This window comes from Urtica dioica, chromosome 2 (assembly GCF_054948205.1).
Source record: "Urtica dioica subsp. dioica isolate 48M chromosome 2, U.dioica_male_clone48M_v1_H2, whole genome shotgun sequence".
Classification (NCBI taxonomy): domain Eukaryota; kingdom Viridiplantae; phylum Streptophyta; class Magnoliopsida; order Rosales; family Urticaceae; genus Urtica; species Urtica dioica.
In genome coordinates, this window is record NC_142757.1 from 43,681,955 (window position 1) to 43,752,944 (window position 70,990).

At 39.8% G+C, this 70,990-nt stretch overlaps 6 protein-coding genes across 6 annotated transcripts; 4 read left to right on the plus strand and 2 right to left on the minus strand.

The window, feature by feature from the left end:
• The first annotated feature begins 8,968 nt into the window (after window positions 1-8,968).
• On the plus strand, window positions 8,969-10,576 carry LOC149404861 (YCF20-like protein (DUF565)). Its single transcript, XM_089606403.1, has 2 exons — window positions 8,969-9,292; window positions 9,688-10,576. The coding sequence occupies exons 1-2, from the start codon at window positions 9,096-9,098 to the stop codon at window positions 10,172-10,174; spliced, it is 684 nt and encodes a 227-aa protein (XP_089462529.1). The 5' UTR covers window positions 8,969-9,095; the 3' UTR covers window positions 10,175-10,576.
• A 447-nt stretch (window positions 10,577-11,023) lies between these two features.
• LOC149404862 (nitroreductase family protein) lies at window positions 11,024-13,956 on the minus strand. The gene is made up of 3 exons (XM_089601197.1): window positions 12,416-13,956; window positions 11,628-11,814; window positions 11,024-11,481 (listed from the first exon to the last, which is right to left on the minus strand). The coding sequence occupies exons 1-3, from the start codon at window positions 13,922-13,924 to the stop codon at window positions 11,354-11,356; spliced, it is 1,824 nt and encodes a 607-aa protein (XP_089457323.1). The 5' UTR covers window positions 13,925-13,956; the 3' UTR covers window positions 11,024-11,353.
• Window positions 13,957-15,777: 1,821 nt separating this feature from the next.
• SGR2 (shoot gravitropism 2 (SGR2)) lies at window positions 15,778-24,845 on the plus strand. Its single transcript, XM_089606478.1, has 22 exons — window positions 15,778-15,967; window positions 16,058-16,387; window positions 16,518-16,618; window positions 16,823-17,008; window positions 17,514-17,669; window positions 17,791-17,862; window positions 17,958-18,110; window positions 18,756-18,806; window positions 19,134-19,304; window positions 19,781-19,930; window positions 20,106-20,171; window positions 20,294-20,872; window positions 20,958-21,036; window positions 21,144-21,259; window positions 21,652-21,724; window positions 21,911-22,013; window positions 22,760-22,853; window positions 22,938-23,000; window positions 23,204-23,252; window positions 23,357-23,463; window positions 23,752-23,798; window positions 24,177-24,845. The coding sequence occupies exons 2-22, from the start codon at window positions 16,141-16,143 to the stop codon at window positions 24,415-24,417; spliced, it is 2,904 nt and encodes a 967-aa protein (XP_089462604.1). The 5' UTR covers window positions 15,778-15,967; window positions 16,058-16,140; the 3' UTR covers window positions 24,418-24,845.
• A 7,104-nt stretch (window positions 24,846-31,949) lies between these two features.
• EMB2768 (Tyrosyl-tRNA synthetase, class Ib, bacterial/mitochondrial) lies at window positions 31,950-33,581 on the plus strand. Its single transcript, XM_089601311.1, has one exon. The coding sequence runs from the start codon at window positions 32,037-32,039 to the stop codon at window positions 33,405-33,407; it is 1,371 nt and encodes a 456-aa protein (XP_089457437.1). The 5' UTR covers window positions 31,950-32,036; the 3' UTR covers window positions 33,408-33,581.
• Window positions 33,582-35,505: 1,924 nt separating this feature from the next.
• LOC149404865 (uncharacterized) lies at window positions 35,506-36,280 on the minus strand. The gene is made up of 2 exons (XM_089606250.1): window positions 35,985-36,280; window positions 35,506-35,873 (listed from the first exon to the last, which is right to left on the minus strand). The coding sequence occupies exons 1-2, from the start codon at window positions 36,153-36,155 to the stop codon at window positions 35,781-35,783; spliced, it is 264 nt and encodes an 87-aa protein (XP_089462376.1). The 5' UTR covers window positions 36,156-36,280; the 3' UTR covers window positions 35,506-35,780.
• Window positions 36,281-39,301: 3,021 nt separating this feature from the next.
• Window positions 39,302-54,702, plus strand: LOC149404866 (uncharacterized). Its single transcript, XM_089607703.1, has 2 exons — window positions 39,302-39,422; window positions 54,257-54,702. Exons 1-2 carry the CDS (start codon window positions 39,302-39,304, stop codon window positions 54,700-54,702), a joined length of 567 nt encoding a protein of 188 aa, XP_089463829.1.
• Window positions 54,703-70,990: the final 16,288 nt, after the last annotated feature.

Below are 70,990 nucleotides of genomic sequence, written 5' to 3' on the forward strand. Positions count from 1 at the left end.
AGCAGTTATTTTAATTCATAAACATTTATAAGAAACATAATTGTCCACATTTTGATATATTTATGAAATTTATATTTTATTTTCCGAGTAGTCGATGTATTAAATATCTTTAAACATGCGATATTAACATCGCTTTTCGGAGCTGAGCGTAATGCAAAGAGGTCTTAGCTAATTGTTACACTTATCAAAGTGGTGAGACCACCGTGGACTTGTTTCACAAAGCATTGTACTCTTGGAATATTGAACATATATTTGCAGAGACCTTAATATATCGGATAAGTAAGAGCTCTCTCTCACTCTCTATCTCTTCCTCAAAAAAAGAAAAAAAAAGAGCGCTCTCTCTCTCTCTCTCTCTCTCTCTCTCTCTCTCTCTCTCTCTCTCTCTCTCTCTCTCTCTCTCTCTCTCTCTCTGGCATTTACTACTACCGGGAGTTCCATTAAATAGAGTCTAGATTAGGAGACTTTTGGCAGACTCTTTTAATGTGTGTTTTGTTTGAGAGCCACATTATTAAGTATGCTAAGTTATGTTATATATCAAATGTTTGAAAAATATAATTTTTTGCTCCATTTTTACTTGATAGTATGCTAGAAACATGTTTTAATATTTCTAAGATTTTATTTTATATGTAAACTCGTTGTTTACGGTTTTTTGTGTTGATTTTCGGAGAACTCCTAGATGTCGTTGACTCGTTGTTGAAGTGTCGTACATATTCTACAATGTTCTCGGATACAAAAGCTTCGATGAACTTTTGTAGTAGACTAAACTTGTGAGTAATTTATATGTTTGATATATATATATATATATATATATATATATATATATTCCATTGAATTTCCATTTCTTATATATATATACATGTTTAATAATATATATATATATATATATATATATATATATATATATGTTTAAACATGTCCCATTAAAGTGTGGCATTGAAGTTAGTTCAACATTTGGACCACCCTTGACGCAGAAATGTGGTAAGTATTTTACTTAATTAATTATAAATAAACCTAGTTCAAATAAAAGTGTAAATTATACTAGAAGATTCTTATTTTAAAAATGTTGTGATGATTCGTTATCATTTTACGATCTTATATTTCACTCAAGTTAATTTTTTTATCCCTTATATACGCGTTGGGCAGTGGCTTCTACACACTACTACAACATTGTACCATGCATACAAATGCAATCTTTGTGTCGCAATGCAACTCACCTCGGGAAGTGATTAATCGTGATAAAAAGAAAATGGCCACATAGATACTATAATTCAATGGAGTTGTGAATGGAGGTAGAGTATTGTTTATGTTTACTTTGTATCATATATAGCCTTCTAGATTTGTAGAAGTGTAGCTGGAAAAGTGTTATACCATTAAATGACCAAAGAATCAATTTTTTTTTCACAAAGTAAGATTCTCGTTTAAAAATTGTAATGATATAATTTGTAATTATAACCGACATTTCATTATTCTCTCTCTGATACAGAAAGACCAAAGCGGCACTACTGTTATAAAACCTATCAAAAGATTGATATACTGATCTAAGTAAATGAACCATACGGATCCATGGAAATTGAAAAATGAAACATTCCCGTTCATGATGAGATTTGTAGTTGGAAGAAACTTTCAAAGTTGGGAAGATCCTCATAGAGAAGTGATAAAATGTATCATCTTTTGATGTTTTACTAGTGACGGGTAACAAATAAAGAATAATGTAATCAACCTTGTTAGAAAGAATTATGTTTCGAACTTGATGATGAGAGGATAACTTCACTAAGTCATTCTTATGTATTCAAGATATATCCAAGAAATACACTACGACTTAAGCTTCATGACCTTCCACAGGATACAAGTTTTCTACATCTCGCGAAGCTAAAAGAAAAAAAGATCATTAGCGAAAATTGTCACATGCAGTGGTTGTATTCATCTTCACTATCTAATCACCTTATATATAAGTTTTTATTTTTTTTAACACATTAAAATCACATGAAACAAGTATAAATAAGAGAAAAAAATGTAAGATGAGTTAATATTATATTAAAATGATATATTATTATAATACAATTGAAAATTAAGGTAATATCAGAAAGTATCTTTGATGAATTCGAAAATCATTCTTTTTAAACGTTCAAATGAGATTCCAAGTTTTTGAAGATGACATTAAATAAGATTGATTTATTAATCATTTAGATGATGAGAATGCAATAACATATTAGTATGCTGCATTGTGTTGTAAGCTATTAGGGAACCTTTTTTTTAGTATGCTAAAATGAAACGCAAATAAGCTCAATGTTTTTTTTTTTGTCTTCCATACAGATTTTGACTACCACATAAACCTACTATTTCGTATGCATAATCAAAGTTCATAACTATTGTTCTTTAAGGAGAAATTAAATAGAATAAGTTGTTTGAAAAATCTTTCAAGAACACACATAAAAAATCGTTTGAAAATGCTAAATCATTACTACTACAATTATATACCCTAACTTTGAATCTCATCATAAACATTAACTTCATAAGAAAGCCCCAATTTTCACGATAATTTCGTGCCCAAGTTATAAAAATCAAGCAAGATATCAACGAAACATTGAATTCTATCAATAAACAAAGAAGCCCAACTCAAGGCAAGTCTAAATTTGTACCTTAAGTTAAAAGCCTACAAGCTAATCCAAGCCTCAACTTTTACCAGATCCAAAAAAGCCCTTAATTATTCTCTTGAATTTTCGAGCAAGAAAAGAAATTTTTTTTGAACAAATACCTTGGAATGGTGTGGAGGTCAGTCGATTTGGTTCTAATGAGTGACTGTATAACTACAATAACGCAATATGAGGTCTAGTTTCTAAGTTTGTCAATGTGTCCATAAGTTTATCCCTTCGCATCTTTATGCCACAAATCAAATTTTTCTGCAATATAACCCTGTTTAATTAGGAACATAATATACATTATTCAAACAAATAGAAAGCTAATCGAATATCTTTCTCTTTTTTATAAACATAAATATAATTAGTTACTTCATTTCCTAAATATCAAATTAAAATATACATATTAATATATATATATATATATATATATATATATTTTAATATTTGACCAATAAATGCATGTATAAAATAAAATTCATTAGACCAAAAAATGAATCAAGTAAATGTCGGCTACCACACTATCAATTGTTGTTATCGTTGGAATATAGTGGCTCAAGATAAATGAGTATACACTGTGTTTTGAGAATATGTATGCGTATATAATCAAGGGTCCGCCCCTGTATATAATACACCACCGTTATTTATTTTCATAATATGTATGTATATATAGTAGTATATATGTGTATATATAACAGTTTTATTATTTTTTTTATTTATTACAATTTGCATCTATGATAATTGATATGACCTAAAATACAAGTTAACTTTTTTTTTTTTTGCCTTGTGTGATTTATGAAAAGAGTAACTATATTTTAATAACATAAAATTACTAAAATATGTATACTATTATTGAAATACATAAGAATTGCTGCAGCAACGCGTAGGTCTAATGTTTGTGTTCTCGGATACAAAAACTTCGATGATTTTTGAAGAGCGCTAAACTTGTGAGTAATTTATATATTTAAAATTTATATATGCAGATATATTTCATTTGTTGAATTTTACTAATATAGGATCATGTCCCATTGAAATATAACATTGAACTTAGTTCAACATTTGGACCACCCTTGACGTAGAAATGTGATAAGTATTTTACTTCGTTGAATATGAATAAACCTAGTGCAAATAAAATAGTAAATCACACTAGAAGATTCTTATTTTAAACAAGCAATATATGCCCCAAGTTGCTGCGGAATAATTAATATATTCTAGTCCAAAAAAAAATATATATAAAGATATGTCTAGAAATATTTAGGTTTGAAAAAAATGCATTTAAAGATTTTTGAAAATATTTTTATCTTTCTGATTATTACAGAATATTATTATGTAATAATTATGATAGAATATTACATAGTTATTAGGAGATCATTACGTAGTTATTAGACATTATTATAGAATATTTTGTTAACAATTATGTTACTATGTATGTGTATACATACCCATAATCGTGAATGAGAAATACAACAATTCTTCTCCAAAACTTCTCTGATAACACTGATATAATAAAAAAATATATACGAATGAACACTACTTGTATTTAGAGTCCAATCTCTTATTTTTTTCTTTAAAAAAAAAAATTTCAGAAAAAAAAAATCACGAAACACTGTATTAATATATTTTAATTTGAAAGAAAAAATATTTAGAGATATATCCAAAAATATTTAGGTTTGAAAAAAACGTATTCAAAATTTTATAAAAATATTTTTATCTTTCTGATTAAAAAAAATCAGTGCGAATGAACACTACTTGTGTTTAGGGTCCAATATTTTATTAAAAAAAATTTAAAAATTAAAAAAAAAAATGAAACATTGTTCATTGAACAGTTTTTCGTGAGAGGGGGAGATTCCTCTAATTTATAATAATAATAATAATAATAATAATAATAATAATAATAATAATAATAATAATAATAATAATAAAATGCTAGGATGATTCGTTACTATCTTAAGAGATCTTATATTTTCTCAAGTTAATTATTTTTTTGTAATTCCTCGTATACGTGTTGGGCAGTAGTTTCTACACACTGCCACGACATTGTGCCAAACATATCAACAACAAGAAAATGATCACACAGATAATAAACTCCAATGGAATTGTGAATGGATGTAGAGTAATGTATGTATTTTCTTTATCATTAAAAATATAGTCTTCCAGATTTGTAGGAGTGTTGCTATGAAGGTGTTATACCAATAATTGATCAAAGAATCGACTTTCTTTTTTCACAAAATAAGATTCTCGTTTCAAAAATTGTACTTACAAAATGTGTAATTATAACCGATCTATCTTTTTTTTGTCTCTCTGATATGGCAAGGGAAAAACATCATTACAAGTTATGAAACTTATAAAAAGGTTGGTATAGTTATCCAATGAATAAACCATGGAATAAAATTGAAACTAAGTCTTCCAATTAATGACGAGATATATAGTTAGAAGAAACTTTAGAAGACATGACGATACATCTCCGCTAAAGATAAGAACATTTAATACAATAATAATTATGGCAACAAAGACTAATATAAGGCGAGATATGTTGTGTGATAATCGAAAAATAGTAATTAGAGTGAGAGAGATAAGGTGTAACAAATTTGGGGTTTTATACGATTAAATGAAATTGAGTAAATATGTATTTTTTTATGTCATAATTTTCACAAGGTAAAGATAACACTCCGATGGAACAAACCATGCACGATGCCTAAGCCCACAAACAGAAGCGCTCGAGTCAAGCTCTCGAAACAAAGTCCATAAGATGACCCGAACCCTCAAGTCAACTCTTTGACAAAAGTCCTCATGAAGACTCAAAATAAAGTCCATGAGTCAGCTCTTAAATCCTCATTTCATGTCAAAACGAACTCACGAGCAAGAACTATTGTAACCCGAGTTTCTCCTTCAGCCTGAGTCTTGCCTTCAACCCGAGTTTCACCTTCAACCAGAGGCTTGCCTTCAACCCGATTTTCGTCTTCAACCCGAGTTTCGCCTTCAACTTGACGCTTGACTTTAACCCAAATTTTGCCTTCAACCCATTTTAGTCATAAAACAAAGTTTGCATTTAACTCATTTTGTCCACCAAATGAGGCTTGCCGCCAACCTATTTTGGGCACAAAACAAGTCTTGCCACAAACCCATTTTGGCCATTAAACAAGTTTTTCCTCAAACACATTCTTGACCAACAAATGAGCTTTTTTGCCAACTTGATGACACTGCCAACACAAGTGTGTCACCAACCCACATGCCGATAACAACCCCCTTGAGCCACCAAACTCCAAGCTACAGCCAATGTGCATGCCGCCAACCCCCATATCACTTACATAAAACATGAAGTGATCTATGGCCAATTCAGTAACAGAGAAATAGTTTTTTTTATATAGTTATACCTCGTGAAAAACCTTATTTATATGGAAAAGGTTTGAAATTTTGTTTATGTCCAAATAAGCAAATAGGTCATGGTTGTAGGAGTCAATCCACAGCATATCGGCTTTAAGGAATGACATCATGACATAATCGTCGAGGCGAAGTAGATAACTATAAGATTGAATGGAACGATGCATAGACAAGTAAATCCCTTATGAATTCTAAGTCACTTCTTTACTATTTTTATTACTTTAATTAAGTAAGGGGATTCATCATTCGAAGGGAGGTAGACTACTCAAGATTTCAGTTTTGATTTCTTTTGGTCCACATTTCTCCAATACACAAGTAAATCTCCACATATAAATAGCCCATACATTTCACTTCCAAGGTAAATCTCTCTAGACTTGAGAAAACTCTACAAATTTCTCACCATAATTATCTTTCTCCTCTCTCTGAGAAGCATGAGGCAATCACAAATTCATTCACAAACCCACAATACAACACGACTAATATTGAGCATTGGAGCCCGCACCGAGGCCCAAGGATTCAAAGACTCAATGAGGACTGCAAAGAACTCGAAGATCCAAAGACGACTCGAAGGCTCAAAGAACCTGAAGGCTTGGAGATGGACACAAAAAATGCGAAGATCCAAGGACTCAAGAGCCCAAAGACCTAAAGATCACTAGGGACATGAAGACGACTCGACAAAACGCGCAGAGCTTGGAGACTTGAAGAACTCAAAGACTCGAAGACGAACGCGAAGAACGTGAAGACTTTAGAGTTTGAAGACTCGATGAGGAACACGAAGAACTCAAAGATCCATGGACAACTCGAAGCCTCGAAGAACCCAAAGGCTCGGAGTCGAGGACGAAGAACGCAAAGATACAAGGACTCAAGAGCCCAAAGACCCGAAGATCACAAAGGAGGCAAAGACGACTCAAAGAACACGAAGATTATGGAGACTTGGGAACTCGAAGAATCGAAGACCAATGCAAAGAATGTGAAGGTTTGGAGACTCAAATCGAGAACTAGACATGAAGGCTAGAAGATCCAAGGCTCCGAAGACTTAGAGACTCAAAGCTTGAAGACCCGAAGAATGCGAATAACAAGAAGGACACAAACACACAAATAGCATGAAGAACACGAAGGTCGACTATTGATGAAGCGGCGGTGAATTGAAAACCTCTTTCCGACGAGACAAAGACGATAAAAAGAAGAGACTCCACTACACCCCAAGCTAGGTGCAATCATAGAGGCTGGCTCTAAATTGAACTACAAATGAGGTCCTCTGACTGAATGAGGTCCTCTGGCCGATAGACGTATCCACTGTACTGAGAATTCCTCTAAGCTTGGTAAGCAAACCCGATTCCCTAGTCTGGAATCTTGATATATATGGCAATTACACAGTCAAGTCGGATACAAGATAGCATGTCCAGCGGATCGGTCTTCCACCTCGAGTCCTCAAGGGAAAACTTTCTAGAACTCAATGTGGTTTATGCATGCCCCGCCAAAACTGAAGGTCTTCATGTGGCGGGTTATTCATGGTTGCCTCCCTACTTATTGTGCTTATCCAACTGAGGGGTCGCATGCTCACAATAGTGCCCCTTATGTGGCGCTCTTGAGACAGCTTACCACGCCCTTCCAAAAGGTAAACGGGCAAAAAAGGTATGGCAGTCTACCATTTTATGTGACTAGCTACAGGGTTCCGGTGGAAAAAGTATTTACGAGTTTACTTTTGCCAACTAAGAGCACCTTAGCAAGAAGAACCGTGTATTATTTGCAGCTGTGTGCTCAACCATTTGGTGGGACAAAAATAGTTTCATTCATGGTAGAGAGGGTCTGCCCCGGTGAAGATATCTAATGCAGCTGGTGAGCGGCTGCCAAGTTTTTTTAGTGAGATATCATGAGACACAACAACAAGCAAACACCCCAAAGACAAGGTCAAATGGAAACCACCGGAACCTGGGAATATCAAGTTGAACGTGGACGCATCTGTCCCGATAGGGGGCATTTGGGGGCATCTTTCAAGGAAGCATCGAAGATGTGATCGGGGCTTTCAGCATGAAGGTTTTCAATGTCTACGAGTTGATGGTGCTGAGTGCACGGCGATGAAGGATGGTTTGCGCTTTGCAAAAATGACATCATGGTGGACGTGCTGCAATGTGACTCCTCATTAGGAGTTTCAGCAATCAACTCTGCTAGACCTACGGCAGCTCTGATGGACATAGTGGAGGATGTTCACGCACTCTTATGAGAGACTGATGAAGGTCACTACCGTTACGGTCATTGCAAGGGGACAATGCAGCCTCGAATCAAGCTTTTGTTTGTTACTCTAGGTTCTTTTTGTATTTCAAAAATTGTTATATGTGATTCTTCTGGTTATTTCCATTAATAAAAAGTTCATCTTCATATATATATATATATATATATATATATATATATATATATATATATATATATATATATATATAAAAAACAAAACAAAGCAATCAAAGAAAATTTCAAACATCAATAACTCGAGAGACTAAGAGAGACATCTGCGGAGGAAAAATAAAATAAAGATGAAAAACGTTGAACGATCTTAACTAATTTTATACATTTACATATACTTTTTAAGAAAAATTATAACAGGTAATAATGAATGCGCAACCAATACAAAAAGTAAAATAATTAATTATTTAAAGGATTTTATTTAGTGTTTACTACAAAATGTGATAGCTACAGTTTTTTTTGGCATTAATAACTCTTAGTTTTAAATGATAAGCTTTTATACTTATTTTAAATTTTTCTCTTAATATTACCTCATATTTTCATATAATTCTATACTAAAAAAATATTGATTTGGAAATAAACTTTAAACTGGTATAGATGTCTACGATTAAAAATAAAAATAATTTAGGACAACTTTGTCCAAATCCCAAAATAATATTCCAATAGTCTTAATTTATTTGTTACCGAAACCCCCAAATTTCTGTAAATTTATCAAAAAAAAATTCAAACAAGGCTAATGCCCAATAAATAGAGTGGTGGAATATTTCTTCGAATGCGGAGCTATTCACTCCACCAAGTTCTAAGCTTGAACTAAATCTTCCGAATATTTTCGGATGCATGGTAACGGAATCGTATTCGCTCAAAGTTACGAGCTACAGTGAACCCTCGTTAATGGCGGTCATGGTCGTGTTGCCAAGATGCCCAATAAACGCCATTTGGTCTCAGTTTCACGAAGCTTGTAGTGGTTTTGGCTTGAAGAATTGCTCTAGCTATGGTTTCCTCTATTCCAATCGACCTTTCGTTACCAAATTCAAGTGAGCAAATTTCACCAAGTTTACCTGGTTTATATGTTTTGTACATATTTGTAATTTATTTTCAGTTTTATGTATTATCGGAGAGTGAAATGAATCATTACTCTATTGTATTTGTTCTGTATAACCAATTCAATTTGTCATGGGATTTTGAATTGCTCATTCATTTTTGTGTAATGTAATTACACAAAAAAAAAAAGAGAGAATTTTTAGTGTTTAGATTATTGATGATGAAAATTTCATCTAAGCCAGAGAGCAAATTTGCTTTAGAATGGGTGATTTGAGTTTCCAAGCTGGCTGATCATTTTAAAGTCATTTAATTTGAGTGACATTTTCTTAGTCTGTGAGGACACCCAATTTGAGGGCTTTTTTTTTTTTTTTTTTTTTTTTTTTGGCAGGAAGATGAGTTGGTGTATTGTGAACAGTCTTGACAGTAATGCCTTGGATCCATCTTCTTCAAACGGCGGTGGCAACGGAGCAACGAGGCTAATCAGGGCGATTCAGGGTCTTCGAGACAGGTTGGGATCGAGAATTCGGGAGACACGGAAAGGCTTTCCGGTGAAGCTTCTGTTCTTCTTGGCGGGTTTTTACTGCGCCACCGCGTTCGCAACCATGATTGGCCAAACGGGCGATTGGGACATTCTCTCGGCCGCCCTCGCGGTGGTCGTGGTCGAAGGGATCGGGGCTCTCATGTACCGAGGCTCGTTCCCGTTCGTCGACAAGATCAAGAGCGTCGTTACGGTTTTCAACTACTGGAAGAACGGGCTTGCCCTCGGTCTCTTCTTGGATTCCTTCAAGTACGAGTTGGACGATGTGTTTGGATTCTCTAACCCCTCTTTTACCTTTTTGGATCTCGGGTTCGACCTGTTTTCCGTTTTCTTGTGACGCAAGGGAAAGCGCTTCTAACTGTGTGATTTCATGGTCGGTCGAGAAAAGAAAGATGAGCATGACAAAGGCGGTTTATTGGGTAAGATCTCCAATATGTACAGACAGGTTTTGGTGGCTGTATTTTGATGACTTCTCAGGGGTTTCGGTAGCAAATGATGAACTATGTAAGGCCAGTTTTTCAAAGACCTGCCTAAAGGTTTTATTTTCAATTGTTGCTATAGGTTTTATTTTAAGCAAAAAGGTTATACGGGGTTGGTTTTGTATAGACAGGGGCTTGGAAAATTATTTTGTTTCTCTTTGGAAAGAAGACCAGATTTAGTGAAATAACAGAAGGAAGAACATTTCTACATTCCTTCATTCTTTCTTTCTGGTTTGATATACTAAAGAAGGCATTTTGATTTTCATGCTAATTCCAGTTATGCAACATTCTATTTTACATTTTTATTTTGCTCATGTATTTTTATTATTTGATTGCTTTGTAAGCTCTGAAAAGTTGTATATTTGGTTATAAATTAAAAAAATAAATAAAGAAAGAACCCTGAAAAGCTCTTATCAGCCTGTGTTTTTCACTCCTCAAAACTCCTAATACAAGCCAAAGTCAGTTTAAAAAAAAAAAGGACCTGAAATGGATAACTTCGCCTCAACAAACTTCTGAAAAATCGAGCAGAACCGAGTTTTTGGGTCATTGCGACGGGATTGGAAGTTTGATGCAGAAAACTTCAATTTTTTCACACTTCACTGAGAAGAAGTTAAATCTCGCCATGGTGGACATAACTATGTTTTTATCTCATAAATCTTAAACCAGACTTCAACAATTTTCTATAAATTAACGACGTAGATAAAATATAATACATTAACAACATTGATCTTATTATTTATATCAAAATACAACTTAACTTATTACATACAAAATCAAATTAATTACATATGAACTGAACTTTCAATTACAACAACATAAATATAAATTACTTTATTAAAACTCATCAAATATGATAAATACGGACTATTCTATTTGAATCTAAAAGAGCAAATTCAGCCGATTAAAACCGGTTGAGCCACCGATTTTTTTTTTCTTCTTCAACTAAACGCTTAACCAATAACCGAAAAAACTGGTTAAGGTCAATGTCATGGTTAACATATTATTCACCATTATATACTTATACACGCAGTTCTATGTCAAGCATCGATACCAGGGCCTGGATATGCAGGTAGGCTCATTATCCGTTTGTCCTCGATCGGACCTCCGACTGTGAAATGATAAAGACTCTGAAAGTCTGAACCTTGAAGCCCAAGCACTTCATGCACTGTACAGTAGCATCAAAAGTATTTCAAGCAAACAGTACATGATGAATCAACATTATGTTCTACTTCTAATTATGAAGGTTAGAGATGAGATTAAAAATAAAAATAAAACCCTTGGGAAACAACATGATAATAAAGGAGTCTGTACCGAAATCATCAAAGTAGCAACCGATTCCGGTTGCAGAGAGGCCTATGGCATGGGCTTCAAGGTACAAGACTTGCCCTAGAACTCCGCTCTCCCAAAATAACCGAGGATACATCCAAGCTTTCTCTCGCAGAACGGGTTCGAAACGAGCTATCATGCCGAGACTGAAACACCCATCACTTGCTATTTCCTGTATACAAAACATGAACATGTTTTTAATTAGACACCACCACAAGTCATATACTTTAAGCATAAATTTTTCAAGTCAATTGTCAAATGTCATTGTCATGTCAAGGCTCACAACACAGACGAGTTTCTGTGTAAATAAAATCTCTGGTAAGCTTAAAAATCATAAGTTGAGCTGTTGATTTTTAATGGTAAACTCCCAATCATGTCTTATTTGATATGTTCAATCATACCTTTCACTTTTAGTGTCCATCACGTTCTTCCTCACAGTTTTCTGTTTAGTGAAATGCTTAACTTCATTTTTCCATCATTGTTAGAACACTATTCGTTAATCGACATTTTGGTTGATTTTTCCACGTTTTGATTTGCCAAAAAAATTAAATGCGTTCTAAACCTGTCATCTTGGTAAATTAACAAGTAAAACTCAACCATGACATAAATCTTCAACAATTAATAACACATAAAGTTAATTTAGCAAGTGATCGAAAATCCAGGGTACAGCATTGACATTAAGATCAAGCTAATACACATCATACATAAAAAAAAAAAAAATTAAAATTAAGAATCAAGAAAGCACATTGTAGTTACAGGTTACGAAAACTCACCTGGTGGCACGAGACGCGCTGTGAAAGAAGGCGATAATCGCCCGTGTCGAGCAGAAAGAGAGGAAGCTCATCGGGGCAACCCTCGGGCTTAGTCCACTCGAAACCGGGCCTCGTACAGCCCTTGAGCTCACCCAAATGCTCTTGGTTCCTCACCAAGAAATACAGCCCCGGCGAGAGCCCCTCGACCCGGTGGACGAACAGAGCCGCGTGAAGCTCCGCGTCCCATCCGAGGGCCCGGAACGGCACCGCCAGCTGTCGTTTCTGAGACTCTCCGGCGGCCACACGGCCCGAGGGAAGGCAGTGCATCAGAATCTGATAAAAGGAGGCTCTTTTCATCGAAGTTGCGCCGTCCATGTCCACCGCGCTTCTTCTCTTCCGAACAATCTCCCTCACCGTGAAATCCTTGTAAGCGCTCTCGCGGAAAGCTCCGCTGCTCCGAAACGGTTTGAGGATATCCGTTTTCGCTGAATCTCTCGGCTTTTTCACCGCCTCGGCTGTTTTGTAGATCGCGTCCCAACAAACACGCTCTTCGCTGAGAGAATTCGGGGTTCCTTCCCACTTCAAGCCCGAGAAAAACTCCTCGTTTATCGCCTCGCTCAGTCTCTCGAAATCCACGGTGAATTCCTTGACGCCACGAGGAAAGACAGCGATGATGCAATCTGGATGCTCAGACTCGAGCTCGGGAAATTCGTCTCGGCGATCCAGCCCCATCAGTTTAGCCAGATCGCCGTGCCCTAGGCCGTCGAGAACCCTAGCGTCGAGCCCCGCGGCCGCCGCCGCAACAGTCACCGCCGCGATCGCGTGACCGACGTCGTGATTGCAGTACCGGAACGCCCTCTCGCCGTACTTCCACGCCTCCCGCCAAAACACCGACGAGATTCCGACCAGGAACGAGTCCGGAGGCAGAAACTCCTCGAAGAACCGCCGCGAAACCCTAGCCCTGACCTCCAAGGCGTGCTCTTTCGGCGCGTAGTGAGCCACGAATCCCGAATCGGAATCTTTTTCCGGCGAGATGAGGTAGGCCTCGGTGGGGTGTAGATTTCCGCTGCTCGGGTTGACTCTGAGCGACCACGGCGGCGCTCGGCCGACGGTCTTCCATGCGGAGAGGGCGAGAGAGTCGTAGAAGATCTGAGAGATTAGGGATTTCGAGAGGCTAGGGTTTCGAGGTTCGACGACGGAGTTGTTGAAGATCGAGGGATACGGCGGGGTGGGTTCGAGTGCGGGCGGGTGCAGAAGAGGGACGAGTGGGACCGGGCGGTATCGGCGGAACGGGTTGGGCTGATTGGCCCAATCAAGGCCGGTGGGCCCTCTTGCGTACCCGGCGAGGGAGTGCTTCGTGGCGTGGTGGTAGCGAAGGACCTGCGACAGGGAATCCTGGCCGTCCGATTGGGGTTGTTGGGGTGCGGAGGAGGACGACATTCGTACCGATGCGGTGAAGGTTGTTGGGAAGAGAAGAAGAGTGTGGAATCGAGTGGAAGAAGAACGTAGAAGAAGGTTTGTCTTTGTCATTTTGAAATGGACTTCTCTTTTGTTTCCTGGTAAAAAAAAAAGGCGGGTTTTTTGTACATCATCTGCTCCCAGCTATTTGTATACGACTTGCATGTTCAAGGGATTCGAATTTGACATGTCGTTTTTGTTAGCACTTTTTTTTTCTTTTTTTTTTTTAGGACTTCGTCCTCCGTTAATAACGTACTGGGCCAAGCTCAGCACAGGTCAAGCGCAGCTCGAAACCGCAAAATTGGCTCAATAAGAGCAAATCATCGACCTTACATCTATCAGCAAGAATGAGATCAATAGTCCATTCATATCAATCAACAGTAGAACTAGAATCCACAATCCATTCTTTCATTAATCCACAACCCAGTCTTAAACTACAAAAGTGAATCTACACTTAACACGATCAGTCTTCGAGAGTGTTTGAAGGAAAATAATCAACTCAATTAGAGATAGATCTGCGATTCTCATTAGTTGGTAAAAAAATGTGGAGGTATGAATGATATCATGTCATTTAGGTCTAGCAATGACGTTGATGACATGTCATACAACTTTGGATCGGTATCACTTGCTCCTCAACGCACGGATGGTAAATGGTCTTCCACTTACAACTACGACTATTATCCACCAGCAAATCTCGCCGTCGATAGAATCCGACCGGTTCCAGGTTATCCCCTACACTCAATGTCTGTTGCTACAACTCAATATGAGTACGACTATCACTTGGACATGTACATTCGTGCATGTGCTCATTATATGAGTTGGTATAATATTGTATGAGCGTTGCTCACGAGCGGTTTCAAGAGTAGTTCTTTTATTTCGCTTATGTTGAAGTTGAACTATGGTATTTGGTGGATTGTGTTGAACTTTTTTAATTTTAGTTTGTACTTTGTATTGAACTTAGTTTGTGTTGTGTTTGTACTTTGATAATATATTGAAAACATTGTAGATTATTTTCAATATTATGATTTTATCCTATGTACTTTGTATATTTTTCACCGAATTCTTCTCGGTAAATACGATATTTGACGATATTCTTCAACGATAACGGTGACTTCAACGACATAGATTACTTTTTTTTTTTTTTTTTTCTGTTTCGTTATTCATTTACCGTACCAGTGATTACCAGTAAATTCTGAACCTCGAAATGATAACAGTATTTCGATCTTTACTCTCAACTTGATTTCTACATGCGACTAAAACGCTTTTAAATAATTTAAAAAAGTTAAAAAAATGAGCTACTCTCGAAAACAGTTTATCAAACACCTACTTACTTTTAAAAATACCAATTTTTTCTTACATTAAAATCAAAATCTTTTATTTTTTATTTTATTTTATTTTATTTTTAAAGCAGAACAAAGCCAAACGGAGCCAAAATAATGTGCAAAGAACCGGCTAAACAAAAAAATAAAATGGAAAAAAAAAAGAAAGAAGAGGCTGAGAAAGCAAGGTCCCGTTTGGTTTACTTTTCCAAATCAATTTTCTGTTTTCTGATTCTAAATTATATAAAACAGTTTTAGAAAAACTGTTTGCTTATGTTTTTAGAAAACAGATTTAGAATCATGTTTCTGTTTTCTTTGAAATTTGTTCAAAAAACAGAAAACAATGAAAAGTTGTTTTCTATTTTATCTCTATACAATTGAATGGAAAACATAACCAAACAACATTTAAAATATTCCGAAACGTAATTCTAAATCTGTTTTTTAAATTTAAAAATTAAAATCAGAAAACAGAATTTAAAAACAGAAAACGAGTTTAGAAAACTAAACCAAATGAGCCCCAAGTAACCGCTACGACACGTGGCAATGTCGTTCATTTTCGTCTGCCAGTCACACCGGTCGTTCTCTTCTCAAACAATCTATTCTTTCGTTTTCGTTTTCGCTTTTCTCTCTGCCAAACATAAAAAAACAATATACACTCTTCTCGTACCGATTCTTCTCTCTTCTGCTTTGCTTGTTCCAGCACTTTCTGATTCCGAAACATAAACAATAAACTCAAGAGAAGCCAAGAGAAGCTACGGATTCTCCTCTCATCGACGGAGTTTTCTTCGGTGATCAGGTTTCGATTTCGATGCTCTTCTCTATTCCTTCGAAACCGCCGTTGATTTTGATTCAAGCTTTCTTTCTCGATGTTGATTTCGCGGTACAGTGAATTCAGCTGATAGTTTTTCTAGGTCGAAGAAGCCAGTCAATTTCTCTGATTTCTTCTTCGTTGAAGCCTCTTCCGTATCCATGGCGGATTCTGAGGACTACGGAGGAGGAGAACAAGAATCGATGAAGGCTCAGGAATCGAGCGCAGGCGTGGTTGAGGAGAGTTCTTCGCCGGACGCGTTGAAGAATACGCCGTCAAACATTGCGAGGTTGGAAGACGTGATCGAGCACTGTACGGCTCGCCGGAAGTACCTTAAGCAGACTCGGAGTCCTTCCGATGGAGGCGATGTCCGGTGGTACTTTTGCAAAGTTCCGTTGGCCGATAACGGTAAGCATTTTATTTCGGTAGAGAGTTGGTAATTCGGAGTTTGTTCCTTTTTCTGTGTGCTTGTTTTTCTATGCGTCCTTTGTTTGGGAGGATTAAGCTTAAGACTTAAATCTGATATCAATTTTGACAGAATTGGCTGCTTCCGTTCCTAGCACACAAATAGTGGGAAAAGGCGAGTACTTTCGTTTCGGTATGAGGGATTCTCTTGCAATTGAGGCATCTTTTTTGCAGGTTGTCCATTGAATACTTTGTATTTTCTGGAATTACTCTTAATATTCAATCTATAGTCCAGGTTTCTGTAACTACCGGGTGCTTATTTTTTTATATATTATTTTACTGGAATGTTTACATTAGATGCTAAGTTAATTGAGTTGCCATGAAAAAGAGAAATTAGTGGGTTTCTAAGTTACTTATTTGCTGGTCACACTTTTGCAGAGGGAGGAAGAATTGCTTTTTCAGTGGTGGAAAGAGTATGCAGAATGTAGTGAAGGTCCGTTGGGACGTCCCAGCTCCAGCGATACAAAAAATGCAGAGATTTCTCCGGACGGAGCTCAGGCAGAGCAATCTTATGATGTCGAAGAGGAGAGAGTTGGTGTACCTGTAAAGGGAGGGCTTTATGAGGTGGTGTTTCTTTATTGTTATTGTTTCTGGCTTTTCTTTTTGTTCATTTGTATTTGATTGGGCAGGTTGAAAACTTTTTTAGAATTTTGTAGGAGGCTTTCATGTTTTAACGTTTTTCCCGTTGAGATGAAAGTTCAAAACGGAAAATAAAAACATGTTGCTACTAGGCCTGACTTTATTAGTTAACCCTCCCACAATACACTTTTTCCTTAAAGAATGTTCTGTCTAAAAGTCAAATAATTTATAGCTCGTGTTCAACAAGGCTTAACATCTGCATCCATGTAAAGTGTTTTTGGGGTTTCTCCTTTTCTTTGATCGTTTTGAGTTGGAAGGACACTGTGCTTGGGAATATGTAACACCAATCAATATATTGTATAGTTTCTTTCCTATTTATGTTTTTTTTTTTTTTTTTTTTAAGAAATAGGGGTTGCATTATTATCCTCTTTCATTTGCACTGTTCTGTTCGTCGGTTATGAGATCTTCACACATTTAAAAAGTAATGCAGGTAGATTTAGAGAGGCGGCACTGTTTTCCTGTTTATTGGAATGGAGAAAATCGGCGCGTTTTAAGAGGTCATTGGTTTGCTCGTAAAGGGGGCCTCGATTGGCTTCCACTTCGTGAAGATGTTGCCGAACAACTGGAAGTTGCATACCGTAATCAGGTTTGCTGGGTTCATACTATCTAATTTTCTCAAGTCAAGGGTATATATAGTTTGATTCTTCTTTTTATCTTTCTTTAGAAGATTATAATCAATCAACACCTTAAGCTTACATTTATATCAGGTTTGGCACCGCAGAAGATTTCAACCCTCAGGGCTTTTTGCTGCTCGAGTAGATCTGCAAGGCCCCAGCCCGGTATGTATAAAGCTATGTTCGTGCATAGAAAATTTGATTCTCAGTCTTAAACTAGTGTTTCTGATTCATAAATACATGTTGGAACACATTTTAAGGGACTGCATGCTCTTTTTGTCGGTGAAGATGACACTTGGGAAGCCTGGCTTCATGTTGATCCTTCTGGATTTGGTAATGTGATTCCTATAGGTGGAAGTGGAGTCAAGTTAAGACGTGGATACTCAAAATCAGACTCATCAAAACCAACGCAGGTCTGATTGATAGTAAATTTGTTGAACTTTTTTCCACACTTTAATTTTATTGTTTATACCTGAATCACAGTTTTTTTTTTTTATTATGTATTGTTAGGACCTCTATCCCATATTCTTGGAGAATTTTAAATTAGCATGGTATAAGCGATAACACTGTTTAAATCATGTATTTGTGTCTTCTTTTATCTCTGAAATTATCGGAACTACTGTAGGGCCTGCTTTAATTTGTCTTTCTCTAAAATTGTCCAGTCTACACATGGAAGGGATGTACATAGTATAGACCAAAAGTGTCGTTACATATGTTGCCGGCTCACCTTCTAACAATTCAAGTGTTTGAGGTCATTAGTAAAATAAGACATTGATTAAGCTGCTTTAGTTTATCGAAGCATGGGCTCTCTCTCTTTATTATAAAGTTTGATTCTTAAGGGGGTCATCGAATAGCTTTTCTTTCGTGCTCTATATGAATTAATTTATTCACTATATAAATCAGAGGAGTAGACATTATACTTCAGAAACATAATAGGCAATAATAATTTATTTTTATCAGAGAAGCTCTTCCTTTTTACGAACAGGAATATGACAAATTATAGTAAATCCTCATATCTCTTATGCTTCTCACAGTCTTATATGTCTCTCTTAACACAGGATGAGTTGCGCCAACAAAAGGAAGAGGATATGGATGATTACTGTTCGCAGGTATATTCCGATGTATTTTGTTATGCTACCCACATTTATTTATTTTGTTAATACCCATGCTGCGTGAAACTTTTTCTGCACTAACACCTTTGTATCTCTCATTTCTATCGGCTTTACCTTGCAAAAATATTTGTGGTTGAGATTTCTAGATAGGAGATTTTAGTTATTTCATTCGATTTAATCTTGACACAAAGGTGATATCAACATTAACCTTAGAATATGCATTAGCTTGTGAAATTTTCTCGAAATGGCTAAAAGTAGAAGGTATACCTGATAGAAATATTTCCCTCGGGAATCTAAAGACTACAGTTTTTATATTCTGATCAGGTTCCTGTTCGACACCTGGTGTTTATGGTTCATGGTATTGGCCAGAGATTAGAAAAATCTAATTTGGTGGATGATGTTGGTAATTTTCGCCATATCACGGAGAATCTCGCTGAACAACATCTTACTTCACACCAACGTGGCACCCAAAGAGTCCTTTATATCCCATGCCAGGTAGGTATGTCATTATTCATATGGCCCCCTTGAATATTTCATGTTAGCAGCTTACTTCTTGAATAGACAAATAAGTCATCTTTTGGATCTATAATTTACTTCCTTGGAAGACATCTAAATTGTGCATATGAAAGCTTCAGTTCTATAGAACGAGGCTGCATGTATTGTTTTGATCTGGTTTTGTAATTTTTTTTTTCATTCCCCGAGTAGTTTGGGAGAAACAGATTCCTCAATATATTTGGCTCTTGAAATTATCCCCTATGAAATCACCTATTGCTACACGTGTTGCTTTGCTTTTGTTTTTCTGTCTCTGTACTGGGTTATTGCACGATCCCGTTTATGCATATTTGATTTTTCTGCTATAATCTCATGCACTGCTATAATCTCATGCATATCAATACTATGCATACAAGTCCCAACTAATCAAATGCACCATATGGTGTATGTAATTTTAACTAAGTTTTTTTTTTATTCAGTGGAGAAAGGGTTTGAAACTTAGTGGGGAAAGCGCAGTCGATAAAATTACTTTGGACGGTGTTAGGGGTTTGCGTGTCATGCTGAGTGCAACTGTTCATGATGTATTATACTACATGAGCCCCATATACTGTCAGGATATAATCAACTCGGTATGGTTTTCTACAAACTTCACAGTTGCATCTATGTGCTTTTATCTCTCCCACCTGATAAGAATCCTTATTGACATATGCGATTATTATTGCAAATCATAGTGAAGCAATTTCGCCGTAGGCTCAACTCAATAGGTGTAGTATATCCTTCTGATGAAATTTTTATTTATTGCAGGTATCAAATCAGCTAAATCGGTTATATTTGAAATTTCTCACGAGAAATCCGGGTTATGACGGAAAGGTATCTGGTGGAGAGTAATAATTATCAATTTTTTTCTTTTGAATTTTGTGGAACCCATTTTAAATTGAATTTCCGCAAATGTTATAAATTGATTTTAGAATCTGACTTGGTCACTTGCACAGGTTTCCTTATATGCTCATTCTTTGGGAAGTGTCCTTTCCTATGATATACTTTGCCATCAGGAAAAGTTGTCCTCTTTTCCAATGGACTGGATGTACAGGAAAAATGATGAGGAGGGAAAGTCTTCAACAATTGTAAACAATGAGTCCTCTATTCACGATTCTGCAACAATGCAAGGTGATGAAGAATCTGCTGAAATCGGTAAAATTGAGAGCAAGCTGAGTTCCAATGATGATGACAAGACGGATGCCCAATCAAGTGCTCTGACACATGAGGAAGATGCATCGGTTCCTTCCAAACGTACAGAAGAAAATGGTGAAGATGAGTCTACTGTAATGAGCCCCGTTTCATCTGATTCTGACGACTCTTCTAAAGGGACTATTTGTTCAAAAAAAATAAGCGGGGAGGAAGATATCCAGGAACCAGTTCGTAATTCTGTGGATAAGGTTGCTTCTGAAAATGATGCCTTAGATGAGACTTCAGTCGTCAGCTCCGCGGTTGCTAACAATGAATTTGAAAAAATGGCTGATGAAGTTTGTAAAGATGATACAGAAAAAACAATAGAGTTATTGCGGAAAGAGGTTAGAGATATATGTATGCTTCTTTTTCTCTGTTACCTTACACGCACCTTTAGTTTTATATAGAGTGAACATCTGTTGGTTTCAGCTGGAATCATTAAAAGAAACAATAGCTATACTACAATCAAAGGATGGGGATAACGAAGGAGATCTGCATCAACACCAATGTATCTTTTCACTTGATCTTATTATTCATTCTAGTTCTGTCTTTCGAAAAAGGCTTTCTGTAATCAATCTGATGCTTTTCTGAAATGCTTTCTGTTAATATAAATAGACAACGAGGAAGTTCCCACAACCGCGGTAAAGGATTCTGAAATGCTTTCTGCAGAGCAGCATGATTCGTCGAAGAGTTACAGGCCTAGTATTAAATACACAAAGCTTGAGTTTAAGGTAAAGTAAATAATAATTTCGAAAAATTAGCCAAATAAGCCACTGAAAGTTTAAGAATAGCCAACCTTTTGTAATTTTTTTGTAAATAGCCACCTCAACTTATCTACGGCACTCAAAAAGACAAAAATACCCAAAAAGATTCCCGCGTATTTTGGGTTTTTTTTTTGTCTTTTTGACTACCTTAAATAAGTTGAGGTGACTATTTACAAAAAAATTACAAAAAGTTTGTTATTATACAAAACGCTGTAAGTCGTATGGCTATATCGCTAAAATACCCTAAAAATTCTAGGGTCGCTTTGATATTTAACTTCCGAATTGTCATGGAAGGTCTGGATCCAATTTTAAGGTTTTATTTTTAAGTTGATAATGTCAGAAAACTAAACCTTTTTCAGGTTGACACTTTTTTTGCTGTTGGATCACCTCTCGGAGTCTTCCTCGCTCTTCGTAACATCAGAATTGGAATGGGTAAAGGACATGCTCATATTACTTGATTGTTCTCTAGTGCGTTTCTTAGTGATTGTGATCTTGCTTGTGCACTTGTTTTACTTTGCAGTAAACAAAAAGTAAAAGATTGTTGTAGAGGTCAAGATTAGCTGTTCAGCTATTGAGTCCCACTTTACTGATTCCCTATGCTGTCTATTTCTGTTACAGGCAAAGGGCAGGAATATTGGGCTGGTGAAAAGAATACTGAAGAAATGCCTGCTTGCCGACAAATGTTCAACATTTTTCACCCTTTTGATCCTGTGGCATACAGGTATACTTGGCCACAACCTTTGATTTGTAAATTAATGTGAGCTTCTATTTGCAGGACGTGATTAGCTGTGCATCGCTACACTAATGTCAACTGGCTTCTCACTTGGAAAACATGTCACAGTTGATTGAAATATAATTTATATAAATGATATCTTGGGAAAGAAAACAAAATAGAGTCGATAAGTTGAGTTTGGGAGCTCCCACATTTGTCTTGGTACCACACAGATACGATTAAGTCCGAGTTCTAAGTGGAATGAGCTGACTTTGGCAGTAGTACAGTGACTAGGTTAGTAAGATAGTATAGCATTCCCTGGTTTGGGACCCCTGGATAAGTATTTGAAAATTCCTCAATTTTTCCTAACCTGCAAACTTTATCTTATCAGTCCAAGCCAATCGATCTATATATGTTTAGTGATATTCTTTGGCAACGCGAGCCATTCTTTGGTTGATTTGTAGTAGGCATAAGGTACTTGTGAATTCATCTTTGGTGGCTTTTGGAGTTCTAATGTTAAGGAGGAAGAGTGAACACCTCCCCAAATGAGAGATGGGTCGAATCACGACGAAAGAAAAAAAATTGGTGATGAGATCCGAAGTAGGAGAATATAGTCACTTACCTTTAGTTTTGCATCTTTTATAATCTTGAATGGTGTTGTGAATGTAGAGTGATTTGCATAAACTTGGACTGTCTTTGCAAAGGTTTTCTTTCGGTTGGACTAAGGAAATGCACTTCATCTGATATATTTACAGAATAGAACCGCTTGTATGCAAAGAATATGTCAGCAAACGACCTGTTATTATACCTTACCACAGGGGTGGAAAGAGGTTGCATATTGGATATCAGGTAAGTAAACTTGGTCAATATCTAGGTTATCTCATAATTGTCTCGTCTCCCTGAGAAGTTCATATTTTATTTCCCTTTCCGTAGGAACTTACCGAAAAGTTTACTGCTCGGTCTCAAGCAATAAAGGATCGTCTATACTCGATACAGGTGAGCTACATCTATTACCTCAAATTCCATTTGAAGTTATGTCTTCTTGTTGTCTGCAATGTATTTAATTATCTTTGATATTCACGAGTACATGTTTGAACGGAAGTAGATATTTAATGTATTTTCTAAGCATTCATCTCGTATCTTACCTGCTTAACTCAAGTTCTTGCAAGCCAAATAAAGTACTTACACTTATGGAGCAGGTTAAAGTTCTCACTGTTTGCGAGTCAAGAAAAGCGGATAGCAAGGATGGTAGGTTTCTTAATCCAACCTCTTTTTATAAATGGTTCTTCATCAGATGCTACGTAATGGCTACTTGATTATTTCTGTCTCGTTCATTTATTATTCGTGTACAGAACAAGAAGAGGGAACTGGACAAGAGAGGGAGGAACGGTCGTATGGTTCTCTTATGATTGAGAGACTGACCGGAGACGCGGAAGGTCGAATTGACCACGTACTTCAGGTGTGTAGTTCATTAATACAAACACAATCAGATAATACATACCATCAACCGCTTCACAAATGGGAAGATAGAAGAATAAGCTCTCTCTTGTTTACTCTTGATTTGATGCGGCTCTCGCTTTACCTAAAGAGAAGCAGCTCAAAGTAGATCTGTAATACCCAAAATTTTCTTTGCTCATCTTGTGGCCAGCTTTATTTCATACCCTTATTTGAATGTGTTCATCTCTACCGAACAAAACAACTTCATTCTCGTTTACTGATGGGTGTTTTTTTGTCGTTAATCGTGCAGGATGAAACGTTCCGACATGCATATTTATCTGCGATTGGATCACATACGTATGTACATTTTGCACTTTCTACACCCTTTTTTATTTTTTATTTTTTATTTTCAGTTGGGGTTTGTTCATCGCTCATCTTCATGCAACCTAGTCATTTTCTCTTTTAGTTACGCTGCGTTCAATCTCATACCTATTTTTTACTTTTTTTTTTTTGCATTCTGAACAGTATTCTTTTTATGATCCGTGTATCATTTAAATATATTGCATGCCATTATGATTGAGTTTACCCGGAAAACCACACGGATTGGTCTGACATGAGTAGAAAACACTACTCTCTTGAGCATAAAACATTACTGATTCTTTTTAGGCTTATTCACTCAGTTAGCAGAGATGTACATTTTGTGTTAACCTTTAAGTCTTTGCATGTTGATTGCAGAAACTATTGGAGGGATTTTGACACTGCTTTATTTATATTAAAACACCTCTACCGAGATATACCTGAAGACCCTAACTCTCCCGGAGGATCCAAAGTGGGCAACTTAAAAGACAATAGAGGTTCCACAGGCTGGTCTGATCGGAGAGAGAATGTCGATGAAGAGCTACCTCTGACTTTTGCCGATAAAAGAGTCTCCCGAAACTTCTCGAGCAAAGCCAGGAAGTTTCTGAAGAAACAGTAAATTTGGTCAGACTACGTTTCTTTAGCTGATTAAGATGCAAGTAGAACCATCTTTTTGAAGCCCAAGCTTAAAGCAATTGCCTGTTGCCATGAGCAAATTCTGGACCCAGTGACCCGAAGCTACGACTGGTATAAATGTAACTGTAAGTTAATATAGACTCTCATCAAGTGTAACAGTAATTTAAAACAGACTCATCTCTAGGCCGAATTGCATGATGTCCAAGTTAGAAATAGTCTTACAAACAGCACACACCTTTTTCTCTTTCGTTGCTGTACGTAGAAAAAAGGTATATTGGCAATACTTGATGAATGTAACCATAACCCAAACATGCCATGTTATCATAGATTACTCGAAAGAACTACAACCAGCTTACTGGGAAAAAGTTAGTGAGAATCAGGAGCATTAAATAAAGAACACTTTTTTCTCCGGAACATCGTTTATTCTGACAGTGGAGAATCACAAATTGAATTTCAAGGTTGTATTATCAAATAAAGTTGTCCGAAATATATTCTAGAGAACTGATACACTGATGAGTGTAACGACTGTACAAGCTATAACTCATTTGATGATTAAACGCCGATGGTGATGCATGTTAAACAAAGGGGAAAAGCACTGCTAATCAGGAAGTTTGAAGGCTCTCGAGAGATTCAAATGTGATTGTTTATAGTTTTTTTGGGAAATGAAAGAACTTTTATGTAAATAAATTAAAAATATATTTGTTCTAGTTTCATTAATAAATTACTTAAAAAATTATAGATATTAATTTTTGTTTTGACATGCAAGGTTACACATTATTGAAATTCTAAACAAGGTTCATTCGTAAATTTATGCTTAAATATAAATGTTTGACAAACAAAAATATTACAACAATTATTCCGCGAAATACAGATGAATACTGAGCAATAAGAGTGTCGAGACTCAATGAACAAAGCGCAAAATGCCGTAAATACAGGCGGATCTTGTAATTAAGAGACAAAATGATGAGGGTGCATAACAATAGGTAAAATCTCTGGTGTGTTTGTGTATAAAACATCCCCTCTTATGTTCTTCTTCTTGCTCTTTATAGAGACTCGCTGCTATGGAACGTGGGTTGATCAAACCCACATTCTAGAGGTTATTCAGTTATTGCACACGTTAATTAGGAGTGGACGGTTATTTGAATGTTTATTCGTGATACCCGTCCGAGCTGTTAGGATTTTGACCTCGTCACTCGTCCAGTCGAGCTAGTCAATTCGCCAGTCGAGCTCCTCTTTACTTCAGTCGAGCTCGTCTCTTCGCCAGTCGAGCTCGTCACTTCGTCAGTCGAGCTCGGCACTTCGTCAGTCGAGCTCGGCAGTTCGACAGATCGACCTGGAATGAGTTCGCACTTCGTCCAAACGTCTTTGGATTTCAGTTCGTCAGTTCGCCCAACCGAGTTGGTTTAACTTTGTCAAAAACTCTCTCGAAACAAAGAAAAACGAAAATAAAAGAAAGGACACAAGATTTATAGTGGTTCAGTTTCAAAGAGAAAGCTACGTCCACTTTTGCCGCTGCAATACTATAAACCAAATTGGGAAAGGTTACAAGTACAAGTGTTTGACTTTTTGGGTGCAAAGGAATACAATAAATGCTACCCTTTTATATACACAAGGGAAAGTAAAAAAGACTATTCCTTACTGATGTGGGACTTTATTAGGTTCCACACTTGACCCACCACCAACAATCTCCCACTTGGAGACTAATCTCATCACGCGTCTCCTTCTTGCAGCGGCGACTCAACTCAACAGACAAGGAGTCCAACTGAGGTCGAGCACAACCTCAGTTTGTCATATGGCACAGACTTCGTAAACATGTCGGCGGGATTCTGACTCCCTGCGATCTTCTCAAGTACCAATATACCATCTTCCAAAGCCGACCTGATGAAGTGGTATCTCAGCTGTATATGCTTGGTCCTCGCATGATACACTGGATTCTTTGCCAACTGAATGGCGCTCTGGCTGTCACTGTACAGCACACTCCCTTCATGGTCTTGACCCAGCTCGCCCAGAAAAGTCTGTAGCCATATCATCTCCTTCGTGGCCTCGGTGATGGCCACGTACTCCTTCTCGCAGCTCGACAAGGCGACGATCTTCTGCAACCTCGACACCCAGCTGATAGCCGTCCCTCCGAACGTGTAAACGTAACCGGACGTGCTCTTTCTGCTGTCGACGTCGGCCCCATTGTCAGCATCGACGTAACCTTGGAGTCCCAGTTCAGACTTCCTGAATACCAGCGCCGAGGTCGAGCTGCCTCTTAGATATCGGAGGATCCACTTCACCGCCTCCCAGTGCTCTCTCCCCGGGTTACTCATGAACTTGCTCACAACTCCAACTGCATGAGCAATGTCCGGCCTCGTGCACACCATTGCGTACATCAAGCTTCCGATGGCCGAAGCATAAGGGATCTTGTCCATGTACGCCAGCTCGTCCTCAGTCACTGGCGACTGTTGCTTGGACAATTTGAAGTGGCTGGCCAGCGGCGAGCTGACCGACCTCGCATCCTCCATGTTGAAGCGTTGGAGCACCTTATTCACGTACTCCTCTTGTGAGAGCTCGATGCTCTCTTTCGTCCTCTTGATCCTCATCCCGAGAATCTGCTTCGCGGCTCCTAGATCCTTCATCGCGAACTCTTCGGACAATCTCTTCTTCAGCTCGTCGATCTCGTGTAGGTCGCCCCCTACGATCAGCATGTCGTCGACGTAGAGCAGAAGAATCACGTAGGAGTCTTCAAGTCTCTTGAAGTAGCAGCAGTGGTCGGCCTCACACCTGCCGAACTCAGCTCGCTTCATGAAGTTGTCGAACTTCTTGTACCACTGCCGTGGGGCTTGCTTCAACCCGTATAGACTCTTCTGGAGCTTGCACACGAGCTCCTCTCTTCCTTTCACCTCGAAGCCTTCGGGCTGCCTCATGTAGATCTCTTCGTCGAGATCGCCGTGAAGGAACGCCGTCTTCACATCCATCTGCTGTAGATGCAGATTTTCTTTGGCAACCAACCCCAGCACGGTTCTGATCGTCACGAGCTTGACGACCGGAGAGAAGATTTCTGTGAAATCGATTCCCTCCTTCTGCTGGAAACCTTTCACCACCAGCCTCGCTTTGAACCGTTGGCTTCCATTGCTTTCCTCCTTTATCCGGTACACCCACTTGTTGTGCAGTGTTTTCTTCCCATCTGGTAACTTCGCCAGCTCCCAAGTGTGATTTGTGATCAGTGAATCCATCTCGTCCTTCATGGCGAGCTCCCACTTGGTCGAGGTGTCGACCTCCATAGCCTCTTCATAGCACTCCGGCTCTCCTCTGTCGGTAAGGAGGATGTAGTGGAGAGACGGGGAAAACTTGTGTACCGGTTTTCTGACTCTTGTCGATCTCCGCAGCTTGGTGATCGGAGTCCGCTGATTCACCTCGAGCTCGGTGTTATCATCAGCTTCTTCAGTCTCGTGACCGTCATCAGCTCGGCCTGATCTCTCGTGATCACTATCAGCTCGGCCTGAGCTCGCCTCGGTCATCGAGGTGCCTTCTTCGATCTCATGATCGCCATCAGCTCGGCCTGAGCTCGCCTCGGTCATCGAGGTGTCTTCTTCCAGCTCGGTCGTCGAGAAGTTTTTTAGGTCGATCATTGACTTCTCACCCTCAGGAGCTTTCTTGGTCGAGCTCCCCTTCAGCTCGTCCCCGTACGTCGTCTGCTCGTTGAAGACAACATTCCTGCTTCGGACTATCTTTCTCGCATGGGCATCCCAGAAACGATAGCCGAGCTCAGTGTCACCATAACCAATGAAATAACACTTTTTAGACTTCGGGTCGAGCTTACTTCGAACAGATTCATCAATATGAACATACGATAAACAACCAAACACTTTTAATTACGAAAGGTTTACCTTCTTCCCATTCCATGCTTCTTCTGGAATTTTGAAATCCAAAGGAGCGCTTGGTCCTCGATTTATCAAGAAGGCCGCCGTGTTGATTGCATCGGCCCAAAACGTCTTGGGCAGGCCGGAGTGAATTCGCATACTCCGAGCTCGTTCATTTAGCGTGCGATTCATTCGCTCCACTACTCCGTTCTGTTGGGAAGTTCCCGGGATCGTTCTCATCATCTTGATCCCGTTCTCAGCACAGTAACGCTTGAAGTCGGAGTCGACGTACTCCCCTCCGTTGTCGGACTTCAAGCACTTCACTTTCGAGCTCGTCTCCAGCTCGACCATCGCCTTCCACGTTTTGAAGGTAGCGAACACGTCAGATTTATTCTTGAGGAAATAAACACACACCTTCCTTGTGGAATCGTCTATGAACGTCACGTAGTAGCGAGATCCTCCAAGTGAAGGAACTGGAGCTGGTCCCCATATGTCGGTACGTACCAGCTCGAGCTTCTCCGCCTTCAGCTCTCTGCTCGCACTCGAGAAGCTAACTCGCTTCTGCTTCCCGAGGATGCAGCTCTCGCATTGGTGATGTTCCACCGTCTTCAGCTCTGGGATCATGTCGTCTTTCACCAGCATCTTCATTCCCTTCTCGCTCATGTGCCCGAGCCTGCGGTGCCACAGCTCGGTCTTCACCGTGTTGTCGACCACGACCACCATGTCTCTGCAGCTCGACGTCATGTGGAGTGATCCCCGCGCCCCCTCGGCATCTCTCAATGAGACTCGGGTCTCTCCGGACCCTCCTCGGGTTTCTCCGGATCCTCCTCGGGCTGCGCCCTCGCCTCATCAGGCTCCGAGACGCTCTCGCCGTCGCAGTCGAGTACCTCCTGAGCCGGCCTCTCCACCATCTCCTCGCCAAGCTCGTCCATCTCGCAGAACTCGGTCTTCTCGTCCAATGGCTCGTTCGGTTTCTCCTTCGTCGGATCACTCAGACCTATCCCCTTCTACCAGGTTTGACAAGGCACGAGTTGTTTTCGCCAATCCTAGTGCGAGTGAACGATGGGATGTTGTTGTTCGACAAAAAATTCTGCCCGAAGTATGGGTTGATTTGGAGTCACTTGGCAACCCGGAAGTTGTGAACATTCTCCGTTAGCGACATCTTCTTGGGTCAGTTCAGTTCCGGGGTCCGTATATTCCTCGTCTCGTCTACGAATTTCTGGCTCATCTCACTCCTGATATTGATGATGCACTGAGCCCAAATCATCATATCGCTCAGGTGCGTGGACAGATGTTTACCTTTTCTCCGGAGGCTATTAATGCTTTTCTTGGATGCTCTTTGACAGGTCAGCCAAACTCTCTGCCATCTCTTGATGTGATTGCTGCTGAACTTACTGGCGAGTATCTTCGTGCTTGGCCTGAATCTGATGGCGCTATCCGAGCGTCTCTGTTAACTACAAAGTATGCCATTCTGTATCCGATCTCTATTCGAAACTGGTTTCCGACCTTTCACAGCACTTCTGTGAGGAAACAGGTGTCCCTTTTTCTCTACTCTATGTGTAATGATCTTCAGATTGATTGGGGCTACATTCTTTACAAGGCGATCATTCGGCACGGCATGGTCTCATCAGCGCATATTGTGATTGGCTTCCCGTTCTTCATTCATGCCTTCTTGCTACAGCAGGGTCCTCTGCTCACTCCGGACGATGTGTTTACTTCAGATCCACAGAAGTGTTTTCGCATCGATCGCCGCCTTTTGACCGGTCTTCATTCTCATCAACAGCCCGAGCCTGCGTCAGCTTCTGGTCCGATTCACACAGCCATTGAGGAGCTTGTGTCGGTACGCTCTCTTCTTGTGCGTGCTTTATCTTCGGTTGATTCTGCTCTTCCTCTCTGTCGCACCGCTACTGCTTCGCCACCGGCATCGGAGGAGGAAGCCTTTGACACACCAGCCGCATCATCTGCAGGGGGAGCTGACTAATGTACTTCTTGGCTTATTTTTTTTTTGGATGCATTATGTCTGGTCCTCCTCCAGACTTGTGATGTAAGTTTCCTTTTGGCTGTTGATGCTCACTTTGCGTTCTGGCAAAAAGGGGGAGGATATGTGGCTTTGTGACTCTTTAGTGACTTGATTACTATTTTGGAGATGTAGTAATTGTTGTCTGCATTAGTTATTTCGTGTGGGTCAGATCTTTGTCAACTAATCTGCAGCGTTTGCTCTTCGTCACTAATACCACCACCACGATTCGGTTTTGCCATTAAACGTCAAAGGGGGAGATTGTTGGAACATTTATTGGCGAATTAATGTTGGCAAAATAATATAGAATCGTGGAATATATTATCGGATAGCGTTGGGCCTTGTTACAATGTTTGGTCACAAGTGTCGCAGTTTGTGTTGTAACAGTCCTGTGTAACAGTTTCGGCCCATTGACTTTTGGGCTTTGCTACTCCGACTTGAAGAAGGATTCCAGCGTGGCTTAATGAGATAATGGGCTGGGACTCTCAATCCGACTTCAAGATTCGTGTTGACCTAGTTTTCTCATATAAATAAGTCATCACCTCACCTTCTACACTCATGCCTTTTGAGAGAATTATTTGAGTGTCTAGCTGAGCTTAGAACGGCCTGTGTTCAAGCTCTTAAGGTGTTTTGTTACCTCTGCTTGGCTGCCTATATACGGGTGGTTGTATTAGGAGCAAGAGGTTAGGTTTTCCATTTGTTCTTTGTTGGGAAACACTTTAGGAAGTCTCGGGAGAGATTTTCAGTGGGAATCGAGGGGATCTCGTACTTAGGGGGAGCCTAAGTTGCCGTTGAAGAAGATAGACGTAGGTTGGGTAGCTAGCGAGGGAGTCGTGAAGTGTAAATCCTTATTGTACCACGTCGTTATAGTAAACTGCTTTCCACCGGGCCAATGCCCCCCAGACGTAGGCACGACTTGCCGAACTGGGTTACCAACTCTGGTGTCTCTTTATTATTCCGCACTCATATCATTTATCTCGTGTGTCTCTAAATTTCAGTAACTGTTGCATTATCTGTTACAACCCTTTTTGCAACAGTTGCGCAGGTTCAGTAATTTCACAAGGGAAAGTAAAAAAGACTATTCCTTACTGATGTGGGACTTTATTAGGCTCCACACTTGGCCCACCACCAACACGAGCATGTGCTATCGGACGGTTTAATCGTTTGTGTGACCACATGTTATTAATTTGACTAATCTTTGACCTATTAGTTTTTTTTTTCTCGAAGTTCTGCTAGATAGGATTTGTTTTTATCTTATGCGCGATTAGTTTCTTTGTTCGATGTCCTAGAGTCTATTTTATTCGGATTCTAGTGCTTGATTTATGCTATTCTCGATTGAGTATCATATCAAATTATGGTATAAAAACCGAAGCTACAATTGAAACTAAAACCTTTAAATACTACTAATTCAAGATGAGAGAGAGAGAGAGAGAGAGAGAGAGAGAGAGTAAATTAGTAACCGGGATGATTTTTACTTCATCCATGAGTAGTATTTATAGGTAAAGATGATACAACAAAGTCAAACTAAGAGCAAACCACAATTAAAAAAATTAAAAAAAAAATTAACACGAAATTTTAAATAATAATAAGTATCCATACATTAATAGACTTATTTTGACCTGAGATTCATCTACTAATTTTCCCACCAAACGGTTAAAAAAAAAAAAAAAAAAAAGGTGGATGAGGAGGCGTAAGTAAGTAGGAACAAAGCAGGAAAGAAGATTGGGTTGAGAGACAAACATGTCATCCATGGCAGGCACAAGTACAACAGCATCTAGAACCTTGTTCCCCCAGTTCCTCCTCCCAAGCCCAGTCCCCCACCGCCGGCGCAGCCAAACCAGCCTCCTCCGCTGCTCCTCCAACAATGGCGGCGCCGACATCGTATCCATTCTGGAGCAGCGAGGCCTTCTCGAAGCCGTGACCAGCGACGCCCTCCGTTCCCGGAAGCCAATCACCGCCTACTGCGGCTTCGACCCCACCGCCCCCTCCCTCCACCTCGGCAACCTCCTCGCCCTCGTCGTCCTCTCCTGGTTCCGCCGCTCCGGCCACCGCGTCATCGCCCTCCTCGGCGGCGCCACCGCCCGCGTCGGCGACCCCTCCGGCAAGTCCCTCGACCGCCCCCTCCTCGACCCCCAAACCCTCTCCTCCAACTCCGCCGCCATCTCCCGCTCGATCTCCCGAATCCTCGGCTCCGACTCCGACCCCGTCACCGTTCTCGACAACTACGAGTGGTGGCGCGATTTCCGCCTCCTCGACTTCCTCTCCCGCGTCGGCCGCTTCGCCCGCGTCGGCACCATGATCCGCAAGGACACCGTGAAAAGACGCCTCGAGGCCTCCGAGCAAGGCTTGAGCTACGCCGAGTTCACCTACCAGCTCCTCCAAGGCTACGACTTCCTCCACCTGTTCGACGAAATGCGCGTCAACGTCCAGATCGGAGGCAGCGACCAGTGGGGGAACATCACCGCCGGGACGGACCTGATCAGAAAGATCCTCCGTTCCGACGAGGCGTACGGCCTCACGTTCCCGCTCCTGCTGAAATCCGACGGGACCAAGTTCGGCAAGTCCGAGGAAGGAGCGGTGTGGCTCGACCCGCAGATGCTGTCGCCGTACAGATTCTACCAGCATTTGTTCTCCGTGGCGGATTCCGACGTGGTTCGGTACCTAAAGATGCTGACTTTTCTGGAGATCGAGGAGATCGATGGGATCGCGGCGGCCATGGGGTCGGAGCCGAACTTGGGTCAGAGGCGGCTCGCGGAGGAGGTGACGAGGTTCGTTCATGGCGAGGAGGGGTTGGGGGAGGCGGTGAGGGCGACGGAGGCGATCAGGGCCGGCGACTGGGAGGCCATCGGAGGGGTCGCCGGAGACGTCCCGTCGTGCTCGATGGAGCGCCGGAGGGTCGTGGGGTCGTCGGTGGTGGAGCTCTCGGTGGCCGCGGGGCTGTTCGAGAGCAAGTCCGCGGCCAAGAGGGTGTTGAAGCAAGGCGGGTTTTACTTGAACAATGCGAGAGTGGAGAGCGAGAGTCGGAGAGTCGAGGAAGGAGATGTTGCCGAGGGTAACATGTTGCTTCTCTCCTCTGGCAAGAAGAACAAGCTTCTTGTTACTGTTTCATGAACAATTCTTTTCTTTTCTTTTCTATGTACTATTGAACATCTAGTTTGCTTTCTTTGATTGTAACAGTTGGACAATTGCAAAGAAATAACTTCCTACGTAAGAAACGCCGAAAAAATAGGCGCCAAGAGAACACGTAAACCAGAAAATGAATAAATACACGACGGTATTATCTTTGATTCGGATCCAATGAGGATCACCAACTCCGGTGAGGAATCTAGTCGCCGTTTCCAATAGATGGTTTAGGAAAAATCCTTGTAATTATTTCACTCTCCTTCAAGATCTCTCGTTAGTTCTCTCTTTGTCTGGAACTAAAGAATGACTAGTTACGATGACTCAAAGGTCCTTAAATACAAGACTAGCCCACTCATCGGTCCAGAGTTCTCTCTTTAACCGTTTTTCTCCGAGTCTTCAATCACTTGGCTAGACACCATTGGTCCAGAGTAACTTAGAACACAAGTTATCACGCAATCACCCACAATTAAACAACAAATTGTTTGGCGAGGTACGACATTCACTAGTTTAATACCCACGAGGTCTTCCAAGAAGTTCAATTTGCACTATTATCGCAATAGTAATCTTCCACTTACACCCTCACCTGAAAACTTATCTTCTGAGAACAAAGAACAAGATACCACCTGAGAGCTAAGACTCTTTGAGTAAATTTCCTCTTAATACTTGACTTTTAATTTTTTTTCGACGACTATATAGCTTCCTTCTTTTATTTGATTTTTATGTTTCCAGCAAGATCAGTTAAAAAAAATTAAGGTTTAAAAAATAGATATCAATTGTATGAAGATATCGATGACTGACGAAAATGGTTATAAAATTTTTGGAGGAATTTGAGAGGTTGGTGAGATAAATGTTGTTTATCGATAATTTTTGATATATTTGAATTATTGTTTGTGACATAGACATGCATGTTTACCGATGAAAATTTTTGAGAGATTTAAATATTAGTTTCGATATTGTTTACCAATGCAAAAGCTGATGAAAATGTCGGAAAATTTGAGATATCCCTGGGTGATTGAAATATCGGTTGGTGGTTACAGACCAAAATAACTCAGTATTATTTTTCTTTTGTGTGGATTACTGGAAATTGTACTGGTTTAGCCCATACTTTACGTCAATGGGCAAATCAAGTAAAATTTTCTTGTTTCTTGCTCAGGAACAGGGCATAGTCAAAGCCAAACAAAAAGTTTCTGCCACCAAATTGACACTTTGAAGATTACAGATCAAATAGAAAAGAATCATCTTAACAACCTGAACCCGAATTTCATAAGCTTTAACCAGAACGGATACATAAAACATTAGAAAAAAAACCCTTGTAGATATATTTCTCTGTCGTGAAATTGTGATCTTTCTTTTAGGTATTCAATCCAAAAGAATCAGCTGTTTACTCGCTATGAATCGAAAAGACAGCATGAGAAACTGGAAACAGTAAAGCACGCACAAATATTTCATAACCTCTTTCTACGATAACTCTATATTTTTCACTAGTAGTAGCAATCTTCTTTTTCAGAACTCATTGATAGCATATGATTGTAGTCCTATCTAAGCAAATATTTAATGGGTTTTCAGAACTCATTGATAGCATATTTTTCACTAGTAGTAGCAATCTTCTTTTTCAGAACAAATGGGTTATGTAGAATTAAAAATTGAATCGTTCATATCACCCCTACGCCCTCTCAATTGTTTAGGATCGACACTCTTGCACCGAATCAAAATCAAGGTGAAACGGGTTCAGTCAATATTGTCATAATTTAGACCTACATGACTGAGCTCACAAGCAACAAATTTGTTAAGCTCAGCCTGTCTTGGATTGAGTAAAAAAAAATTGGGAAAGAAAGGTATCAATACCTCATGGAACCTATTCAAAAGTTCATCGAGACATTCACTTATCTAGAGGATAAACTCTTTGATCAGCTACAAATGAGATTGTAGCAAGGGAAAAACTTGCATTGACAAATTCTCGTCTTTCATACTGATAAAAAAGAACCACAGATGGGAAAAGACGGACAAAAAAAGAGGTACTACCAAGCTAATTCTAGTCGAAGTCGAGATCCAAACTCAATCAGAAATGCTTGAATTTTTAATAGAATTACCAAACAAGTTTGATTTCAATATATATATTGCGTATGAAATTGAAAACATATCAGTAACTTTGCATTGACAGGTTTTGTGCAATTAAACTATAACGAAATTCCAAGCATTTCATTACAGTAGTTATTCCAAGCTTTTAACATATTAAAAAAAAAAAAAAATCGATCCAACCAAGTTGATTGAATATCTAAGTTCTAACCCATATCATTAACACAAAGTAAAACGAAAAAAATAAAATAAGCTTGATGGATCAGCAAAGCAGAATTCCAAACCCTAGTTTCCAACGGTTGTTTTAAGGGGCAGAGAGCTTTCAACTCCTTCAACTTCAGAGTTCCGCTCGGCAACGATCTTCGACATTCCAAACATCTGAAACCAAAAAGAAAAATAACCCTAACCACTCAATCAAAGAAACCAAGACAGAGTAAAGAACCGAAAAGAGGGGTAAAAAGAAGAAGAAGAAGAAGAAGAAGAAGAAACCTTTTTGATGGTCTTGGTGAAACAGGTCTTATGTTCTTCCATTGAAGCGCTGATGAACTCGTCGATGTGGTCCTTGACGTCCTCCAAGAACGAGGCCTCGTCTTTCTTCTTCTTTCGGCACGAGGTCACGGCGACTGGTGGCTTCTCGGCCTGCGGTTTTTCTGATTCCATGAGTGAGTGGTTTCGGAGTTACGACACGGTGGTGGCAATGGCGGTAGTCGAGCGGCGCGTGAATTAGGCTCGGAATTGTAGGGTTTTATATTTATTTTTATTTTCTTAACGAAGACTTATTATAGTAGTTTTAGAACAATATGAAACAGCACGGCAGCTACGTGTTTGACAAGAAAAATACCTAATAAACAGAGAAATATCAATAATGGACTGTTATTTTAAAAACATTTGGAATTCGATTTTTGACTTATGTTGTTACATTGATGTTTGGCGTTTTGGTTCACATAACTCTATTATTCTTAGTGTTGTTTCTCGTATCGTATATAAATATCTTTCGTCACTTTATGCCAGGATACAACTTGACCTCTCTGATATTTTTTGTCTGTCCTCGTCCTGATGTGTGCCATGTGTCATGGTGTCTGATCATAGGACATTCTCGTCTCATGTCTCTTATAAAAGAGAATGTCATACCCTAGGAAAGACAACACACTTTACACGCCGAAATCATCTCTTCAAGAGAAAAGTGTGTGGGTTTTTTGTTCTCTAGGTTTTGATCCTTATCGGCGAAGACAAACCTAGCTCTTTTACGGTTGTTGTTATTGTGGTTATTCATATTTATTGATACACCGGAAGAGTGTAAGAGTGAAAAGTAGGGGGAAGCCTAGGTTAGTGACTCCATAGGATAGTTTGGAGTAGGAATAGTGAAACGTGATCATCCATTGTATTCCCGTGTGTACTCATTCTATTGTCTAGTGGAGTTACTCTTTTTACTGGGATTCAAATTTCCCCAAAGTAGGCAGTTGAGGCCGAAATGGGTTATCACTCTTAGTGTCATTTACTTGCTTTTATTACTTGTGGTTTGTTGTTCTTTCAATTGTTCCTAACAACATCTAACAAGACATGTTACACAGTAAATATGGACTTTCAAGTGGTATTAGAGCAGGCACCCTAAGTTTCTGGGTGAGATTTGTACTGATCTTACTATTGTTGCTGGAAATAAACACATTCAGGGAATGAGGCTCTATTTCTCAAGCTCCTCTTCTCGATGGGCAGAAGTACGCCTACTGGAAGGCTAAGATGGGAGCTTTTATCAGGTCCATCGATCACAAAACATGGAAATCCATGATTACAGGCTGGGAAGCTCCCAAGAAGGTGTTGGAGGATAATGTTACCTATGTGAAGAAGCCTGAGATCAAGTGGAGTCCCACAGAAAATGAAGCCGCTCTCTCTAACTCCAAAGCTCTCAATGTCATCTACAATGGTGTTGACAGAAATGTTTTCAGGTTGATTAATACTTGTGAGAGTGCCAAGGAGGCTTGGGATATCCTTGAAACAACTTTTGAGGGGACTGATAAAGTAAAAAAAATTCTCGGTTACAACTTGTCACCACCAAGTTTGAGAACATGAGAATGCATGAGGATGAAACCATCAACGAGTTCTATGTGAGAGTTAGAGATCTTTCTAATGAGTCTCACTCTCTCGGGGAACACATGTCGGATGCCAAGCTTGCCAAGAAAATCTTGAGATCTCTTCGTGAGAGGTTCAAGATCAAAGTGACCACCATTGATGAAGTGCATGACACATGTGCAATGAAGGTGGATGAACTCATTGGGTCCTTACTCACCTACGAGATGTCGTTCTCAGGGTCCCCAAAGAAGAAATCAAGGGCTCTTGCTCTCAAGTCCTCTGCCCCCGAATCTTAGTCTCCTCAAGCTGAGACATCATCAGAATCTTACGAGGAGTCTCTGGACTTGATGGTCAAGAACTATGGGAAGCTTATGAAAAAGTTCGAGAAAAGATCCCCTAACTTTCCAGGGCAATTAACTGCACCCTTCAACCGAGAGAAGACATCCCAGAGGTATAAACCTGGAAATTACAACAGAAAATGAAGAGAGGATTAGGGAACCCCTCATGCGTTTAAAGGAAAATGCATTCAATGCAGAGAGTGTGAAGGTTTTGGTCACATCTAAGCTGAGTGTCCAAACTATCTAAGAAGACAGCAAAATAACTACTATTACACGCTCAACGATGAAGAACGCGAATCTGGTAGTGATGCCGGAGAGGATGGAGGCAATAACTTTCTTGTCTTTATGGCATAAAGTTTTGACCTACAGGAGGATTCATCAGAGGAGAATATAGGGAAAGTTGTCATGGCTCCTTCTAAGTGCTCAAATGATTTTAAGTCAGCTGGAAGTGGGGAACTCAGTGACAAATTTCTTCTGCATGCCTATGAAGTCATCATGTCTCAGACATGATCATCTGAAAGTGTTAATTCTTGTTTTGGAGAAGTGGAAGAAGAATTAAGTGATGATGTCTTACTGGAGGCTTACAAGACTCTATTTGTCAAGTGGGCCGACGAGTCTAACGCCTTCCTCAAGCAAAAATTGAAGATAGAAGAATTTCAATGCAAGCAAACCAGCTTGCTTGAAGAGATTGAAGAACTGAAGAAAGACTATCCTGAGATGCTGAATAGCAAAATTGAATCGCTTCTGGGTGAAAAATCTCATCTGCTCGAGGTCGTTAGGAGTCTGAAGAAGCAAATCTCCAAACTCAATGCTGACCTGGGGAATATGACCAAGTCAGTTCAAATTTTAAACTCGGGAACCTCTAACCGGAATGAAATTCTGAAGATTGGTCAGCTCTCCTCTAGTCATAGAGGTCTTGGGTATCACTCTTGTTCCTTTTCTTCTCAGAAAACAGTCTTTGTGTCTCCATCCCAAGTACCAGTTTTCAATGTGCGAAAGGTGTCTCCAACATCTTAAAAGACTTCAAGTCCTGTGTTACCAAGGTCAGCCCCTAAAACTGACTGGAGATGTCATTTTTTGTGGAAAATGAAGACATATCTGCCCGTTCTGTTACTCATTGTATTACAGATTTCTAGAGCGGAAAAACACCGGTCAAAATGTTCTCTTTGCCCAGAGCAGATTTCCCAAGTTGAAGGTGCACTTGAAGGAATGATCTGAGAGGCAGTCCTTTCACTCTTCGGCTCATCAAGTGTGGATGATCAAGCAAGATAATAGAGTTCTTGTTGCTTACACCTCTCAAGGCTACTGCTAGAGAGGACTAGTATTTTGACTGTGGGTGTTCAAGACGCATGATAAGAGACGACTCGTTTCTCAACAACACAACGAGTTACTCTAAGGGACATGCCACTTTTGGAGGTGACTCCTACTGTGGTTGGAAAAGGAAAGCTAAATGTTTCCGGCCTTCCAGTCCTTGACAATATCCTTCTTGTTGATGGCCTCAAAGCCAATCTGATCAGCATTAGTGAGTTGTGCGACAAAGATTTTGTTGGAATTGATCTTTTAAGAAAAAGTTTAACGCTTCGTTAAGCGGCAGAATTTTAAAAATTTTCTTTTTCAAGTAAAATAGTTTTTACTAACCTAGACAAAGTGCAAGCACATGTAAATAAAACTAATATGAGCATAATAAATTTACTAACCTCTTTAGAAGCTTGAACGTTGATGAGCCTTCGGAAGGTTGAAAACGTTCGTCTCCTCGCAGCACGTCTCTCTTTCTTTCCTCGGCAACTTGAGCAACCACGAAAGTTTCTATCACTAAATCACTCGAAATAAAAGGAATTAGTGTGTGGGCACTTTTAAACACTACGACTTAAGAACGAGTCTTGAAGTTGCAGAGCTAAACTCTAGGTCAAATGAGGACCTAGGTGCCAAAACAATAAAACGAAATTGACTAGAGAGAGAGAGGAGAGGGGCGGCCACAAGGTCTAGAGAGAGAGACTCTCAATCTCTAACTTATGTGGAATGAGAAAAATGAGAAGAATGAGGCTCCTATTTATAGGAGAGGTCTTACCTTCAATAAGGTAGTTTCCTCTTCTATAGAATATCACATATTCATGAGCCAATTTCCTCTTTTCCTCTATGACATACGATTGCTGCTCGGTCCGTGATGGTCACCGTCGCCGGATCCTTCCTTTCCTGCCGCGGACGCTAACCGTGCGCCACGGCCGTCCCGATCGTTCTAAGGACGTACTCTTTAAGTTTCCCGTCTTGAATCTACGCTTGAGTTGATAGCATTCGGATGTCAGATGCCCGTGATCCTGGTGGTATTCGCAGAACTTGTTTCGATCCCTCTTTGCAGGATCCTTTGTGAGAGGAGTAGGGCTCTCTAGCTTGTCGCGGTGCAGAATTAGGATCCGCTCCGGTGGGGTGTTCAAGGGGGTGAACGTCGAGAACTTTCGGAGGCTATCGACGTGTGACGGTCTCGGCCCGGGGAGGGAGCGGCCGTTAGGGGCCTGCCTCCCTTGTTCCTCCTCTTTCGAGGGTCGGGACGATCTCCATCTTGGTCGTCGCGGCGTCGACTACCCTGCCCCCCTGACTTCCGGCCATCTCGGCCATCGAGATAGTCCTCGATTCCCATGTACGTGCGGGCCCTCGTCATTAGCTCCGCCATGCTCCGCGGGACCTTCCCAACAATGGTCTTGAGGAAGTCCCTCGTGCGAACTCCTTCGGTGATCGCCGTGATGGCGTCCTTGTCGTCGAACCCCTCGACTTTGTGAGATTCCTCGGTGAAGCGAGCGAGGTATTGCCTCAACGTCTCGTCTCTCCCTTGCCGAATGGAGAGGAGGTGGGTCTTCGACTTCTTCTGTGCCACGAGCGTGGCGAAGCGGGCAAGGAAAGCCCCTTGCAAAGCCCGGAAGGACGGGATGCTCCCGGGTCTCAAGCTCCGAAACCACTCAACGCCCGACCCCGTGAGGGTTAGGCTGAAAGCTTGGCATAGGGTCGTGTCCGGCTACCCTTGCATCGTCATCCACGTCTCGTAGTGTTGGATGTGGAAGTTCGGGTCAGTCCGCCCATCATAGGGAGGGATGGACGACAATTTGAAGTTCCCCACGCAAGGTTGCGCGAGGATTTGCGCGACGAAGGGAGAGTATGAGCAAGGTAAGCCTTCTAGAAGGCTTGGATTTGTTTCCTTTTTTGTTCCTTGCCTTTCCTTGTCTCTCTCTTGGGCGCCTACCTCATTTCCTTTTAGGGGAAATTTGTTTCCTCTTTTTCTTTTGGAAAATATCTTCATACATTTATGCACAAAATATTCTCTCTTTCACACTAAGGGCTGACGAAATTTGGTCTCCCATTCACTTGAGTTGGACGGCCAAAAGCCTTCTAAAAAGGCTTTCTAGGTTTTTCTTTAATTGTTCATGACAACATAAGAAAAGCCCATTAAGAATTTTCAAGTAAAATTCTATGAAATGAAATTAATTCACAAGGCCCAATAAACATGTTATGGCCATGTGATATAATATGTCATCATATGACATTGTCAAAAAATTTATTGACATTCATTTCATGCCATGTCCAAAAAGACAAAATTACCTTTTCGACAATTTTCGTTCTTGTTTTGACTTAGCTTCCAGTTTAACTATTCCTACTCGATGTGATTCGTGACAGTGACCTCATGGATCCAAATGAACAAAGCTTGAGCTAAATACTTGGACTCAAAAGTTCACAAACCTTTTCCAAGTTTAGCTTAATGTCAACTGACTCCACTAAAGAGTTGACATTGAAAATCTCTCGGTTCAAATGAATTTATTTTCTACTCAAGAATTCAACCTAATTGTAATGAGTGGATCCACATAATATTATCAGTGTTTACCCTTCATGAATATCATCAGCTAGTCGGGATTTACAAAATTACCATTTTACCCTTCTAGCTGTTATTTCCTCAACTCCTTTATCGCTTGTGAATAAGTTAGAAACAATGTATTGACGAGGAGCTAACAAGTCACATTGTTTCATCCAAAAGAGTCAAGACTCAATTTGGAAACTGGCCAGTTCATTTATTCACACTCTAAGGAACAAAGCATGAGGTGATATACATTGCATTTCAGCAATCTTGTACATGAATTCCATATCTATGAGATCTTCACAAAGTTACTCATGAAATTGTCACAACTTAGTACTTCACCAATAGGCCTTGTACGGAATCACATAGTGAGTCCGAACTCTGACTTTCTCAAATGAGAATACTAAGGTGTGAAATGACATGTCTCATTTTAGGATTAAGGTAAGCACGATGCAATTCATACGTAGTGACTTCTAGACATAAGAGGTTTAATGGTTTGTTCTTATCTTGTCTCTAGAAGTGCACTGGTCAATTCAGTACCTTCGGAAGATACCTAGAAGAATTATAGAGTCTCCAACTCTCAATGCATCATAACCAGACATCATAGATTCTTCTAACAATCGTACTGAGGTCAATAGTCCTTTGACCCTTAGATTGCGAATATATCGTTTTAAGCAAAATACGAAGAGTTTGTTCATGCAAATCTACATTTGTCTCTTCGTAAGTTGTTTAGTTTGTTTATGGACTAAAGACTAATGTTTTATCATAAAGCTTCAAACAGACACAGAAGAATGAATGAACGTTTCAACTTTTTATTAATGAATAAGCAATTACAAGCAAGAGTCTTCATGAGACTTTATTACATCAAATGTACAATATAAAGATTACAACTCTTCTTGTGGGCACCATTGATAACAAACTCCCACTTGACTCAAAGAAGATGTGTGTAGTCCTTCATGCCTAATCCCTCTCGATGTTGGTCGAAGACCTTGTTCGCTAGGGCCTTTGTGAATGGATCTGCTAGGTTGTCCACCGTTGAGATCTTCATGACTTCCACATCTCCGCGCTGCACGATCTCTCGAATCAAATGGTATTTCCTCTCAATATGTTTAGAGCGCTTATGGCTTCGAGGTTCCTTTGAGTTAGCGACAGCCCCACTATTATCACAATAAAGGGTCATGGGCTCGTTGACATTTGGAACAACTTCCAAATACGTAAGGAATTTTCTAAGCCATACAGCCTCTTTGGATGCTTCACAAGCAGCCACATATTCTGCTTCCATTGTGGAGTCAGCAATGCAAGATTGCTTAATACTTCTCCACACAACAGCTCCACCATTAAGGATGAACACAGATCCCGAAGTGGATTTCCTGGAATCCTTATCCCCTTGAAAATCGGAGTCGGTATATCCCGTCATAGTCAGGTCAGTACCTGAGTATGTAAGCATCAAGTTCCTAGTTCTTCGAAGATACTTTAGAACATGCTTAACAGCAATCCAGTGCTCGGGTCCAGGGTTGGATTGGAAACGTCTAACTACGCCAACGGCGAAACAGATGTCAGGTCTAGTGCAAAGCATAGCATACATGAGGCTTCCTACGGCAGAGTCGTATGGAATTTTCCTCATGTCTTCAATATCTTGTGCAGTCTTGGGAGACTGGTCCTTAGAGAGTGAGACTCCATGACTAAAGGGTGTTTGGCCCTTCTTGGAGTCTTGCATCGAGAAGCGATCCATCACCTTATCAATATAAGATGCTTGAGAGAGCGACAGGGTCCGGTTTTTCCTATCTCGAAAGATTTGGATTCCCAGAATGTACGCGGCTTCTCCTAGATCCTTCATATCGAATTGCTTTGCCAGCCAGACCTTAACCTCAGATAACTTACCCACATCATTACCAATGAGTAGTATATCATCGACATATAGTACCAGAAACACAACTTTGCCTTCGTGTATTAACTTGTAAACACAAGGCTCATCTATTGACTGTTCAAAGCCGAAGCTTTTTACAGTTTCATTGAATCTAATATTCCATGACCTAGATGCTTGCTTTAGTTCATAAATGGACTTAAGTAACTCACAAACCTTGGTCTCTTGACCTTTATCCACGAAACCGTCTGGTTGAGCCATGTAAATGCGCTCGTCAAGATTTCCATTCAGGAAGGATGTCTTGACATCCATTTGCCAGATCTCATAGTCGAGAGCTGTAGCTATGGATAAGAGTATGCGGATGGATTTAAGCATCGCGACTGGCGAGAAGGTTTCTTCATAGTCAACCCCTTCTTGTTGGGTATAACCCTTCGCCACAAGTCGTGCTTTGAACGTCTCGACGTTCCCATCAGGACCCCTTTTCTTCTTGTATATCCACTTACACCCTACGGGTTTAATCCCTTCAGGAAGGTCTACAAGTTTCCAGACTTTGTTGACACACATCGAGTGCATCTCAACTTTCATGGCGTCAAGCCAATGGTTTGATTCAGAACAAGTCATCACTTGGCTATAGGAAACAGGATCATCCATGTCAGAGACGGCTACGAGAGAATCTCCATAAGACATGTACTTGTCAGGCTTTTGAGTAGCCCTCCCACTACGTCGAAGTACTACTCGACGAGATTCTGAATAGTTAGGTTGTGTTTCAGTTGGGGTAAGAACAGTTCTTACAGATGAGGTAGAAGCTTCCTCACCCAACTTTTCTTCAAGCACAATTTTGCTTCTAGGTTTTGCATCTTTCATAAAGTCCTCCTCAAGGAAACGAGCATTCGTGCTAACGAAAGTCTTATCGTCCTCGGGACTATCTTGGTTTCCTTTGGATATCCAACGAACATACACAATTCTGACCTACTAGCCAACTTGCTAGTCTTTTGCCTTAGCACGTGTGCATGGCAACCCCAAATTTTGATGCGGCCAAGATTCACTTTACGGCCAGTCCATCGTTCATAGGGAGTACCATGAACCGTCTTGGACGGAACTTGGTTCAGAATATAAGCGGCTTTTTTTAGGGCATATCCCCAAAAGGAAAGAGGGAGTGATGAGTAACTCATCAGTGATCTACCCATCTCCATAAGAGTTCGGTTTCTTCTCTCTGACACTCCGTTTTGTTGAGGTGTGCCAGGTGCGGTAAGCTGAGAAGCGATACCTTCTTCTTTAAGAAAGTCATCGAACTCTCCAGACATATACTCACCACCTCGATCAGATCGAAGGGTTTTGATCACTTTGCCAGTTTGCTTTTCCACTAAAGCCCTAAAGACCTTAAATACGTTAAAGGTCTCGGATTTGTGTTTGAGCAAATAGACAAACCCATATCGTGAGTAATCATCGGTGAAGGTAACGAAGTAATCGTATCCTCCACGTGCCTGTTGGTTGAGCGGACCACATACATCAGAATGTACTAGTTCCAGCAACTCAGTGGCTCTTCGACCCTTATCGGAGAAAGGTCGCTTGGTCATTTTTCCTTCTATGCAGGATTCACAAGTAGGTAGTGAACCTATTGCAGAGGCTTGGAGTGGACCATCCCTCACAAGTCTCTTAATCCTATCTACACTGATATGACCAAGTCTTAAGTGCCATAGGTGTGTTGATTTTGTTAGATCGGAGGATTCAGAAAGTTTGATCCTCTTTGGCTCCCTAATTAGATCATTATCTATTTCGGTGTCTAAAAGAGAAGGTTGAGTGAGATAGATGTAGAAATTAGCATTCTTCATACATGCATCAGTGACAAAAGAATTATCAGGAAACGAAATACGAATTCTATTCTTAATGAACTTTAAACAATAATCTTGCTCACGAAGATGAGCAACAGATATTAAGTTCTTTCCAAAGGAAGGAACGAAATAAACATTATTCAAGTTTAAAGTACGGTCTTCAAAAGACAGCGTCACGGATCCCACAGCCTTCGCAGACACCAGGCTCCCATCACCCCATTTGAAACAGAACTCGCATTCCTCTAATCTTTTGGTTTTCTTGAAACCATTCAAGGAACAACAAATATGGTTAGTAGCAGCGGAGTCAAGAATCCACGTTGATACATTATTAGCTACTAAGCATGCTTCGGTAACTAGAACAATACTATGTTCCTTTGCTTTGAGATAGGCGGGACAGTTCTTTTTATCGGCCTTGTGAGGTCTCTTCACAGTTCCAAAGGCGGAGGCTTTTTGCTCAGTAGCATGTGCCTCTCCTTGATTCCTCTTTCTCTTAGTGAGACCTACAGCAGTGTGAAGTTCCTCCATAAGCTTGGTAACAGTGTACTCTAGCTTGGTAACAGTGTACTCTAGCTTGTTAATGGAGTAGTTCATCTTGGAGGTATCAAGAGATGCGGGGAGAGTTTCTAAGATCATATCTATGACATTCTTCCCATTAATCTCAGATCCTAGGATTTCCATTTTATTCAGAAAACTAATGATCAATATCATAAAGTCTCCAACAGGAGTCCTAGCCTTCATGTGACAGTTCATTAGCTGTCGGACTGCTTGTTGCCTTGCTTGACGCATTTGCCCTTCAAACATCTCATGGAGATTGTTGAGCATGTCGGCGGCAGTCTCGATGTCACGATGTTGTTGTTGCAACACATTGTTCATTGATGCTAAGATATAGCACCTCACAATCTCATCGGAGCAGAGCCAGGCCGCCAAGGCGTCTTTGTCCTCTTGAGTTGAATCATTATTCGTCAGAGGAGGACACGGGGTGGTGAGTACCCTTTAGTGCTTGGTAAGGATTATGTCGAGGTTATGTTTCGAATCTACGCAGTTTCTGTTTTTGAGTTTGATCGAGGAAAGAAAGATAGAGAGATGGTTGAGAGACATATTGCCTATAAAGTTGAAACAAGTTTATGATTAGTCTTTGGTTTAGGATTTAAGTTTTATTAAGACTTTTATAAAATCCAAAGGTGTTATAAACCAAACGATAATTTACTCCCTCAAGAGAAGGCCGCAAAAAATCTCCTTTTATAAGTAAATGACACGTCATTAATGCTAAGCCAAGATGTCAATACATCTATTTTGACTAGCCACCTTGTAAATTGGTTTGATCACTCACATCCTTTCGCAGGGCCTCGAGGGAGGATTACTAGGGATTGAGCCTAAGTGTGCAACCAACCACTTAGTCCAAAAGATAAACTTTGAAAAACAATCCCCCAAGGGGAGGCCTTGCCATCATCGTCTCACTCTCGGACGTAGCTCATTGAGCAATGATCAGAGCAAAGCGCCCTTGAGTACTCTCATTTAAGAGAGGGCCACGAGGGTGACTCTTAGTCCGGCGACACTTGCACTTTTCATTAGTGTTGGGGATCGTGGGTTACAAACAACAACTATAACCCTCCCACTTAGTTTTTCGAGTTGGTTCATCGACTCTTATAACTTCGGAAACGCATTTCGTAGTTAAAGAGCGACAGAGCGGACAACTAGAAGAGAATCCTAGATCGACATGTTCAGAGCAGTATTAGTGCATAAAGGCACAAGGTACATACTCGATCTTTTCCTATTTTCTATTTCGGGAAAGTGCATGAGGGAAGTGTGAACTTCAACTCATTCGAACACTTGAAAGTTTGAGATTACACATCTTTTTATTTTTCGGCTTGTCAACAAGGAGACCTCCCACTCAAATTTTCAAGAGCATATAGATTTTGAACATACGTGATATAGATATAGTTTTGAAAACATTTTGAAAATTTATTTGATTTGGATTGACAAAATATTTTCAAGTTTGAAAGTGAAAACGGTTTTTTCAAAATTCAAACTAGTTTTGTAAAAAATTCAATTTCAATTAAACTTTCAAAAATCAAAACATTTTAATCTTACACATCATGTTTATAATCATATGAAAAACATTTTTGCTCAAGAAAATTTTCTCATTAGAGTTCTATAACTCATGGTAGTGGGGTTTGAAAATCCGGATTTCTAAAAAACTGGAGTTTCAGCACAGCCGCGCACCTCAGAGTAAAATCGTCATATCTGGCGGCTCCAATGTCCTTTTGAGCCGAAACCGGTGGCATTGGACAGAGGACAGACTGAGCTTTAATTTGATTCAAGAATCATTAAATTTCGATATCTGAGCAGAGAGTTATGCCACTTTTAAGCTCGAAGAAAAAGAAATAATTAAAGCTTGGTCCTTTTTAGGTGCGAAAAAGAATCGAGTGTAACGGAACGTTTTAGGATGTTGTTAAAGCTTTTATTGGTGTTTTATTAGCAAGGTAATAACAAGATATAAAAGAATTAACAACATGCATAAAACGATTCAAGTAAAAATAAGAAACTAGTAAGACAACAAAACTAGTCACAAAATTTTACTCGAAATTTCTCAAACCTTTAAAACACGTTTTTCAATATAAAAAATTAAAAACTTTTAGAACTGATTCTAATGTGTTTTAAAAACATCCCAAAATCATAGAAAAACAACATTGTTTTTAATTTAAAGACATGAGCAATAAATTAAAAAAAATCTAAGAAAACAATTCTAACTTGTCACAAAATTAGTAAACTTTCGAAAACAATTTTCAAGCTCATATTTTTAAATACATGTACATGCTAATCTTTGACCATAGCTATGATACCATTTGTTGGAATCGATCTAGGGTTTAAGAAAAAAATTTACGCTTCGGTAAGCGGCGGAAATTTAAAAATTTTCTTTTACAAGTAAAAACAGTTTTTTACTAACCTAGACAAAAGAGCAAGTACACCTAATTAAAAACTATTATGAGCTAAGAAGTTTACTAGCCTTTCTTGAAGCTGGAACTTTGAAGAAGCTTTTGGAAATTTTGCAACGCTCGTCTCCCCTCGCAGCACGTCCCTCTTTCTTTCCTCGGCACCTCGAGCAACCACGAAAGTTTCTATCACTAAATCACTCGAAATAAAAGAATTAGTGAGTGGGCACTTTTAAACACTACGACTTAAGAACGAGTCTTGAAGTCGCAGAGCTAAACACTAGGTCGAGTGAGGACCTAGGTGCCAAAACAAGAAAAATCGAAAATAAACTAGAGAGAGAGAGAAGAGGGGCGACAACCACAAGTTCTAGAGAGAGAAGCTCTCAATCTCTAACTTATGTGGAATGAGAAAAATGAGAAGAATGAGGCTCCTATTTATAGGAGAGGTCTCACCATCAATAAGATAGTTTCCTCCACATGCCTGTTAGCTGAGCGGACCACATACATTAGAATGTACTAGTTCCAGCAACTCAGTGGCTCTTCGACCTTTATCGGAGAAAGGTCGCTTAGTCATTTTTCCTTCTATGCAGGATTCACAAGTAGGTAGTGAACCTATTGCAGAGGCTTGGAGTGGACCATCCCTCACAAGTCTCTTAATCCTATCTAGGCTGATATGACCAAGTCTTAAGTGCCATAGGTATGTTGATTTTGTTAGATCGGAGGATTCAGAAAGTTTGATCCTATTTGTCTCCCTAATTAGATCAGTATCTATTTCAGTGTCTAAAATGGAAGGTTGAGTGGGATAAATGTAAAAAAGACCATTCTTCATACATGCATCAGTGACAAAAGAATTATCAGGAAACGAAATACGAATTCCATTCTTAATGAACTTTAAACAATAATCTTGCTCAAGAAGACGAGCAACGGATATTAAGTTCTTCCCAAAGGTAGGAACAAAATAAACATTATTCAAGTTTAAAGTGCGGTCTTCAAAAGACAGCGTCACGGATCCCACAGCCTTCGCAGACACCAGGCTCCCATCACCCCATTTGAAACAGAACTCGCCTTCCTCTAAGCTTTTGGTTTTCTTGAATCCATTCAAGGAACAACAAATATGATTAGTAGCAGTGGAGTCAAGAATCCACGTTGATACATTATCAGCTACTAAGCATGCTTCGTTAACTAGTACAATACTATGTTCCTTCGCTTTGAGATAGGCAGGACAGTTCTTTTTATCGGCCTTGTGAGGTCTCTTCTTAGTCCCAGAGGCGGAGGCTTTTTGCTAAGTAGCGTGTGCCTCTCCTTGATTCCTCTTTCTCTTAGTGAGACCTACAGCAGTATGAAGCTCCTTTATAAGCTTGGTAACAGTGTACTCTAGCTTGTTTATGGAGTAGTTCATCTTGGAGGTATCAAGAGATGCGGGGAGAGTTTCTAAGATCATATCTATGACATTCTTCCCATCAGTCTCAGATCCTAGGATTTCCATTTTATTCAGAAAACTAATGATTAGTATCATAAAGTCTCTAACAGGAGTCCTAGCCTTCATATGACAGTTCATAAACTGTCGGACAGCTTGTTGCCTTGCCCGACGCCTTTGCCCTCCAAACATCTCAAGGAGATTGTAGAGCATGTCAGCGGCAGTCTCGATGTCACGATGTTGCTTTTTTCAGCATATTGTTCATAGATGCTAAGATATAGCACCTCACAATCTCATCGGATTGAAGCCAGGCCGCTAAGGCGTCATTGTCCTCTTGAGTCGAATCATCATTCGTTAGAGGAGGACATGGGGTGGTAAGTACCCATTTGTGCTTGTTAACGGTAACTATTATGTCAAGGTTATGTTTCGAATCTACATAGTCTTTGTTTTCGAGTTTGTTCGAGGAAAAGATGATCGAGAGAGTGTTGAGAGACATGTTGCTTATTTAAGTTGAAACAAGTTTATGATTAGTCTTTGGTTTAAGATTTAAGTTTTATTTAGACTTTGATAAAATCCAAAGGTGTTATAAACCAAACAATAATTTACTCCCTCAAGAGAAGGCCGCAAAAAATCTCCATTTATAAGTAAATGACATATCATTAATGCTTAGCCAAGATGTCAATACATCAATTTTGACAAGCCACCTTTCAAATTGGTTTGATCACTCACATCCTTTCGCAGAGCCTCAAGGGAGGATTACTAGGGATTGAACCTAAGTGTGCAACCAACCACTTAGTCCAAAATATCAACTTTGAAAAACAATCCCCCAAGGGGAGGCCTTGTCATCATCGTCTCACTCTCGGACGTAGCTCATTGAGCAATGATCGAAGCAAAAACGCCTTGGAGTACTCCCATTTAAGAGAGGGTCGCAAGAGCGGCTCTTAGTCCCACGTTAATTGCTTCTTTCATTAGTGTTAGGGATCGTGGATTACAAACAACAAATATAACCCACCCACTTAGTTTTTGGAGTTGGTTCATCGACTCTTGTAAGTTCGGAAACGGATTTCCTAGTTAGAGAGCGACAGAGCGGACAACTAGAAGAGAATCCTAGATCATCATGTTCAGAGCAGTGTTAGTGCATAAAGGCACAAGGTACATACTCGATCTTTTCCTATTTTCTATTTCGGGAAAGTGCATGAGGGAAGTGTGAACTTCAACTCACTCGAACACTTGAAAGTTTGAGAATACACATCTTTTTATTTTTCGGCTTGTCTACAAGGAGACCTCCCACTCATATTTTCAAGAGCATATAGATTTTGAAAATATGTGATAAAGATATAGTTTTGAAAACATTTTGAAAATTTGTTTGATTTGGATGACATAATATTTTTCAAGTTTGAAGCGAAAACGGTTTTTCATAATTCAAACTAGTTTTGTAAAAATTCAATTTCAATTAAACTTTCAAAAATAAAAACATTTTAATCTTACACATCATGTTTATAATCTTATAAAAAACATTTTTGCTCAAGAAATTTTTCTCATTAGAGTTCTATAACTCATGGTAGTGGGGCTGAAAATCCGGAATTCTAAAAAACTGGACTTTCGGAACAGCCGCGCACCTCGGAGTAAAATCACCATAACTGGCGGCTCCGATGACCTTTTGACCTGAAACCGGTGGTATTGGACAGAGAACAGACAGGGATTTAATTTGATTCAAGAATCATTAAATTTCGATTTCTGAATAGAGAGTTATGCTACTTTTACTGCGGGTTTTACTCCAGGTCGAAGAAAAAGAAATAATTAAAGCTTGGTCCTTTTTAGGTGCGAAAAATAATCGAGTGTAACGGAACGTTTTAGGATGTTGTTAAAGCTTTTATTGGTGTTTTCTTAGCAAGGTAATAACATGATATAAAAGAATAACAACATGCATAAAATGATTCATGTAGATAAAAGAAACTAGTAAGACAAGAAAACTAGTCACAATATTTACTCGAAATTTCTCAAACCTTTAAAACACGTTTTTCAATATAAAAAATTAAAAACTTTTAGAACTGATTCTAATGTGTTTTAATAACATCCCAAACTCATAGAAAAAAACATGATTTTTAATTTAAAGGCAAGAGCAATAAATTAAAAAAAAAATCTAAGAAAACAATTCTAACTTGTCACAAAATTAGTAAACTTTTGAAAACGATTTTCAAGCTCATATTTTTAAATACATGTACATGCATATCTTTGACCATAGCTCTAATACCATTTGTTGGAATTGATCTAGGGTTTAAGAAAAAGTTTAACGCTTCGTTAAGCGGCGGAATTTTAAAAATTTTCTTTTTCAAGTAAAACAGTTTTTACTAACCTAGACAAAGTGCAAGCACATGTAAATAAAACTAATATGAGCATAATAAATTTACTAACCTCTTTAGAAGCTTGAACGTTGATGAGCCTTCGGAAGGTTGAAAACGTTCGTCTCCTCGCAGCACGTCTCTCTTTCTTTCCTCGGCAACTCGAGCAACCACGAAAGTTTCTGTCACTAAATCACTCGAAATAAAATGAATTAGTGTGTAGGCACTTTTAAACACTACGACTTAAGAACGAGTCTTGAAGTCGCAGAGCTAAACTCTAGGTCAAATGAGGACCTAGGTGCCAAAACAATAAAACGAAATTGACTAGAGAGAGAGAGAAGAGGGGCGGCCACAAGGTCTAGAGAGAGAGGCTCTCAATCTCTAACTTATGTGGAATGAGAAAAATGAGAAGAATGAGGTTCCTATTTATAGGAGAGGTCTTACCTTCAATAAGGTAGTTTCCTCTTCTATAGAATATCACATATTCATGAGCCAATTTCCTCTTTTCCCCTATGACATACTCGGCCAAGGTAAGCCTTCTAGAAGGCTTGGATTTGTTTCCTTTTTTGTTCCTTGCCTTGCCTTGTCTCTCTCTTGGGCGCCTACCTCATTTCCTTTTAGGGGAAATTTGTTTCCCCTTTTTCTTTTGGCAAGTATCTTCATACATTTATGCACAAAATATTCTCTCTTTCACACTAAGGGCTGCACGAAATTTGGTCTCCCATTCACTTGGGTTGGACGGCCAAAAGCCTTCTAAAAAGGCTTTCTATGTTTTTCTTTAATTGTTCATGACAACATAAGAAAAGCCCATTAAGAATTTTCAAGTAAAATTCTATGAAATGGAATTAATTCACAAGGCCCAATAAACATGTTATGGCCGTGTGATATAATATGTCATCATATGACATTGTCAAAAAATTTATTGACATTCATTTCATGCCATGTCCAAAAAGACAAAATTACCCTTTCGACAATTTTCGTTCTTGTTTTGACTTAGCTTCCAGTTTAACTATTCCTACTCGATGTGATTCGTGACAGTGACCTCATGGATCCAAATGAACAAAGCTTGAGCTAAATACTTGGACTCAAAAGTTCACAAACCTTTTCCAAGTTTAGCTTAATGTCAACTGACTCCTTTAAAGAGTTGACACTGAAAATCTCTCGGTTCAAATGAATTTATTTTCTACTCAAGAATTCAACCTAATTGTAATGAGTGGATCCACAGAATATATCAGTGTTTACCCTTCATGAATATCATCAGCTAGTCGGGATTTACAAAATTACCATTTTACCCTTCTAGTTGTTATTTCCTCAACTCCTTTGTCGCTTGTGAATAAGTTAGAAACAATGTATTGACGAGGAGGTAATAAGTCACATTGTTTCATCCAAAGGAGTCAAGACTCAATTTGGACACTGGCCAGTTCATTTATTCACACTCCAAGGAACAAAGCATGAGGTGATATACATTGCATTTCAGCAATCTTGTACATGAATTCCATATCTATGAGATCTTCACAAAGTTACTCATGACATTCTCAAACCTTAGTACTTCACCAATAGGCCTTGTACGGAATCACATAGTGAGTCCGAACTCTGACTTTCTCAAATGAGAATACTAAGGTGTGAAATGACATGTCTCATTTCAGGATTAAGGTAAGCACTATGCAATTCATACGTAGTGACTTCGAGACATAAGAGGTTAAATGGTTTGTTCTTATATTGTCTCTAGAAGTGCACTGGTTAATTCAGTACCTTCGGAAGATACCTAGAAGAACTATAGAGTCTCCAACTCTCAATGCCTCATAACCAGACATCATAGATTCTTCTAACAATCGTATTGAGGTCAATAGTCCTTTGACCCTTAGATTGCGAATATATCGTTTTAAGCAAACTACGAAGAGTTTGTTCATGCAAATCTACATTTGTCTCTTCGTAAGTTGTTTAGTTTGTTTATGGACTAAAGACTAATGTTTTATCATAAAGCTTCAAACAGACACAGAAGAATGAATGAACGTTTCAACTTTTTATTAATGAATAAGTAATTACAAGCAAGAGTCTTCATGAGACTTTATTACATCAAATGTACAATATAAAGATTACAACTCTTCTTGTGGGCACCATTGACAACAGATTTAACGGTCACGTTCACAAAAAATGACTGTTCTATCACCCGCGAGGACAACTCAGTGTACATGAAGGGACTGAGATCCCCTGACAATTGCTATTTGTGGTCTGCTCCTTCGACTGCTCCTTCTACTTGTCTTGTAAGCAAAACTGATATCACTGATCTCTGGCACAATAGACTTGGGCATTTGAATCTGAGGAGCTTAGGCAACCTTGTGTCCAAAGAGGCTGTTCGAGGTCTACCTGAGCTCAAGATCAAAGAAGGAAGGGTCTGTGGTCAATGCCAAGTTGGGAAACAAGTTCGTACGTCACACAAGAAAGTTGACTTTCTCACAACCTCTCGTGTTTTGGAGCTTCTTCACATGGAACTCATGTGTCCCATGCAGGTTGAGAGTCTCGGTGGCAGAAGATATATCCTTGTAGTTGTTGTCAACTACTCAAGGTACACCTGAGTTGAGTTCCTCAGAGAAAAGTCTGATGCCTTTGACGCGTTCCACACTCTGAGTTTGAGGTTGCAGCGAGAGAATGAGAACTCTTTAGGGAAGATTATGAAGATTCGCAGTGACCATGGAATAGAGTTTGAGAACAGCAAATTTCTTGAGTTATGAAATTCTTAAGGGATCATGCATGAGTTCTCGGCTCCAATCACTCATCATCATAATGGAATTTTGGAAAGCAAAAACAGGACAATTCAGGAGATGGCTTAAGTTATCCTTCATGCGAAATCTCTACCTTATCGCTTTTGGGCATAAGCGGTTAACACTGATTGCCATATTCACAACCACGTGTCTATTCGTCCCGGCATGTCATGCACCAGCTATGAAATTTTGCGGAGGAGGAAGTCCAACGTTAAGTATTTTCACATTTGGCAGTACATGTTTTGTCCTTGCGGACAGGGAACCCAAGAAGAAGTTAGATGCCAAGAGTGATGAAGCCATCTTTTTGGGGTATAACTCTAGTGGCGCTGATTTCAGAGTCTTCAACAAGAGGACTCAGTGTATTATGGAATCAAGAAATGTAGTGGTGGATGATGAAGACAGGGTCTCTGAGGAAGATGAAGTCAGCAACTCTCCTTATATTCTTCCTAGTGTCCCAGAGGATGTCTCAGACACTGATGATGCTTCCGATGTCTCAGAGGAAAGGGCTATATCTGAATCTCATGTGAAGAAAGTATCGAGCAGAGTAAAGAAGAATCAACCTGCAGAGGCTATCATCGGCAACCTACACGAAGGAGTCACCACAAGGAGAAATGAACCAGTGAACTACAAAGAGATGATAAGCAATGTATGCTTCACATCCATGATTGAGCCAAAGAATGTCATCGAGGCTGTAAGTGATGAGTTTTGGATGATTGCTATGCAAGAAGAACTGGTCCAGTTTGAGAGGAACGAAGTCTGGAAGCTTGTGCCTAGACACACGAGGTAAATGTTATTGGTACCAAATGGATCTTCAAGAACAAGTCTGATGCTCTAGGCAATGTCACGAGGAACAAAGCTAGGCTGGTTGCTCAGGGTTACTCTCAGATCGAGGGCCTAGACTTTATAAGACGTTTGCTCATGTGGCAAGACACGAAGCCATTCGCCTCATTCTTGGTATTTCTTGTCTCAAAAAGTTCAAATTGTTCCAGATGAACGTCAAGAGTGCTTTCTTGAATGGTATACTCAATGAAGAGGTCTACGTCGAACAACCTAAGGGGTTTGTGGACCCTAAGTTTCCTTATCATGTCTATAAACTTCATAAATCCTTGTATGGTCTGAAACAAGCTCCTAGTGCTTGGTATGAGCGTCTGGCAGAATACCTCACTCACAAGAGGTATGTCAGAGGTGTGAAGGATCAAACTCTATTCATCAAACGATCTGGTTCAGAGATGATGTTTTCTCAAATCTATGTGGATGATATAGTCTTTGGAGGGATGTCCCAGCCTATGGTGGACCACTTTGTAGATCAAATGTGGTCAGAGTTTGAGATGATTATGGTTGGAGAGCTCTCATACTTCTTGGGATTTCAGATCAAGCAATTTGAAGAAGGCATTTTCTTATCCCAGTGTAAGTATGCCAAGGAACTTGTGAAGAAATTTGGTCTCGAGTCTGGGAAACTAAAGAGGACTCCTGCCTCTGCCACAGTCAAACTCTCCAAAGAAGATGGAGCTGAGCCGGTTGACACCAAACTGTATAGAAGCATGATTGGGAGCCTCCTTTACTTGATAGCAAGAAGACCTGACATTTCTTATTCAGAGGGTGTCTCCGCTAGATTTCAGGCTCAACCCACCTCAACTCATCTGAGCTATGTTAAAAGGATCGTCAAGTACATCCATGGCACCACTGACTATGGTATGCTCTATTCTTTTGACACCAACTCTTGCCTTATTGGGTATTCTGATGCAGATTGGGGAGGTAATTCAGATGATAGAAAGAGCACCTCAGGGGGATGCTTCTTTCTTGGAAATAACCGGATCTCCTAGTTTAGCAAGAAGCGGAACTGTGTCTCTCTTTCAACTGCTGAAGCCGAGTATATAGCTGCTGGTGCTTCCTGCACAAAGCTTGTTTATCTCTCAAATCTATGCTGGAAGAGTACGATGTCCCTCAGGATGTTGTAACCTTGTACTGTGACAAAACTAGTGCTATCAACATTGCCAAGAACCTTATCCAGCACATCAAGACCAAGCACATTGAGATTAGGCATCACTACATCAGAGACCCGGTAAATTACAAAATTCTGTCATTGGAACATGTAAGCACAGAGAATCAGTTGGCTGATATCTTCACCAAGCCCCTGGATATGATAAAATTTGAGAAGTTGCGTTCTGCGTTGGGAGTTTGTATTCCCGACTTATAGAAATTAATGGACTAGTCAAGATATGGTTGGGCTCTTGTCTTGGTCAATAAAAGGCCTATTTGGGGAGGTTCTTTGCTGGTTTGTCAAAACGCAGCGTTTCGTCTGTTAAGTGCGAAGCTCACTGTGACGGTTTATTTCCCTAGGAAGGTCGCGAATCTCTCAACTAATATTATTACTCACTCTGAACATAACTGTGTCAGGAGTTACATTTCAAATTTTCTCCCTTCACCTTGTTATCGCCTTCTTTAGTATTGCATTTTGGCTATGTTTGCAAAAATGGTGCGTACCAGGACAGGAAAAGATTCCATCAAAAGGGTTGGTAAGGAAAGTACTGGAAAGAAACAACTTTTTGGCTTAAAGAAGATAATTTCTGAGGTCAACCATCATGGAGTGAAGATCATCAAAGGAAAGTCGAGTGGGGTCGATGGTTCGGCCGGAGATCCATCCTCAACGACTAAACCTCTGAATCTTCGTGAAAATATGCTTCCCTTCCCCCAGGTAGAAGCTACTGTTCTCCTTTACTTTATCCCAGCTTCTAGGGATGTTCCTAGAGACATGCAATAGAATGTCGCATCTGAGTCCGGTACCGCTGAGAGAGAAACAGTCTCGTCCGCCGCTGACGCGATGCTAGATCTTGGAAAGCTTGAAAAGGCTAATGTCAAAAACACCACTTCTGACAACCCTAGATCTCCCCAGGGTGAGAAAGAGTTTGACAATTCTACTCTGACGGAGATGACCAGGGAATTGAAGGGTTGTGGCTACACCTTTGATGAGGTTGAAGAGGATATGACTGCAAAGACATGGATCACTCCAGAAGAATTTGAGAGAGTAATGAGCACTAGTCGTCCCCCCCCCCCCCCGAGCGCGAAGAAGAATCTGCTCATGTACCATCCCCCAAAATGAAAGAGAAACTGATGAAGAAGAAAGGGAAAAAGGTGATGAATTCTAAGAAGAGAAAGAGGAAACCTGAGACAAAGACCAACGATGAAGCTCCAGAGGAAGAAGGTCAAGAGGATGACGTGACTGATCATGTCACGAAGATCATTGAAGAAGAATAGGTTGAAGAGGAAAGAACCTATGAGAAGAAGAAGAAGACTTCAAGGAAAGAAGTCGCTGACGTTCCTATCACTGGCATATCCTTCCACATGATCCAGAATGCCAACCGATGGAAATATGTCATTCTTCGCAGCATTGCTCCAGAGCAAGTGCTGTCTAATGAGGCCCTTACATGCATATATATTGTTGATCTTGTCAAGGATGTTGGGTTTTTCTCATCAGTCACCTCTGTGGGATCCTACCATGCCCAACTTGTGAGAGAATTCATTGTAAATTTTCCTGATCAAATCTATGATGCCACATCTCCAAACTTTCAAAAGGTGTTTGTAAGAAACAAATGCGTCGAGTTTTCTCCTAAGGTGATTCATGAGTTCTTAGAGTCTCAAGCCCCTACTGCTGAAGACCAGATGCTCTACCAGAATAGAGTTAGTCAAAGAACTCTCTGGTGGTAAAGATGAGAAGGGTTGGCCTGAAACCAGTCTATATCGTGCATCGCTCCTCAGCTCCAAGTACTCTGTCCATCACAAGATTGGGATAAAAAAACTGGCTTCCTTCTGCACATTCTACAGGTGTATCTCTTGCTCTTGCCCAGTTTTTGTACATGATAGGTATTGGAAGGTCCTTAGATTTTGGGAAGTTCTTCTACTCCCAGATTCTCAAGCACGCAGGTTCTGTGGCCATCAAGTTTCCCATCGCCTATCCGGCGATGATCATTGGAATTCTCGTCCGTCAGCACGCTGATTTGCTCTCTCCTGAGGAGTTGAAGGCATGTAACTCTGCCCCGGGAAAAATTACCTTTAGCTACAAGCTTTTTTAGAAGCACCATGTTGCAGACATAAGGAAGCCGCCCCAGTCCAGCCTCCCTCATGCCAAGTTCTTCTCCCCTGACGCTCATGTTGTGCCTCCCATGTCATCTGACATCAGGAAGCTGATCGCACTCTCTATCGTGGATGAGATCAATCACCTGGAGACGGTGACTGCCATATCTTCTAAGCGCAAGAAGGTCTTAGAGGAGGCCCTCGCAAAAATGTTGTCTGGTGGATCTTCTTCTACTTCTCACTGATTCACTTGGTTTAATATTTGTCTTTCTGTTTAGTCTTTATGATTTCCTGTTCTTCCTCATTTTTTTCTTGAACTTCTGGTCTGTAATATATTTTTTTTCTTGTCTTTCTTACTTTGCCTTTGCTTGGCAAAAAAAGGGAGTCAATTGATACTTTGATAATCTGAAAACTACATTAAAATTGATAATATGCTATGTTAGCTGTTATGTTCTGTGCTTTCCTTTGTCAGTCACTGTGACATGAGTGAATCTTGCAGTGCTTAGTTCTCCTCTGTCAGTCACTGTGACATGACTGATCTTGCAGTTTGGCGTATGTTGTTCACTCAGTTTTACAAGTATAGAGTTTTGCCTTCTCAAAGCCAAAGGGGGAGATTGTTGTTACATTGAGGTTGGCGTTTTGGCTCAGTCAACTCTATTGTTCCTAGTGTTGGTTCTTGCATCGCACAGAACATCCTTTGTCACTTTATGCCAGGATACGACGTGGCCTCCCTGACAGCTTTTTGTCTTTCCTCGTCCTGATGTGTGCCATCTGTCCCGGTGTCTGATCATAGGACATTCTCATCTCATGTCTCTTATAAAAGAGAATGTGATACCCTAGGAAGGGCAACACACTTTACACGCCGAAATCATCTCTTCAAGAGAAAAGTGTATGGGTTTTTTGTTCTCTAGGTTTTGATCCTTAACGGAGAGGACCAACCTAGATTTTTTACAGTTATTGTTGTTATTGTGGTTATTCATATTCATTGATACACTGGGAGAGTGTAAGAGTGAGAAGTGAGGGGAGCTCAAATCTAGGGGGAGCCTAGGTTAGTGACTCCAGGATAGTTTGGAGTAGGAATAGTGGAAGGTAATCATCCATTGTATTCCCATGTGTACTCTATTGTCTAGTGGAGTTACTCTTTTTACTGGGATTCAAATCCCCTCAGAGTAGGCAGTTGAGGCCGAAATGGGTTACAAGTTTAGTGTCATTTACTTGCTTTTATTACTTGTGGTTTGTTGTTCTTTCAATTGTTCCTAACAACATCTAACAAGACAGGTTACACAGTAGATCTGGACTTTCAACTTATTTTACATAAACTTTCATTTTTTTTTCTTATTTCAACTCTATCTATCATATACACTCTCAAATCATGAACCCTAAATTCCGACGATCTTCGAGCCCAAGTCAAGGTATGTCAGAGACCTTCCCACCTATTCCTAACATGTATTCTAAAAAATATATGTCTATTATAGAATTCGAAGCACCGTAAGACTTTTCACCACTCTATCTCCACTCGATTTAGGCAAGACAATGAGAGTTCAAAGGTCTTTTATCCGCTTGTAATGTTAGAGTAGGGTCAACGGGTAAAATATTAAATTTAAAGAAGCTCAAACGTTAACCTAGCAACTCAAACTTACCAATAAAGCAAACACTCTCAAGTTAAAACCGTGTGCTTAACTTGTCACACACGATGCATATCAGCGCACCAAACTAAAAGAAAATAGAAAAATAATGAAAACTAACTATGTACAAACATTTCAAAGTAAGAGTCATGATTTGTCATTTTATTTACTCTGATTTTGTTTTTCTCTTTTTCTTCCTTTTTTTTATTTACTTTCCTTTTTTATTTTTCTTCTTTTTCACATCCAATGAATAAAAATAAAAAAATTAAAAACTAGAAATTAACAAAATATCTAAAATTGCCGGCGCGGTGAAAATATCGAGAATTTAGAAAAGCACAATGATCCACAAAGTAAATAAAAACACTCATGAGTCGCTAAGTAACGGGGTTCTTTGTGGGATTTCACTATTATAGGCTAATTCTTTTTTCTAACTAAGTAACAAAAGATGAAAATAGCGTTCGATTTTTTGTTAAAGGGTTCTAGTGGATGTAGAACGGGTCGGCTTTTTGGCTTGAATGGCTAAACTTATGCCTCTATCACACTCTACAATCAATAACAACAACAACCAATTTGTATAAAATCATGAAGAAATTTTGAAATCACACTAACCTTAAAAAGTGAAATTCGGAGTGAAAATGCTAAAAAAAAAGTGGAAATCGATGATGAACACACGAAGATAAGCATGACTAATCAGTGACAAGATTTCGTAGGAGTTTGGTGTTTGGAAGTGAATTTAAAAAAAAAAGATGAGTTAGGGTTCGGAAAAGAGAGAGAGAGAGGTTTTGATGATTATTGAAAAAGTGAAGAATTTATGTGTTTTAAAACACCTCCGCACGAATAGGCACTTTCCTGTAGATTTATTCTTCTTTCGATCTCATGAAAAAAACTATATTCCTAAAGCTATGAATCAACCATCATCACATCACCAACTACATCATGTCCCTCTAAAGATTTAACTATTCATCATTGAAATTAAGCACAGCAAAATCAAGGGAATTAGAAAGTAAAGAGACATGGTATTCAAAGACAAAATCAAAGTATAATCTATTCGATATCCAAAATCTAGATTGAATTTCAACAATACTCAAATGAACATCAAAACATAAATCAACAATGATCCAAACTCAAATCCAAAATCTAAAACTCAAGAACACTAAGAGCAAACAAGAAACTTAGAAAATAAGTAGAAGAGTTCTACAAATATGGAAACAGAGAAGAGTAGAGGAAAAGGGATAGCAAAGAGTGAGGTTGATTATGAGGATGCGGATGGCTATCGCTTCTTCTTCTTCTTCTTCTTTTACTTCTTCTTCTTCTTCTTCTTCTTCTTCTTCTTCTTCTTCTTCTTCTTCTTTTTCTTCTTCTTCTTCTTCTTCTTCTTCTTCTTCTTCTTCTTCTTCTTCTTCTTCTTCTTGGTCAGACCTAATTTGTTGGATAAGAATGCAAAGAGTTAATAGAACAGTAATATCAAAAAGAGATGTGTTGCCAGTCTTTAATAAGAGCATTTTCGCTTATTTTTATTTCTCGAACCGAGAGATCCATGAATCGCTTCTTCTTCTTCTTCATTCCAAGAGCTCTTCAATGGATTTTCTTTCTAAGAAAATAGGTCTCTAGATCTAAAACTTTTTAGTGTTGTATAATGTATGAGATCATCCTGAACTTAGACTCAATTAAGACCTTATAGTATCGAAGGCTACATTTTTGGAGCCTTATGGACCCATGGAAGGGATCCAAGAGCTTAGATTAGCTCTTGAACAAGCTCTTTTAAAAAATTATATGCGTCATGAGCCCATGACCCTTTATTGTGATAATAGTGGGGCTGTCGCTAACTCAAAAGAACCTCGAATCCATAAGCGCTCTAAGCATATTGAGAGGAAATACCATTTGATTCGAGAGATCGTGCAGCGCGGAGACGTGGAAGTGAAGAAGATCTCAACGGTGGACAACCTAGCAGAATCATTCACAAAGGCCCTAGCGAACAAGGTCTTCGACCAACATCGAGAGGGATTAGGCATGAAGGACTACACACACCTTCTTTGAGTCAAGTGGGAGTTTGTTGTCAATAGTGCCCACAAGAAGAGTTGTAATCTTTATATTGTACATTTGATGTAATAAAGTATCATGAAGACTCTTGCTTATAATTGCTTATTCATTAATAAATATTTGAAACGTTCATTCATTCTTCCTTGTCTGTTTGAATCTTTATGATAAAACATTAGTCTTTAGTCCATAAACAAACTAAACAACTTACGAAGAGACAAATGTAGATTTGCATGAACAAACTCTTCGTAGTTTGCTTAAAACGATATATTCGCAATCTAAGGGTCAAAGGACTATTGACCTCAGTACGATTGTTAGGAGAATCTATGATGTCTAGTTATGGGGCATTGAGAGTTGGAGACTCTATAGTTCTTCTAGGTATCTTCCGAAGGTACTGAATTGACCAGTGCACTTCTAGAGACAAGATAAGAACAAACCATTTAACCTCTTATGTCTCGAAGTCACTACGTATGAATTGCATCGTGCTTACCTTAATCCTGAAATGAGACATGCCATTTCACACCTTACGTATTCTCATTTGAGAAAGTCAGAGTTCGGACTCACTATGTGATTCCGAACAAGGCCTATTGGTGAAGTACTAAGTTGTGATAATGTCATGAGTAACTTTGTGAAGTTCTCATAGATATGGAATTCATGTACAAGATTGCTGAAATGCAATATATATCACATCATGCTTTGTTCCTTGGAGTGTGAATAAATGAACTGGCCAGTTTCCAAATTGAGTCTTGACTCTTTTGAATGAAACAATGTGACTTGTTAGCTCCTCGTCAATACATTGTTTCTAACTTATTCACAAGCGACAAAGGAGTTGAGGAAATAACAGCTAGAAGGGTAAAATGGTAATTTTGTAAATCCCGACTAGCTGATGATATTCATGAAGGGTAAACACTGATAATATTATGTGGATCCACTCATTACAATTAGGTTGAATTCTTGAGTAGAAAATAAATTCATTTGAACCGATAGATTTTCAGTGTCAACTCTTTAGTGGAGTCAGTTGACATTAAGCTAAACTTGGAAAAGGTTTTGTGAAATTTTGAGTCCAAGTGTTTAGCTCAAGCTTTGTTCATTTGGATCCATGAGGTCACTGTCACGAATCACATTGAGTAGGAATAGTTAAACTGGAAGCTAAGTCAAAACAAGAACGAAAATTGTCAAAAGGGTATTTTTGTCTTTTGAGACATAGGATGAAATGAATGTCAATAAATTTTTTGACATGGTCATTTGATGACATACATCACTCGGCCAAAATTAGATTTATTGGGCCTTGTGGATTAATTTTATTTCATAAGAATTTTATTGAAAATTCTTAATGGGCCTTTCTCATGTTGTCATGAACAAATGAAGAAGCTTCTAGAAGCTCCTTCTAGAGATATGTTGGGCGCCTACTACCCAAGAGAAAGAGAGAATATTTTGTGCATAAATGTATCAAGATACTTGCCAAAAGAAAAAGAGGAAACAAATTTCCTATGCATGGCAATAGGAATTTCGGCCAAGTGAGTCAAAGGCAAGGCAAGGAACAAAAAAGGAAACAAACCCAAGCCATCTAGAAGGCTGCCTTGGCCGCCCAAATGAAAGAGGTAATAAGGCTTTGTTGCTCATGAATATGTGATATTCTATAGAAGAGGAAATTACCTTATTGAAGGCAAAGACCTCTCCTATAAATAGGAGCCTTATTCTCCTCATTTTATTCATCCAAAGTTTTAGAGATTGAGAGCTTCTCTCTCTAGACTTGGCTGCCCCTCTCCTCTCTCTCTCTATTCAATTTCGTTTTTATTGTTTTGGCACCTAGGTCCTCATTTGACCTAGTGTTTAGCTCTGCGACTTCAAGACTCGTTCTTAAGTCGTAGTGTTTAAAAGTGCCCACACACTAATTCCTTTTTATCTTGAGTAATTTAGTGATAGAAACTTTCGTGGTTGCTCGAGTTAACGAGGAAAGAAAGAGAGACGTGCTGCGAGGGAGACGAACGTTGCAACCTTTTCCAAAAGCTTCTCAACGTTCAAGCTTCTAAAAAGGTTAGTAATCTTTTATGCTCATATTAGTTTTTATTTACATGTGCTTGCTCTTTGTCTAGGTTAGTAAAAACTGTTTTACTTGAAAAAGAAATTTTTTAAAATTCCGCCGCTTACCGAAGCGTTAAACTTTTTCTTAAACCCTAGATCAATTCCAACAACACATGCGCAACGCGTCCTTGGTCCGGCACGTTGCGTTCCTCTGAAATCCTCTAGCGCGTCGCGCTCTGAGTCATGCGCGACGCGCAAGGCAGTTGTTGACTTTTCTTCATCTTTGACTTTGACTCGGGGGGGTGCTTCTTGTGCAATTCAGCTCCTATTCCGCTCATTTTCGCACTATAACTATTTCTTGCTCTTTTGTACATGAAAATCACTAAAAAAAAATACCAAAAACTATCAAATAGCCTAAGAACAAACTTTGAATCTCGTTATAAAGGATATAAATAAGTGTGAATGAATCGCACTTATCACCCATGGTGGTGAAAAATATTGGTGGGAAGAGGTATGTGTTTGTATATGTTAATGATTACTCACGTTATTTTTTTGTAGATTTTCTCAGAGAGAAATTAGATGCTATCAAGGTATTCATCATATTATGTACCAAACTTCAGTGTGAGAAGGAGATCAACATACTGCCCATATGTAGTGACCATGGACGTGACTTTGCGTATAGATCCTTAACTGATTTCTACGAGTCTTAGGGTATTGCGCATCAATTCTCATCTCTTATCACTTAAATTATTCAGGGGATGGTCAGGGTGATGATTCATGCCAAGAAGTTAATATTTAAGTTCTGGGTAGAGGCAGTAAACACAATTTGCTACCTCATCAACATAGTATTTGTTTCATACTAGAACTGAGAAGACTTATTATGAACTCTGGAAAGGGAAAACGCCATCGATCAAATAATTCCATGTTTTTGGTAGTGTCTGTTATATTGTAAATGACAGAGACTACAGGCAGAAGTTAGGTTCGAAGAACGATGATGAAGTCTTTCTTGGCTACTCCACTACCAGTCATGCCTAGAGTCGTCAACAAGCGTACTCTCTCTGTAATGGTGTCCATAAATGTCATCATCAAAGACATTGAAGATCACAAGAAAATGAAGATGATGACTCTGCAACTTTTGAAGTAACCAATTCCACCTAGGTTGTTCAAGAAGTTGATCAATAAGGAGGGACTTTTGCAACTTTTCAAGATAAATTTCCTAGCTCATCTGATGATGAATCTGTTCAAGACTTAAATAAGAATCAATCTCCTCGAGAAGTTCCCAGCAATACTCCTATCCTCCAACATTCTTCCATAATTCAGAAGAATCATCCCATCACTTCTATCATTGGTGATCCACATGAAAGAAGAAGAACTTGAGATAAACATGCTCTCTTTTTTTCCTCTTACTCGCCAGTTATATGTATTGAGTCACTAAAATCTTCTCAATGATCTAATATATATTTTTTTAGAGAAATTTCATTTTCTAGACCTGAAAGTAATGAAAATATCTCAATTAGACCCACTAGTTAAGAAATATCCAAAATTGGACTTTTATACCAATTTCAGACTAAAATATGTCGGGGAATCAAGCGCGTATCATACACGAACAATCGCTCTGATATCACTCGTTGAAGATGATTCTCCCATATAACCATATTAATGCGGAAAAATAATTAATTACGCTGATCATAAGCTAATTAAATTATGGTTATAATTAACAAGATCTAGTTATGTTTAATTAATTTAATTCACGAGAGCATATTTATCAAGCAACAAAAAAAAACGAATACTTACATTGATTTTCGATTCAGCTAAAGAACGCCCCTAAACCAATCGCGTACTCCTTGCGTCGTCTTGATGAAGGACTCGAGGATGACACCTTAGTCTTCCGAGACGTAATCTGCGAGACGAATAAGAAAGATGAGTGAGCACAGTCTTTATCTCACTAGTTCACGAAACTAGGTGCTTCGAAATCGCGCTCTTATTTTACTAAGAATGGAAACGAATTTCCGAGGGGGAGAGGCAGAAAATTTCGCACGGCCAAGAGGGAGAGCCACGAAATTATTAGGTCAAAATCCTTCTACTTTTATGCTTTCTCATGAACCCCTATTTATAGTAGTAAAATGAGATATTCATGGAACCTTCCAGAATATATTATTTCCTTTTATTGTGTTCACACTAGAGGATTTAATCTAGGCCCTTGGATCTCAACAAGTGAATTCTACTTTTTCTCTCATCCATCATATCAATATCTATGGGATATTATTCTCTATTTAAATAGAGAATATTTTATTTAGTGAGATAATAAAGGAGAATATATTATTTCCCTTTAAATATATTTTCCTAAATACTTTCCTTTAAATAAGGAGAGAATAAAAGACAATATCTTATATTATTCTCTCTCCTTTATTTAAACAATTAAAGAGAAAATATTGGTAAATACCAATATCATAAAATTCGGATTTTAGGCACACGGCCAAGGCAAATTTGCGCAACTCCCATGCCAAAATTCCCAAATCCGATTTTCGTATTTTTTTGCAAAGCCCAATTGCTTAAAACCCAATTAATTATTTATTTACTTGGTCCAGCAACAAAAAAAATAATTAATAATTGATTATTTACTTGATCCAACAATAAATAAACAATTCTACCATAAATATTTATTTAATTCTGCGAATACCCGTTTTCCAGAATTAATGCTGTCAATCACAATTACAGTAAGTGAGATCAATAAAGATAAACATTATTATACGAAAGTTCTTATCCGCCTTTATCAGAGCCGAATCGGGGACTATGGACCTAGTTATAGAAGCTTAACAAATCCGATGAAAAAGACGAAATAGTCATTTCCTTTTTTCCATCGATTCGTCTAATCTTGGTCAAATACTCCACTTTGTAAGCCAAGAATGAACTCTCCTTTAATACTAGAATTATATTTACTCATCGTGACGAGTGTCCACTGATATAGTCAATTCGTGATCAAGATCCTCCAGGTTCAACCCGTGTCAAGAGAAGTCAATTTTTCCGTTATACTTATCTTGATACATATCAGTCCTAAGCATTGTTGTTTCCCAGCGAAAGATTCTTTCGAACCTTACTTACTTCGAAAGTGCTAGCAATCTATCGGTTCTATAATCAACCCTTAGGTGAGTGAGCATTAACCTTCTTTCAGGAAGGCTGGATTCCGTATCTGTAAATCACTTCTCACTCGAATCATGCTCTGAGAGACTCCCAAGACATAAGCTGTGATTAGCATGGACAGCCTTTTAGCGAATGAGTCAAAGAGCTCGGTAACATGACCCAGTGTCCATGATCACTTCATGATTCAGATCAAGTCTCACTGTGACCATCATAGCGGCCTCGATTAGTGTGTCGTAACGGTCCTTAAACGACACATCTACAATCAAGACATGTCCAAGTCGTACACTTACCACAAGTGTAGAATGCTCCCACATAGTGACCAGCCTTCACCTATGTGTTCCACATATATGACTTTAGATATAGTTTTTCAGGCGTATATCAGTCATCGACCTCGTTTTAGCTCACCGCCCGAACTCAGGTGCCCAGCACGTGACTCAGTTTAATGCGGAGGCTATGGAAGATAGTTGTTATTGATTCTAATTGTTTAGAAATCAACCCACTAATCATATAATGCTAATAAAGTAATCTCATTATTGAATTTAGTAATCATTTGTTCATTATCTTCAAGTGGGCAATATTCCCAACAATCTCCCACTTTGACCAGAGAAGATAAGTTTCCTTCAGCCAATTTAATTCTTTGCCATCATTATAGACGGTTTAGACTTTGACCCAGGATTGAGATTCCCAGTCATATGGATTCCCACTTTTATCTATACTCTATCATTTATGTCGATCTGACATATGTCCCATTTTCATATTATTCTAGTTCATGCATTTTTGCAAGTGATCTTTGACTTACCATTTAAGGTCAAGTCAAATTGTTCATAGTAAATAAATTTACTTTAGAACAAATTAACACTTCGCATACCTTTAGATTACACATCAGACTTTATATCTAAAGATAACAAGTCTCCCTATCAAGGTGTACATCCATTTGGTGCCAAAACAGGTTGCACCATTGCATGGTTTGATCTCATCACCACTTACTATAGTGTGATTTATTGAACATGTTTAATAAGAACTTATTGACCTATTTCCATTACTTGGTTATTTATAGTTCATCCTTGTTTGTCGAGTTTATATTCAATATATACACAGGACTTTAAGAATCTACTATATTTAAATAACTAAGTATCTCACTATTTCCAGAAATTACAGTGTTTACAACACATGTAGTTATTCTCGGAAATACGACATTGTCTAAAGTCTAATTATTAGTCCTTTTAAAGACAATGTCAATAGCCTCAACATTGAGCTCATACCTTATGTCAATAAGTATGTTTGAGACATTATGGAACGAACATGTCGTTTCTAAATTTAATTTTAGAAACAGTTAGCTCAGTCAATTTACTTGTGTCATAATGAAGTCTAGAACTATAATAGTAATGGCTTTATTCATGACATTTGTTTAGGAGCTACACTTATCGATCATTCTCAAAATATTGATTATAACAAACATCCATGTACAATCATGATTAGTTTGTTAAGTACTTAGGATCTACCTTTCATATTTAAAAAGTTTTAGTAGTGTTAATGCCTGAAAATGGATCAACACGAAAACCGGTCTGCGGTTCGGTCTAGGGCCGGACCCTATGACTGCGCGGTGGTCGAACGGAGAAATTGTCCCAACACCTGTACCTCCACCGTGCCGGAAAAGGATTTCCGACGACCCGTCACCTGAGAAAAGAGAAGTGAGTGAGCTAAAGGACCACAGAGGGGTTTCCTCCGGCGGGCACTCCGACGCTCAACATTAGTCTAGGTGTCGTGCTTCGAGTTCTAGAGAGAGAAGCTCTGATGAGAGAGAAGCAGAGGTTTTGTTTGTAAATAAATTGAGCCTGATTTTGGCGGGCGTGGACTTGAGCCCGAGTGTTCATCGCGACGTTCCCCGCGGGGGGCTGCGTTTTCGGAGACGGTCATGCGGTTGGCCATCTCGTGGGAAGAGTTCCTAATCACGTTATTCGGTACCTGAGGTGGTGAACCTTCAAAGTCGTGGAGGAAAGATTTGTCGGGATCCGATAAGGGTCGCGAGACCTTAGAGGAGTCATGGGATCTGATGAGTGGCAATGGGACCTGAAGGGTGGTCGTGAGAAGTACCCATGAGTCACGGGACTTGTTGGAGGGTCATGGGACCCGATGACGCGGCGATAGCATGCCCTTCAGCCCCCTTGGCCTTATGACTTGTTTGATGGGGTCACGAAACCTAACGGTTGGTCATGCGACCTGGAGGGTGGTCATGGGGCGTACCCATGAGTCGCGAGTCCTGAGGGGTGGTCATGGGACCTGGCGACGTGGTATTTTGTCTTAATGCTTTGTCATGAGACCTGAGGGGTGACCATGGGACCTGACGACGTGGCATTTTGTCTTGATGGCTTGTCATGAGACATGAGGGGTGGTCATGGGACCCGACGACGTAGCATGTTGCCTCGCCGAGTACGTCTATCGCCAGGTACCTATCCTGTTTATATTTTATGTGTTAAGCTTGTCCATCTCGCCGAGCAATGCATCGGGGCCGCCATCTCGTGGCTCGTGGCCTCGGTGAGTGGTCTGTCGGAGACCCCCGCGTCTCGTGGCTTAGCGCTTCGTCGAGTACGTCTTTCCTGTCCGTCTCGTGGTATGTCACCCCGCCGAATACGTCTTTCCTGTCCGTCTCGTGGCATGTTGCCTCGCCGAGTACGTCTATACTGTCCGTCTCGTGGCATGTTGCCTCGCCGAGCGGTCCGTCGGGGACGCTATGTCGGGGCTCGTCGCCTCGCCGAGTGCTCCGTCGGGGACGCTATCTCGGGGCTCGTCGCCTCGCCGAGTGGTCCGCCAGGGACGCTACCTCGGGGCTCGTCGCCTCGCCGAGTGGTCCGCCGGGGATGCTACCTCGGGGCTCGTTGCCTCGCCGAGTGGTCCGTCGGGGACGCTATCTCGGGGCTCGTCGCCTCGCCGAGTGGTCCGTCGGGGACGCTATCTCGGGGCTCGTCGCTTCGCCGAGATCCTCTCTCTTGCCCGTTGTCCACCTCATCCCAAGGGACGTTTCCTTCTTGCGCATTTGCACCAGATCTGTGCACCGTGGTTGGGCTCTGTTCTCCCTCCACGGCGTTGGGGCCTTCGAGTGCGATAGATGGAGGTCCAGGGGGCATTGGAGCTTCTTGGCGGGTGTCGGGGTTGCCAGGTCGTGAGCCAAGGAGCTCTCCTCTGCGCTGCTCGAGTCAGATCTG

Bases quoted from the DNA above. Each gene is read 5' to 3' on its own strand.
- LOC149404861 (XM_089606403.1), top strand. From the start codon at position 9,096: ATGGTAACGGAATCGTATTCGCTCAAAGTTACGAGCTACAGTGAACCC. The intron at 9,293-9,687 runs GTGAGCAAATTT...TTTTTTTGGCAG, and splicing joins CCTTTCGTTACCAAATTCAA to GAAGATGAGTTGGTGTATTG.
- LOC149404862 (XM_089601197.1), bottom strand. From the start codon at position 13,924: ATGACAAAGACAAACCTTCTTCTACGTTCTTCTTCCACTCGATTCCAC. The intron at 11,815-12,415 runs GTGAGTTTTCGT...TTTTGTATACAG, and splicing joins AGCGCGTCTCGTGCCACCAG to GAAATAGCAAGTGATGGGTG. The intron at 11,482-11,627 runs GTACAGACTCCT...GCTACTGTACAG, and splicing joins TTGCTACTTTGATGATTTCG to TGCATGAAGTGCTTGGGCTT.
- SGR2 (XM_089606478.1), top strand. From the start codon at position 16,141: ATGGCGGATTCTGAGGACTACGGAGGAGGAGAACAAGAATCGATGAAG. The intron at 16,388-16,517 runs GTAAGCATTTTA...CAATTTTGACAG, and splicing joins AGTTCCGTTGGCCGATAACG to AATTGGCTGCTTCCGTTCCT. The intron at 16,619-16,822 runs GTTGTCCATTGA...ACACTTTTGCAG, and splicing joins TTGAGGCATCTTTTTTGCAG to AGGGAGGAAGAATTGCTTTT.
- EMB2768 (XM_089601311.1), top strand. From the start codon at position 32,037: ATGTCATCCATGGCAGGCACAAGTACAACAGCATCTAGAACCTTGTTC.
- LOC149404865 (XM_089606250.1), bottom strand. From the start codon at position 36,155: ATGGAATCAGAAAAACCGCAGGCCGAGAAGCCACCAGTCGCCGTGACC. The intron at 35,874-35,984 runs GTTTCTTCTTCT...TTTTGGTTTCAG, and splicing joins TCACCAAGACCATCAAAAAG to ATGTTTGGAATGTCGAAGAT.
- LOC149404866 (XM_089607703.1), top strand. From the start codon at position 39,302: ATGCCACTTTTGGAGGTGACTCCTACTGTGGTTGGAAAAGGAAAGCTA. The intron at 39,423-54,256 runs GTGAGTTGTGCG...CATTGACAACAG, and splicing joins AGCCAATCTGATCAGCATTA to ATTTAACGGTCACGTTCACA.